Here is a 72089-nt window from a genome sequence, read left to right as displayed (position 1 = left end):
GCACTACGGAGCCAAAATTCTCGCTTAACTGCACTACGTGTCCTCTGCATTGCATCTTAGGGGAAAGGCAGCTAAACATATGTTTACACATGCAAAGAGGGACAGAACAAGCTTTCAAAATAAACTACAAAATCTCAAACAGGGGGGTTTCAATATATGATCCTCTTTCCTCCAGTTCAGGATTTCATCAGCATTATAGCAACTCCTTCATATACCAGAGAACAGCACGAGCCATGAAGCAAAGCTACCTTCTCTGCTCAAGGGTTGGAAGTAACCCCTCACTTCTGCTTTTTGCTTTTCCTTTCCTTCTGCGTGTCTGTTTTCTTCTCCCCTACTTTCTCCTTCTGGCAGTCTCACTTTTTTTCCCCACGTATCCATGCACATTTTAATGCTAAGTACTGTTTCCAGTCTACAGGCAGCTCTTTTTGGCATACAGCAAATAGATTAAGGAGGTTCATACAATCACCAAAGCTATATAATGACATTTTAGATTACAATGAACAAACATTTTCTCATTTTCAAGCACTTTTATTAGGAAAAAAATATATGAAAAAGCTTGTATAACAAATAACATCTCTGAAGTTGGTCATACTTTTTTCAAGTTTAAATTGAAATCTGAAGGCTGGGGGTTTTTACCCCACAAAGAGAGAACACTTTGTCCAAGTAATGTTTCTTTCTGTTGGGGTCTCTTGTTTGTTTTGTTAATAACCAGAATGTCCATGCTCAGAAGTTTCTGCAAGTATCTACATGAAAACTTATGACTGAATTTCATATCCCAAAGGATCAAGATCCTGGTCCAGAAGTATCAGAGAAGACTCCCTCAGCTTCTGTAGAAGCTTTCGGAGTTCTTCTTTTGAAAATACCTACGAATAAATAATAAGAAACCAAACAACATAGTTATATTTATTTGCAATGAGTAGCACTGATACAAAAAATAAGTGGTGGTTAATTAAGTTACTATTTTTCTATTTGATTTTTTTATTTCTATTTAAGATAATATGACAATCAGGCATTCCAGAAGGCCATTTAGTAAGACAGGAGGTTAGTAGCAGCATCCAAAACTTGAAGGTAAGCTCAAGATAGCTCTATCTTATTTTGGGGTGGTTTTTCAGGCTTTTGGAGGCAAAGAGGGTCATGGGTAAATCAAATGCTCTAAACCAAAACCTGCTTATATAGTGTTTGAAGTGTAATGGAAATAAAGAAATCAATTACAATTCTACAGCTAAACTACTGAATCATAGAATCATTTAGGCTGGTAAAGACCTTTAAGATCATGAAGTTAAAATTCAATAGCCCCCATCCAAAAACTAGTAGTTATGTAGTTTTGCTACTGCAGTGAATGGGAAGTGATAAAGAAACCTATGATGTTAAGGAACATATGGTGTCTTCCTCTCTATACAGAAGCTTTTTCCACAGCCAACCCACAGAGCTTTTAATGTAAGGCAGGCTGCTTGCAGCCCTGCCCAGCTCACCGTGTACAGCTTGTGGCGCTCCGAGGCGACCATGTCAGCGAGGCGCAGGCACTCCTGGTGCTGCCCCGTGCTGTGGAGCACCGTGTGCAGCAGAAAGCACATCATCGGCAGACACAGCTTCCGCAGCAGGATCATCTGGTGTGTTCGCTCAGGGTCGTCCTCGGCATCCTTACCAGAGCAAAATAACGTATTAGTGTTATGAAATTCTACCTTTAACAGGCAACTCGGCATAACCACGCCATTAGTGCAGTCAGAGGCAGAAAACTGGCCGAGGCAGCCTGGAGTGGACTGTCAGATATGGTCTGTATGGGAACTAAGGGGAGCAAGCTCGAAATGCTCACAGCAAGGCCAGAGCCAACTAAGCAGGAACACACAAAACTCAAATGTCACAAAGGTACAACTACGTATCATCTGTGCTTTGTGGTCTGCGTCATGACATACAAATTCATTTTACCTCTCTGACATCAACCATCCATCCACCATCAACAAACAGCAACACATTGTACATCTTCTCCTTAACATCAGCTGTGAGAGCATCCAAGAGGCCTTTCCAAATGCCATAATCCATCTGGCAAAGAAACAAAAAATAAACTACTGCAGAACAGGACAATTTCCAAGGCTATTTTAAAACCGACTGCAATAGGCAGTGCAGCTCCAATTCAAATTAGAATCTTCAGCTAGTGGCTAAAATTTATAAGCCTCTGCTAACAGCTATTTGCATCCTTGCTTAATGCCCTGTCCAGAGAGTCAGGCAGGTTGTTCAGAAGCAAAGCCACTAGAGGAATATAGTTTTAAACAACCTATTCTGCCATGCTTATAAAACAGATGTTTATATTCACAGAATACGGTATATTTTTACTGGTCAGAACTGCAAAAAGAACTTCAGTCAAAACAAAATTGCAGCACCTTTTAGAAAATAAAAGGTGATAATACTTAATAGAATTGATAGCAAAATCAAGCACTCACATTTGTTACTAACACTGACAATCAACACATAATATTTACTGTTATATTACAATATTTTATGTAAAGCAGAGTCATTAAAAAAACAGAATTTACTGTGCAGTGGCCTTATTATTCTATTGCCTCACTCTCTCACAACATAAAAATAATTTATAATAGAATCCTTAAATAATATGAAGTAGCAGTCTTCTACTCTCTTTCATTAAATTAGACTGCCTCTAAAGTAAGAACGTAAAAGTTTACAGTAAATAAGGTGGACTTCCACCTACCTCATACTTCTTTTCTTTATGTTCATGGGCCACTTTTTCAGTGAAACTTGCTTGTGGTAACAAGGAAGGCTTCTGTGGAGCTGAGTTCATGTGTTTAAACCATTCATTAAAGGTCTCATGGGCTTCCTGGATTGCATTGGAAAGAGTGTTTGGGTATTTTTGACTAATCTAATAACCAGAATTTCATTACATGCACAGGTTTAATGCATAAAAGAATCAGAAATTAAATCAAATGCACAAAGCTAGTTTCACCGCCAAGGCAAAGCCACCAGTATTTCTAAATAATAACTTGGAATATTGCATATTTGAAACTCACCAAATATGCACGAATACATAAATGTTCCCGGATAGCATTGTCATCTTCAGCTGGAAGTGGAGTATCCATTCCCTGCTCCTCCCACTGGTTATATATTTCTGCTATAGAGTCTTGGGGAATCTTCACAAACACATCTTTTGCAGCTTCATGTTTCTTGGATGCTATGAGAATGTGAACTGGGTATAAGAGCTTTGCAATTTCCGTATCTTATCTTCTTAAGCTGGCAAACCCATGCTTTTTAACAGACTAGATTCAAAGTTATATCAAATATAGTGCCAAGAGCCAATGAGAACAAACCCGACATTTAAAAATAAGTCTACAATATTTGTGAAGCTTAGTACCCAAGAACTTCCTCATGATTGCATTGCTTTGCTTAAGTGCTTCTGCCCTCTGCGCAGGATCGAATACGAGCCAGTCAATGACATCTATTTTCAGCTGATCTGCCTGTAAAAACCAACAAAGAGATTCACCACCATTTGAAGCACACAACTGATATAACACACATTAGATCTGGTCGGGGAAATACACAAGTTTTGAAAGCATTACAACATAGTAACAAGATTCACTTTATTCAAAAGCTTAGAAAATCTCTGCTATGTGGAATAATAAAAAATTTAATTTCTAAGTGTTTTCAAATGTCCATCATCTCTAAACATTTTTAATGGATTACGATGCATTTTCCTCAAATTTTAATACAAATACACTACCAACATGTTTAAGGAGTTCTTGCTATAATCTTACAGGGGCACCATCAACCTGCAACCACAGTTTTCCAGCTCTTGTGTTAGATAAACTACCTTTTTGCCTTAGGGAGCTTAAACTTTGTACTGAACAGCAAAAACATTACCACAAATTTGCAGATGATCAGTTGCTTTCTAAACAGTACTTTGAATAGAGCCTATTAACATTACCTTGCTGTCCCTAAAGCACTGATTTGGATCCAACCAATGCTCAATAGCAGTGACAAGGAAACTGTCAGCAAAAGCAGTGTCTGATGTAGAAATGCCATACATTTGAGATCTAAAGTATTAATCCTCATAAATCGTAGAGGTTACAACAACATCCTACTCCCAGCTACAACACAGGGTGCTGCAGTCATTTCAAGGGCCTGACCTTCACTTAATGTTTGTATACAGGTAGGGCTGCTGATAAGCACACACCCAAAGAGCAAGGAGAAGTAGAACCAGAGTTACAGATTCGTGCAATATCCTCACTTGGTCACATGAAAAGTGCATTTCCCTCATAGGATTTTTCAAGGCAATTTTCACCATAGTTGAAAGACAAATATGGCTCATACATGGTCAAAGAGCCCATAGTTGATTGCAAATCGGACTATCCGCTCTGCGAAGCACTCACCTCTGTTGTGCCTGTGTCCAGCACGTGGTCATGGTGGCTGAACTCCCCGGCATCCTTCTTGCGGATGTTTTCAACAACAGTTTTTGTTATGGTTGCAACGTCCAGACCTGGGTTAAAAGAGAACTGTGTAAGAACTACCATGAATTCAAACTTGACAGAAACTGAATTTCAGACTCCAGTTGTTGATGTCATTCCTTACTACTGGTAATTCTTATCAGTCTGTTCACACACATACTGACAAAATAAATCATAAGCTTTTGTGCTATGTAATTTATTGCAGGTATTTTACAAGAATGAAATTTGATGTAACAAAGAATATCAAATATGAGCATAAGACAATTATTAAGTTTTTCAGTCTGTGCTGAAGACAGTATAGAGATTTATCTGCTGAGATCACTGATTCCTACAATTCTGACAGCAAGACTGTGATTTGACAGGAATGTACCAGGAAAAGCTCAGAATAGCTCTTTTACAGATGCTTAAGCAGGATGTTTTATTTTTGAAACCTTAGCTGAGTTTAAAAGAAAATGATTGAAAAATGACTGAAGTTAAGACACTGAGATCTGCAGGAAATCTGCTTCTTTGTGTATTCTGAGTGGCACAGAGGCGTTGTCAAGCAATGGACAGTGTGCTGCTTCATTGTAATCCCTTCTAGTTTCATGTACAGGCCTAGGAGGAAGTTTACAACTAATGCAAGCAACCCACCATGGCTAAGAAAAAGCACTATAAATAGAAAAAAAAAAATTAAGATACTCATAACCTTCCTAAATCCACAAAGAAGTATGTATTTTTATAATTAGTTCTCTGGAATAATATGACCACGTCAAGCTTCAGAACATGTATTTGAGACAGGCAGCTGGCACTTACTTCCCGGTGTGTTTGGACATATCCCAGAGGCAGTGATATTTAGTTTAAACAATTCCAGGTTAATGAAAACACCTATACGCCTACTTGAAGAAGTGATTAGCAAATTAATGTTATTTAACTGAAAAACAGACATAGGAAGGAAAGAGTATCACGTTCATAGCTAGGTTTTGGAGCAAAAACTAAAACTCAAAATAACCCAGGATATAAAATGATAATGGACTATCAGGGTCTCTCACCTGCTTCTTTTGCTAATTCAAGGCAGTGGTGGCGTTGATCACTCTCAGTAACGTCTTCAAGAAATAACGCATACTGAGCCACAGCAAGCTCTGGGGGCAGGTGGCTGACATAAAATGCTATTAAATCTGTGTGCTTCTCAGACACCAACCGCTGCACAGTACCAAGCAAACACACAGAATGAGAAGCAAATATATCAGAAGCAAATATATACAAAATAACCACTAATATATAAATACATATAACAGATATAGATACTATATTCCTTAGCGTAAATACCTAAGTGTTTACATTTAAATAGAAACATGTACTGGGTAAACCCAGAAATGTGTAACAAATTCATGATTATTTTATTCCAATACAGGAAGATTCCACTCTACTTCTAAACAAGGATCAATAAAACTGTCTCTTATTTAAAAACTGCTGACAGAGACTTTGCATATTAGACAAGCTTCCATGTATCTCTTGAGAAAAGAGCCTTAGCTGCATCATAGCTCTTATCATCCTGTACCCTTAAGTCTGCTTTTCTTCCTCCTTTACATCTACATTACATTAGAGAAAATAAACAGTATTTCTGAAAGCTTACCTGGATGTAGGTCTTCAGGACTTCAACAGAAACTTCCTCCTTATTGCAAACAAATATAAATTAAATTATAAATCAGATAATGTGGAAAAAAAAATAAAAGGTACTTGACAGGCTATCACTATTAAAACAGACTCAAGGTTATTTGCTTATTCCTGCTTCAGTAATCTACACAAACAGGCTCAACCGGAAGAACTGTTTCTCTTGGAGCATGATTAAAAAAGCATGTCTTTTGATTCAAAGATTTAGTGTTCCAAGATTTTTTTTTTCAGCAACTGGATAATATAGTCTTTGGTCTAACTGGAATGTTACTTTTTACATGATTTTTAAATCTTTCCATTTTACCATATTTTTTTAACTAATAAACAAAATATCAGGTACACAGATTACTACTGCAGTGTACTACATACCCTGTTTTATTATAGAAAATGATAATGTAATAGGGTATAAATATCACCTGACTCATCTGGAATAGCCTATACTAAACAACCACTATAGTCCAAGTGCCTGAAACTGCTTTAGCAAAGACTCAAGTGTTTGTTGCTCTCAGGAATTATCATTTTAATTTTATTTGTGTAGATTGAAGACCTTCATCTAAGCATATATATATATATATATGAACTGTATACAATCAATATACAATGAACATCATAAAAGCTTGCGCTTCTGCCTCTTCCCTGTGAAGACTACTGAGGGTTGATTGAGTAATGATACAATAAATTCATCTACTCAAAAACTGTAAAGGCAGAATTAACTGTTACAAATTCCCACAATGGATTTCATGCAGGAAATTGCACCTTTTTTGTCCCTTCTGCCAAACATACGCTAATGGCTAGTTCTACTGCACTTTAGCTTAAATACCTAGTCCATAAAATTTTGAGTCTGGCTAAAAAATTAGTATGTATATATACACACACACTCCTCTTATTTAGCTAAATGTTAACTGACTTCAAAACAAATTTCCCCAAGGAACTCAAGCAACGATTGAAGTATGAATAAACAATTAACTCAGAGCTGTATTTAAATCATCTAATGAAAACACACATTTGTGTCTTCCCAAAAGAGGTTACATTTAGAAACTTACTTGACACATAACAGCTTCTAAATTTTAAAACAGAAGAAAAGGAGAGCCCCAAATTACTTGTGATATTGTCAGAAATTAGTAATTACAGCTGTGTGACCCTTCTGTGTATTTAGCATAAGTAGACCAGGTAGGTAGTAGGCTATACTTACTTTATACTTGAAGATAATAAGAAAGTTTCAGCTGGTACTAATAACCTCAAGCAAAGGCATTTATGAGCTTACAGCAGCAATAGGCACCGTTCCAGTAACTGTCTATAAGAATAGGTTATATTCAAGACATCTTGGCTGCTATGAATAAGCCTAACACTGAAGTTTGACTCAGGACCTTCTCAACAAAGGGCCTCTGAGTAAAATCCACCATCCTCAAAACCCAATTTTTAAGCTCAGCTGGAAGGGAGGAGGATGCTCTTTTCTCTTTTAGGCTCCAAGATCAACACATACACTATTTAAGCACGCAGCTCCTCCTCAGTCTGGTAGAAATTTACTATCACTCTGTGTTGTCTATGTATTTGCACACAAGCATTTCTACTTCAAAGACTGGCTACTGCTATGACACCAAATCAAGTACAGGTGAACTGACCTTAGTCTGCATACCCAAAGTGCGGAAAAACAGAATAAGATGTGTCATGAAACGAAGGAGGTGTCCTGGGAGCACACTTCTGTCTTTGGATAGCCACCTGCTGACTTCTTCCATCAAACCTATAACCACCAAGGAAATGTCTGCATTAGCCATACCAGGGAGAAAAATAAAAAAAACCTAAAAAATATTTCAAAATCATGCATTTATTCAAAAAATATAATTTAGTCTCGGAAGTCCGACCAAACAGAACAGCAACAATATCGGAAAGATGTAGCTGTTTGGCTTAAAAATGTACTGTGTGCATTCCACCATTTCTCAGAAGAACTTATAGCTATAGTCTGGCATGTATCCTGACACATTTACATGATTTCATTACTTCTTTGAATACTACCACATAGGTCAAACTGTCCCTACAATTCTTGATGAGAGCATAGCTTTAATGCAGAGCTTGCCTACTGTGTGTTTCTAAAAATCCATTCATACAGACGTTTCTGGAAAGTTTCCTCAAAATAATGCAGTCAGTTGACAATAAAAAAAATCACTTAGAGAAATGCTTACCATCCACATCTCCAAGTATAATGAATTTCTGAATCACATGATAGTGTTCTTGATTCTCCTCTATAACCCTCTGGAGACAAAAAAAAGAGAAAATTTAAACTTTGAATAAATCTCCTAGCATAATGTATGAAGAAAACAAACTTATAAATAAAGCAAAGATTCCTCAGGGGAAAAAAAAATCTATCCTATTTCAAAGGGCATTCTTCATAAAGAGCAAGAGAAAAGGCACTTGCTGTCTCCACATCTAATTACAGGAACATTGACAAACTGAAAGAAAGAACTGGAATATAGATCTGTGCAGTTAATACTTTCATGGAAGACATCCAACACTGAGGGCTTTTTGCTCTGAAGAGAAGAATGAAAAATAATGTTACAGATAAGATTTACAAAATCATAGAAGAAGCAACATGTATAAATCCTTAAAGAAAAGGCCTGTGATAGTTACTTCAGGAAGAAACTCCACCCTCTCCCCAGAGGAATCAATGCATTAATGTAAGAAATGCAATCCAAACACATCTATAAATTTGCTCTATGGTGAGGATTGCACTATGCTACAATGGCAAATACACCTGGCTGTAGCTGACTGCCTGTCTTTGTTTTAGCAATACGATAAATGCTGCGTCCATTCCATCAAATAAAAGTAAGTGTAGCTTCAATTTAATCACTGCAAAATCAACCTGTAAGTTATGTATCCCCATCTTACATGAATTGAGTATTTTGAGTGCTAAAAGTAACAAAGTGTCACAGTCTAAGCAAATATGTTTTTAAATTTTGAAAGGCCTGCTCTGAAATATGCACACAAACTTCCTATGAATGAAATGGAATGTAATCGATTTAGAACATTTTGCTGAAGCGCTGAATAGTTGAGTTACTCTGTCTGCTTTGTACATCTGACAACATTTGACAGTCATCTGTTTCCTCAGCACACCCAGCTAGTTTGGCAGACACAGGGCAGAGCAACATAAAACTATATCGCTTTCACTGTTAGGAGGTAGCAGCATGAAGAAAAATCTACTGGAATTGGGAAATCACAAATGTTTGGGGATAGAAAATATGAAACCAATTAATCATTGCGCATATCTGAGCATTTCATTTAAGAGTGCAGTAAATAGCAGAACCCAGTGAACAATTAAAAATGGTAAGCAGTGAGGAGAAACTGCAATTATTACGTACCCTTTTGTCTGTTGCCTGAAGTTCTTCAAAAACTTTTTCTGAAGTCCAGCTTTAAAGCAAGAGATAAAAGACGAAAAACGTTACCTTGAATATTCCACACACATTCCATACAGGATGCTTTGTTGAGTGTAGCAGTGGCATAATTTTACTTGAAACTTACTTTGTTTCTAAATAATCTCTAGGGAGCTCTTCCATCTCCTCTGCAGTTACTACTGAAGTTCGTATTTCCTGCTCGACTAGAGTGTCCACCATGACCCTGAAATATGCCCAAACAGTATCTTCCCAGGTATCACAAACCGGAAGAAGCTACATATTAAAAAAACAGAGTAAAAATTATCAAGAGATGGAGAAACATCAAAACCCAAACAGAGCAACTATAATTTAGGATCACATTTTCAAACAACCAAGCAGTGCAGTAATCACTTTAAACAGCAGCCTTTCCTTGACTGAAAAGTCTGTCATATATTCAGTTAAGACACGTCAGTACTACAAAGAGCATGTCTCCTAAAGCAGCAATGTTTGCTATTTTTCTGTTTATTAGATCTTTAAAAGTACAGAAAACAATAACTGCAAAAATTCTGATGATTTCATTGTCACATATGAGAAAGGAAATGCACAACTACCAAACACTGCTTAACTAGGGGGCTTGACATACCTGTTTGAGGTTTCCACTCAGGGCTGCATAGATTGCTCTTTCATATCTATTAAACTGCTCCTAAAATAAACAGCAAAAACAACCAAACTTTAAATTACAAAGCATTTAAGTTTTCTAGTCACTTTACATTTTATTAGAGATTAATCCATTGCAAAATGTTCCATCTAACAGATTCCAAGAAAAGTTGGAAAAATCACAGGATATACAAGGAGCCAAAATAAGAATAGCAAGTGACTTTCCCTTCACTAGCATGCCATTGTAACTTAACTGAAAAATTTACATTGACCTGGAAAGCAAATGATGTTTTCTCTTTCCCATTTAATTAAGTCAAGATGAAAGTCAGTGTCAGTGGTTTTATTTTCAACCAGAAAAGAAAGGCAGATGTTTCCTGAAAAGCAGTGCTGATTATGTAGATTTCTCACAATACATATATATGGTATTTCAGAAGTCCTCTTAGAAGCATGAACTGTGAATCCTCTAAGCAGCAAACACAGAGTGGGTATGTTTACTTAAAATCCCATTTCAGAGTTTATAAAAGTTCAAATTTATGTATTAAAAGAAAGAAAATCAGCATTGTCTCACCTCTTCAGCCATGCGCCAACAACTTATTTTCCAAATGCACCTGTATGGATTGCCTTCAACAGGCTCCAGATCTTTTCCTGCAAGCAAAGAATATTTTAAAAAATAGCACAAGAGGGGGAAAGGAAGAAAAAAGTGTTATTAAAAAATGAGAATCCAGTAATGTCTAAAAAATGGTGAAGTCTATTTTCTTTTTATTGCCCAATTTCAATCCCTTTAGAACTCTTCCTAAAGTATTTTGACGCTTTTGACTGGACTGCAAGGTGGCTTTTCTGGCTAGTTTGGTGAATTTGCTCTATAAGTTACAGTAATTTAAAAACTTGGCTGCTATCTAGCTTTAAAAAAAAAATAATACTTTTGACTGTAACATATCTACAGTGTCTCCATTTGGGAAAAAAACAAAGTTAAGGGGAAAAAACCTAATTTTTATATCTTAATCAAAGCTTCTTAAAAATGCCACTGCTTCAGCGCTGCTATTTTGCATCTGCACAGGCATTTTTACCTGCATAACAACAGGTTAGGTAGGCAAACTCAAAAAAAAGCTAGGGCAGTGGTGTGGCTTGCAGATAAAAGCTACAGGCTATCAGGATTTGAAAAGAAGGAAAGCATTAAGCCTTTCACACCCAGTTATAAAGAACATTTAGACTCATTCTTAAATTCCTTGCTAAACCCTGCAATGTAATGAACACAGAGAGAAGCAAGGTACTGTGTTATAAATGGGGAACCATGTGCAAGGAACTAAGGAGAAAAGTACTTTACTATTTTCAAATATTTTAAAAGCATCTCTTTCTCCTGCATTTACATTTGCCGAACTCTAGTCCTACTACACCTTTCTGAAGCTGGGTGTATAGTCCAATTTGAGTCTGTAAGCAACAAAATGTGTGCCAGGTGGCATAAGCCAGATGTTAAGAAAATACAGACCCAAGTATTATAGGGAGGTGGAGAAGATCTGTGCAGAACTCTGAGACATCTATTTCCTAGTGATTATGCCTGACTTTAAGGAAAAAAAGTGGCTTTAGCATATGTGATGGATTCAATGAACTCACCTTCAACTAAAATAATTTCATGTTAGTTTTTACATGTTCAACAGACACAGTAAAATATTCCAAATACCACAAAAGGCTCATCAAGTGAAAAGAAAGAACTATTTCTCTCTGCCACAAACAGATACTGTAAGATCTTAGTATTTTTCTATCTGTCTCAAATGCACTTTGGAAGAGATACCTCCATTTATGTTAGGATCATGATACAATTTCCAGCCTTCCAAAGTTGCAGCTCTCCAGGCCTGACCACATCGTTTGCATAAGCGCTGTGCCTGAAAAATAATGCATTTTCTCAGCAACACACTTCAAGGTAGGAAAACCTCCAGCTTCTTCTTCTAATTTAAAAATGTGAATATTATTAAAATAGTTAATTTGCGTAGAGATTCTACTACGTGAAAAATAAGCACAGAGGATCTTAAAACAATTGAAAGATTTCAAAGTAAATGTCATTGTCTTTCACTGATATTTTTAGTTTTTCAGTCAGTATTTACAGCAATGTAAGAAATGCGCTACAGCCTCATCTTTGTTAGCTAGACAGCTGTTATGCATCATTCTGGTAAGTTTAGTGTAAAGCACAGTTGTTTTGTTAATTATTGTTTTCATGCAGCACCTGCTTTCCCAGTTCTCTTAGCGTTCCCAGCCCCACCTGAAGCTGCAAATTTCTACTCACATTGCCCTGCAGTAATATGCTCATGTTCCCACACCATCAGAAAATGAATAGATGTGCACCATATCGGAACAGAATATGAGCATGTAACCACAGTCCTCAGTTAATGTCTCTGGCATGAGAATCTCAAATCCCCTTTCCTCCCCATTACTCAAATATCATTATGTATACATGTCTGATAATCACTGATGATTAGAGACACAATTAGGAAGCTCTTTAAAGCATTCTGTGTGTTTGATACTTGTCATCTAGTATCAAACACAGCAGTGAAAAAATATCATCAAACAAAAACCCAAAACTACATTTTTTCCATAACATCTATTCTATGCCTAAATTACTTCACTAAAAGCAAAGTTTGATTAAAATGCTAATTAGGCAGTCAGTACTGACAACAAATTGAAAACTGAATCACTACAAGCCAAATTTAAATAGACATTTTAGTACACAGCTTATTGGCTTTAACAGTAAGAAATTTATGTTTACATAATTAAAACTTAACACTACCTCATCTGTCATTCCTGCTCTGATGAGAGTGAAGAGATACTTCAACAACCTTGCATCATCTTCTTGGTCCAAATCATCAAGTGGCAGTTTCTGTCGAATAGGAGCATCTGGATCCTGCAAGGAAAAAAGTCATCACTCATCTACACAACACCTCTATGTCTCTTCCATTAACGTCCTGCCCTGCTTTACGATTAGGAGTCACTTTTCATGTTGGCACAACAATCTATACAATCCATGTAATATTGTGCATGATACTTCTGTTTTTCATCGAATTTATTTTATTCCTCTTCTGTCAGTGTTCCTATCAGAAGGAGTCAATGCAATTAATTTATTCCTTGTAATTTACGCCTTTTTATTTGCCCCAAATTTCTTATCTTCCAGCTCTTCTCACCTTCAAACATCCTTCTGTCTATCTGCCTACCAGACTGTTTCTCCTCCTCCACCTTCCATCTGAGAAGGTTTTTCACAACAGCTGCACTTGCTTCTATTTAATCTAAAGAGATTTTCTAAAGCCAAACAATACCTCAGATCACTCACCAACTGAATTAATCTTCTGTGGTTGCTTTGCTGTCACTGAGGCACCTCATTCTAATGGACAATCCTTTCTTTCCTTGACTTCTCTCCTATCAGCATTTATTATGGAGCTCTCAAAGTATTGCATTAGTACTTGGCTTCATTTTACTAGTTACAGCATGAAGACAGCATTCCCTTATCTGCAAGGGCTCCCAAAGAGTTTTATAAACTTTTCTGGTTAGGAACATGAGTTTGTTTCAGACATGAAAAGTCATAATAAAGCCATTACTTCACCGAACAGACCACATGTACTTGTGGGGGGGGTGGGAGCATGGATGTGATTGCTGAAAGAAAACTAAAGTCCACAGTGATCCTGAACAGACTTTTTGAGGTGCTCCACCTCACAATTTCTGTAGCAATTTTTAGATAATACACCTACTTTTAGACAGCACAACTATCTAAGAAATGGTGGGAATCCGTGAAGATAGCATATATACTCGCTCTAGTCCATTTTGAAGCCAAGCCTTATTTTTATATAATACTTACCAATTCTGTTACCAGAGGACGAGAGCTTCCCATGTACGTACTTGACTGTCGCTGCTTCAGGGTGTGTAGTGTGTTATCCCTGAAAGCAGTGAAATGTTTTACAGAAAAATGTGGTTTTTAGCAAACATCTTTTAATAAGACAAATACTGAAAGTGATATTTTGTTACGTGAGGATGTTTGCAGAACAGACACTTGGTTTGGTTGATATATATCAATGGACTCTGCTAGTGTTGTGAAAATGTAACATTTCACAACAAGTACAATATTACCATTAATGCGCCTATATTTGATTTCTTTCAAAGGCATCCATTATTTCAATCATTCATGTATTCAACCATTAACTGATTTCTGCATAAGCGAACTTTCCCATTAGTATTCACTATAAAGTCAGTCTAGGACAGAAATTTAACTGAGGATAAACACATCATTCCAAAAGCCATTAAAAGCAGGTTTATTCTAGGCATCTAGCATCAAAAGGTAGCCTTTGGTCCTTTCTGCCTTAAAACCCATCAGTGATAAAAAAGGTGACAGTAATGGCTTCTGGTGAAGGGTCAATGACACAAAATGGTAAGATCTTAGGCAAACACTAAAGCCAGACAAAGATTAAATGAAAATGGTTTCATGGTTTTTCCTTTCATCTTTGCCTCCCAAAAGGCATTAACTGACTTCTGAGATTTACTTCAGTGGATGGGTAAGAAGTCTCAATTTTAATATGTATAAATTTAAAGAAAAGAAGTGAATGAGAACAATCTAAAAAACCCAATGATCTTCAAGAGTGATTCTCTGACTCTGAATCTTACACTTGATGGGAAAATGTATATAATCGAAGGAAATCTGAACTCACCAATATACTGTTTTTGCATAAAACTCAATATTATCGGAGAAGTCCCCAATTTCATCCTTAGCAATGCTCTCTAGCCAATCCACCACCAGCTGGAATAAATTTAAATTGCATTTTTAAAACAAACATGTAACAAATAATACTTTCACTGCCTTCCTCTCACCTCTGGATCCACTCATCTAAGTGGCAACCAAAAGGCCGAGAGGTCCAGAAGACTATTTCACTTGTGTTTCAAGTATCCAATATGAAGGTGGTTGGCACTTGAGCTCTCTTTCTCACTGGATACTGCAGTTTAATACAGTGCTCCTGAAAAGCTTATCAATCACCTCAACAGTAACAGATGCTGCAAACAGCAACAGCTCTCAGTCTTTCATCCTTTCCAAAATAGCCTGAAAAACCTTTCTGATCTTCAGCAACTAAGGAGCATCATTGTTATGCATACAATTAATACACCACACTTGAGTGAATATTAAAAAAAAAAAAGGATTAGAAACAACCCCAAAAAGTGCACAGAGCATCAGTGTTATGAAAACTTAATCTATTTTCATTCTCATTTTAAAAATTTTCCATCATACCTGACTTTGTCGAACAAGTGAATCTTTCTGAAATAAGTTGTCTACAGTTGTTTTTTCACTAGCAGTTAAGGCCTGAGAAAAAGAAAAAGCTGATTATTACTTCATGGAAAAGAAAATTTCCACAAAACCAGAAATATCAAATCAAACACAAACGAATTCAGAAATTTGCTACAAGTTTTGCTATCTTTTCCCACCCTCTTTTTAAAAAATAAATGCTTTATACATTGTTTTATTTGATTTTTTATATCCAGTTACACTAAAATCTGTAAATCTGAGATTAGAACATAATTTACAAATATATGACTATAGAAAGATTCCACACAGTAGATCCATTGATTCCTTGACTGCCTGCATATTACCTTATATCCCATTTGTTACTTTAAATTAAAAAAAAACATTTTTCAAGGTCATACACATTTAACATCTAAAAGTGTGAAAAACAAACAAACAAAATACCAACCCCAAAGCCCTGATGATTCTATCTGATCTCCTGCATGAATTTAACTTTCATTAGACTTGCAATAAAAAGAGAATAGAAGATATGTTTTCCTAAAAAACACAGGTAGGAAGGAACAGGGTATTTTTGGCACACCAGTGTTTAACACTGACAACTTAGCAGTGGGAATATAAAGGAAGCTATTTTCTGACTGATAAGAAAGATCTGCAATCATAAATTTTACAAAGGCAGAGTCACTTTACTTATTGTTTTGCTTTCCTAAGCATATTCTGGCAGCAAAGGCTGGAAGCACTGTATTGACATAGACAAGATGACTGCAGCTGTAACAGGAATGCTAAAAAATCTGGATGTCTCCTGAGATAAACTGGAATCAGAACTGCAAAGGCTAGACCGCGTGAGACCACATGTTCTTTTAAGCAAAGTAAAATTATCTCTGACCTATGGGAACATCACAGTTACTGCTGCAGCTTTAAGAATAAAGAGTTATTTCTAGTGAATTTAGGGATATCTTGTGCAGAGCCAAGAGTAGGACCCAACAATCCTTGTGCATCCCTTCCAACTCAGGATATTTAAGGAAACAAAACAAACAATAGTTTACAATAATTTTTACACTACCATTCTCTCTTTAGAACTGAATATTTAGATTTACTCTTTACAATAGATGAAATAATTTAATAATTGTCTTGAAAAAAATCAGTCTCATTTTTTATTTTTGAATTTTGAATGACTGCCACTCTGAGATTGCAAAAGTAAAATACAAGCATTTAGTCTATATTTTACTTATTTAGCTTCTTATAACACTTTAAAAAATGCCAAGAGTCCATGCTTACAGTGATATCAAATGCAGTTTCATCTTCCAGTGCAGACTGTATTCTGTCTCTAGAAATAGAAGTGCAAAACACTAAAGATTAAAACAAAAGTTGAGAAAATTTAGCAAAATGCCTAAGTAAAAATGCTTTAAAAAAACTTTACAAAAACATTCTTAAAAATGCTAGAAGTTGCAAAGGTAATAAGAACACTCCTATTTACAACTTTCATTTTTGAAAATAGATAATGAATACACAGAATTTATATCAGAACCTACTTGGATAACAGCTTACTAATAGGTACTTAATTTCTTGACTCCCTATTTATAAACTCATAAAAAATTTAACCAAGGAAGTCATCTCAGTACAAAAATGTAGTAGTGTGCTTTTCAAAAGAATTACCTATAAATGGAGGACAGCAGTCTCCAAGTTACCATTTCCTGCTTGAGAAGCCACAAGACACTGGCAGTTTTGGAAAACTTCTGCTGTCCAGGAGTTGCCCGATAAACGATTTTCCCTAATATATTCACCTGAGGGAAATAAATTTATACAGAGTTAATACTGCCCATTGGTGTATTTTTCCAAAGCCATCACAGCAACCTTTTTATTATCCTGAATGTTTCCAACAAATGGGTTTGATTATTATCTCTTCAACTCATCATTTTATTTATAAAATAATATGATTATTTATTTATATATGTGAGAAATAAGTACATTTTAATCCATCTTATTAACAAAAACATTTATACATCTGCTAATGTTTATTGCCACTTGACACTTTCAGTGGAACAGCAGCCAGATGACAATTTTAGTATTCAGCAAGCTACATTCCTGTGCCAAAGCAGTGTTTGAGGAAAGTGAGATGCTACTCAATTCTAGTGCTCAGTGACTCATAAGCTGGAAGATTTAAAGCATGTATGTTAAGCACCGTAACTGTTAAGCAACGCTGCTTTGGGAAGGAAATGTAAAATAAATTAAATAAAAACCCAAGTAACTACTTACCTGACTGTTACAAATATTTTCATACTCATCCACAAGATCAAAAATGGTAGTTGATGTATGCCTCAGAAAGGAATGTAGAAAGTCTGAGTACATGCTCATAGTAGCTAGGACAGATATAAGAAACAGCCATATTAGTGAGGCACAACACAGTAGAAAAGCCCCCACTGGGCTAGGAAAAGATCCTTCTGATGACAAGAATTCTCATTTTTGCAAATTTATGAGTACAATTATGATATGAACTATCTCACTATGTCAGATGTCGGAAGTATTTATCAGCTAAGATAGTGAGACATACAGAAGCTATGAGCTGTGCCAGTTATAAAACTTTTGTTGTAAATACACCACCTGCAAGAATTTCAACAACAAACTTATTTGTGTATCTCCACAAAACTAATCCAGTTTGCTTTTGCTTCCCACATCAGTGGAGCATCACATTCGTTCGATCAGAACAGGTTCCATAGAAAGCACAAACTCACAAAACTCCAATAAACTGGAACAGTGTAATTTTTTATAACGTTTAAAACTAGACTGCTTTTGACTAAGAAATACCAGCAAAATAATATAGAAAGTTTTTAAAAAGGACACATATATGTATACCCCACAAATCAGAACTGGATCAATTAATAAAGCTTTAGATTGTCTCACCAGCTTCCCCAGGATCATCCTCACGCAGCAACACAGCACTCATAGTGACATCTTCTGCCATATTGGACACGTCTGCATTCACAAACATCCCTGTCTGCTGAGGCGAGAGTGCCATCGTCCAGCTACTCTCATCCAGCTAAAACCACAACAAGAACATAAAGAAAATAAATTGTAATCTCAGATATTACAAGCCTTAGTTATGCCTCTTTTCCTTCTACATGAATCGTATATAAACAGAGAATCCTAAAAAACTAATATTGAAATAACTGCCTTTAAAAAAGGTGCAACTATGCATTAAAAAGCTACCAGTGCTAAGAGCTCTGTATACACTTTAGTCAACCAGGCCCCGAAGGCTGATCATTTATGAAAATACAAATGGCATGTATCAAACTACAGAAACAACTAAAAAGGAGAACAAATTAAAATGTAGAGAGAAGAAAACACATTAACTTAGTTTGAGCTAATTTAAAAATGAATGGAGATAAGATACTGCAGAGGTCCCTACTGATAACTTTTCCAATCAGTGTTCTTCTGAAGACACTGCAGTAGAAGATAATCAATGCCATCTATAACATCATCAAAACAGCTTGTTCTTTGAAGTCAAAACTTCAACACTCTAGTGAAGCCTAATACTGGAGAATGCTAAAATAAGAAAAATCCCGAAGTTTTAACTTGCTAACATAAAACAATTACCTTTGAAGAATCTGTAAACAAGCATAGTCAGGATTTTTGTAGTCACAGACTGACATTATGAGGACTAGCTTACCACACATGCTGTATTTACAAAGTCCTTGTAAACCTCTATTATTCTTCCCTGCATCATCTCAAAGAACAACACAGTAATAAATAACACCAGCAGTAAACAGCAATAGCAGTACTAGTAAGCTTGTACCACTCACAGCTTGTCTCTGGAGCAAACAACGCAGAAAGACTAAACTTTTAGTTTCTTATGCTTCACAGGGACGAAAGAGAAAAAGATGCTCTAACATCTTACCATTGACAGATTGCCAAAAAGTCCAGAATTTGGTAGAATGAGAGGAGATTTCCCTCCTGTTCCCAGGATGGCAGACATATCTGACGGCTTCATGGAGCTGCGATGTAATGCAGAACCTGAAACAGAAAGAGGCTTTTCTGAAAATAGAAAGTATTTAAAGCTACTCTGCTCTATCCAGAACTTCCAAAAGAAATTTTTAACAGAGACTGCAATACTTATGAAGTACTTATGATAGAAGTCTGAAAGCAGGTTGTATATATGCAGCAAATAGGTATAGGCAAGATACCTTCAGTGACTAGAGTTCATTGTGAACACACGCGAGCATAAGGAGCAGTACATCTCTACTCATTCTTTCTCAGAAACTGGTCTCCAAACCCTTAAAGCAAAAGGCAGCCCAAAGGTGTGTCAACTAGAAGAGATTGCTCAGGACTTTGTCCAGCTTTATTTACCTTCAAGGACAGAGACTCAACAGACATCTGGGTAACCAGTTCCAGCATTCAACTACCATCAGAGTAAAAAAAGGGTGCTTTTTTTTTAATGTCCAAACAGAACTCCTTGTATATGTTGTTGTGCCTATTGCCTGTTGTGACTTTTCAAGGCACCAAGAAAAACTTGCTTCTTTTTTTACTCCCATCAAATATTTATATATATTTACAAGATCGCCTCCAATCTCTTTCCCAGGACAAACAATCCCAGCTCTTCTTAGTCTCTCCGTATATGTCAGACACTTAACCCACTAATCAACTCTGTGGGCCTTCACTGGATTACAGCACATCCATGTCCTTCTTATGGACTGTTATTAAGTATAAGCACATAAATCCTTTAACTCAATAGTAAGCAAACAAGCACGCAGTCTTACCTGGCTGGTGAAGTAATGAATTGGGAGTTCGGGAAAGAAACTGGCTTTTGGGCGTCATGTTTCCAAAGGTGTCATCCAGGGATGTAAGAACTGATTAATAAACAAGTTAAGAAACACTCCTAAACACACTTTTGGATCTATTCCAAATGACTGTGACTACTTGGAAAGGAAATTTTGTCAGAACTCAAACGTTATGAAAATTACACATCTTGTCTTTCAGAGCAAGACAGAAAGTTTCATAAAATGTTTCATCAGAACGTTAAAAGCTGGAGACTCCAAACTGAAGTTCAGAAATATGAACACAATAGGTCTGGGACTCTTCACAGAGGCTCAGATCAAAAAGAATCCTCCTGCCCCATGAGGAGCTGCTTCATGCTACATCAACCATTACAAGAAAATCTGAGTCTGAATGCATTTTTTAAAATGTTCTCTCTCTCAGTTCCAGGTGCTCTGTTGCTCTACTTTTCCTTCTCCTATCAGCAACCAGGTTCAGTGCTCTAAGTATGATTTACTAAAAAGTATTTGTATAAAAATTTCAGCAACTTGTGTTACTAGCATTCAGAAACATCTTGATTCTTAGGCACAATACAATCAGGGCAAATATCTCACTACCTTTACTTCAGATGCAAAACCCAGAAGAATAAGCAAATGTACTGGATTCCTTTGCTATCATAACCATGAAAATACCAATATCTTAGCTGTCAAACTACATGTTGTGTGTGTGGAGGTTCCTTATTGTAAAAAAAGGGGGGAAGGAAATTCCTATCTAAAATTTTAAAAAATTAAGAAATTTAAATCTATGTCTGTGCACTACTCTTGTCATTACAGTGGATGGAAAGTTAAGATACACTAGATCATCATAATACTCTGATACTACAATACCTGCAAATAAGCATAAAACCATAAAATTTAAGATATAATGAAGAAAACTTGTTTTTCTTTTCCAAAAGCTCAGAAATGTAGTCAGCTATGGCTCACATAGTTCTCTGGGTGGATAACCACCTGAGTTCATACACTCAGGAAAACCAAAGCAATATTAGAAATATACACCTGATAAACACATAAGTTAAAGACAAAAATTCTTTATAGAAAAAGGATACTAGAAACTCTTTTCTGAGAGCCTTGCTTCCGTCCAGGTCTGACCATCTCTGGATCATGGGGAGATGGCATGTCTTCAAAACCATTTCTACAAAACAGACCGAAACCAAGGAAGTGAATTCAAGCAGGACATCCAAGATCTTATTTTCATGCCAAAGTTACTCCACAACCAGGAAACTTAAAGTGTTAGGTTATCTCTGATCTTACTACTTATGTCCAGTGTCCTCTGCAGAAATTTAGCACTGCTTATCAGCTTAAGGAAACGAGCTTTCGTGAAACCCAGACATTGTTCCTCCTACACCAAAACTAATATTTTACTATTAAAATAGTAATTTTAAAAGGCTAGTAAAAGATTTAACAGTAGAGAATGAAATTTTGAACTAAAAGATTGAAAGAACGGCATGATTTCTTCCTTCGGATAACGCAATCATCACAGGCTGCGAAAGCTCACGTATCTTACCGAAGGGAAAATAAAAAATACCCATTCCGTCACTGGGAGCAGAGGACCCGCTCCCGGTGGGCTGTGGAGGCAGAGCGGCCACACCTCAGCAGGCCCGGCAAAGGCCCGGCCCCGCGACCCCCGAGCAACTCACAGCTCCCGGTTAATCCAAAGATATACCCAAGATGCAACAGCCACACTTAAAGCTCCCGGGTGACAAAAAGCCTCCGGTACGCTCAGAAGCCGCTGCAGGCCCGCTGCGTTTCGCAGCCCGCACTGTGCGCACCCCTCCCCGCTGCCGGGGCGCGTCTCAGAGCGGGCGCGGCCCCGAGCCGGGGGCTCCGGCCGCCGCCGCCCCTCACCTGTCCATGGCGGCGGCCCGGCGCGGCTGGGCCCGGGCTCAGCCTTCCCGCCGCCGCCAGCGCCGGCCCGCGGCCCGGAAGGACACGGGCTCCTTCCGCCCGTGCGCCCCGCCCCGGGCCCGGCCCGCGGTCCGCGAGCGGCCCCCGCCTGCTCTCCTCCGCCAGTGCGCGGGACCCCGCCTTGAGGGTCAGAGCTCAAAAAGCACCGACCCGTAGTGTAAAAGTGTCAGGTGCTGTTGGGGTTATCTCACCGCACAGTTAAGGGCTACTCAGACGCGCCAAGTGTTTCATACGCATTCGGCCGGAGCAGCTGCTGTCCCGGCCTTTGCCATGACGAGTTTGTTTTCACCGAGTTGCAAACGCACGTCCCTCCCGTTTCTCCCGGTGTAACTCAGTCTGCTGGCGTCAACATTAAAGGATACAGCAAGAACCATGCAGGATCACTCAACCCTTCAAGGCTGGACAAACTTAACAAAATTATGAAATTACCTCTCCCTTTCCTTCCCGAAATGAATTCAGCCTGCTTTTTAACTACAGAAAAATATAATTGCTACTTTATAAGTATAAACGACCGTGCAACTGATCATGGTTCGTTTAGATGGGCTCTAGGACAAGGAAAACTGTCCAATCTTTTCACGTAGACAGGCAAGTTCTGAAATACACGTGCAAATACTTGGGTATTTTTAGGGCTACAGCTACAGTGGTGTACTTCAAGCAAATTAGACAAAAGGATAAATCTGACAACAGTTGCAAAAGGCAGCAGAAGTGCAAGACAAGCTGTGAAGTCCTCCAGCTTGCTTGAGATACTGATAAAAGACTAGGATGCCCCAAGGAGAGGGTCTCACTGAAGCTGCCAGAGAGCCTAACTTCAGAAAGCTTCACAAGAAGAAAGCTGATGAAGACTGGGTATGCAGAAAGGCAAGCAAGCAGAAGACCTATAGAGAGTAGATTAGTCACTCAGGAAATGTCCAACCACCAAAAACAAAACAAACAAAGCTTGTCCTTCTGTCTTGAAGACTATCAAGAAAGCACAAACAAAGGCAGCAACCTTCATCATGACAGAAAACTAAGAGCATTAAAGGAATTATTACATCCTAGTTCAGTACTATATATTTAATAGAATTTACCTTTCAGCATATCCTACTGAAACAGCGCAGCATTATCGTCTCCAGGGCAGTGGGAAACTTAAGAGGAATGCACTCATCAGTATCTGGTTCGATCATTAGCTAAAAGCTCGCACCCTCAGGCCAGCCCTGCCTCAGGGCAGAGGGTAAACAAGCGGGAAATGTAATGATGACAGAGAAGATGCTTCCTTTGTGTGCCGTCTCAAGTTTATTCAAATCAATGACAGATGAGAACAAAGCAAAGGAAACAAGTCTGAAGAGAAATTAAGAGGGCAGGATGCATACTTAAAAAAACCCAAAAAACCAAACCCGAACCAACAAACCTATGAAAGATTGAGGCCCTTCAGAGAACTTGTCTTAGAATGTACAGCCTCTCTTAAGTGCAGACTAGGGAAGCACCTTAGAGGTTCCAGTAACGGGGCAAGGCAGTGGAACTGGGTAAAAACCTGGTGTGTTTCAGTACTTTTTGACTGGCATCCCATTTCATATTTATTTACCAAGATGGAAATAGGAAAAAAAATGAAGAAAAAATAATTGAAAATCTCATGAAAGCATCTTATGCTTCCAAAAAGCATTTTCAGTCAGTGATATAAAGGACTCTAAATTAAAATTTATAATTAAAATTCCTAAATCTGTCTTAAAATTTCACATATTTGCATCAGATACACTGATCTGCATTCCAGTTGTTACCATAATATCAGAGGAGGTAGCAATGCTCCTTACTTAGAGGCACGACACCCAAAGATGACCCTGCAGCCAGCACAGCTAACACAGAAACCTGGCATATTTATTACCAATGCCTAAGGTTCATCTGCTCCCTACTACCTTTCTGCAAAGTTAACAGAATCTACAGGATGTACTAGGTTAATTTTAATCTAGTATATACTGAACTTTAAATGAGTAAACTAACTCAAAACTCCAGCTACCTTTGACAAAACACATTTTAAGACAGCTCATGAATTAAATGCATTTTCTTAATGCCCTGCTAGGCTGCATATACAAAATTATTAATTCAGAATTACCAAAAGCAAAAGCTCAACAAAATTCACGTGCAATGTGTGACAGCAGCACAACTCCACTCAGTGCAAAGAAAACTGGGAACTACACTATACCTTGCCTTTTTGCAAGAGAAGCAAAAAGGTTTGTGTTTTAGCCCATCTTTTCTTAGCTGAAATGCATTCCTGGAAGCGTGTAATTTTTCATTTTTTTATTTAAATGCATGGAAGCTTTTAAAAAACTAATCTCAAGAATTTAAGTAAAGTGTTCATGAGATTGCTTAGTATTTAAATACATGTTGACTCTCAAAATGTTTGCTTGGGTTCTTACCAAAAGAAATTGATTCTCATGCTCTTTCTATTGAGGCAGCTCAGCTAAAACCATTTTTAATTGAACAGGAAAAAGAAAGAGACAAATTTGTAACTCGTTTTATTTGTGTCTGAAAATCATGACAGTACTGCCAAGGGTCTTTGTTGCTATTGGGTGCCTTACAAGCAGAAAACCTCCAGTTGATGAGAGCTGGGATTTCACATGTAGAGATTTTTTTGTACTTCATATGGGAGTGAAGCTACTGAGTCCTCCCTACTAGATCTGGAAGGTTAAAATGCCACATAGTATGAAAAGGTAAAGTGTACTGAGGAAAGAAGGAACTGTAACATCCACTTGGATTTCAGTATTCAAGATTGCAGAAATGCCCCATGCCTCCAAATTCATGGTAAACAAAAGACATTACATGAATTAATTAGACATGACAATGATTCTCAAATGAAGTTCACCCCAGTCACAACTTCAAGGAAGAAAATCCTGGTGGTAGTAAACTTTCTTAAAACAATGAAGCTGTAGAGCTCGTCTGGCAGAATTAGCATCTCTTGAGACTGAAGTGAGTATGGTGGAACTGCAAAGACATTTCTTTTATCCATTCACAAATCTCTCCCTACAGAACAACTCTTTGAAAACAGGAAGTCACTCTCTGCTTGACGACTCAAACTTCTGAAAATAAATGGTTTTGGAGATCATTTAAAACAAACAACTCCCCAAAAACCCCAAACACAGAAAACACAGCAAAATCCACATTTATGTGTTGTTTGAAGCCCAGATATTGAAACACTGTGAACAAAATCAAGTCTACGAAACAACTTTGCTTGTCTTTTAGTTCAAGACTCAGAATGTAATGTTTTCCATAAATATAAGTATCATTCTAGAGTTTACTTTATAAAACGGAAAATGTAGGTAAGGATTTAGAAGTCTTCAAGTTGTTCATAAGCCTTTACAAGAAAAGTATAACATACTTGAATTCAGACATAAAAACCTGATTTAGTAACTCTGGTACTCTAATGCTACCTTAGAGAACAACTTACAACTGCATTTTGTTATATATTTAAAATCAACATTTTATTTGTCTTTATTCTCCTCCCCAGACACAGGCAAAATAAAAGCAATAAATTGAAATATAGATTAAAGCTGTTGGGACAGCAGTTTAAAATTGAACAAAAAGCTTTTTGTCTACACTTGGCTGCATCATCAGATTAGAATTTTAGAAGTGCTATATAGCTGTAACAGACTATTTTTGACCATTCTCATCTAGTATAACTTATTACTGTTGATATGTCGAAACTGAAGACTATCTAGAACTAGTACATTATTATGGCCAAACTTCTTCCCAACTAAGCTATTTTCAAAACTGGCAGAGATTAGCAAACTTGGAAAAAAAAATTCATCATGTTTGATTCATCCAGTTTCTTGACAGCACTTTAAAAGAAGAAAAATTCTCATCTTTATTTTACTACTTACACCCGTAAGAAAACTGCAATTCTACTTACATTTTAATCCAAATTTCAAACTCCTGCCACCTTTCATTTCTAGCATCACAGAATCAGTACGTCATATGAAAGAACTGTAATATTGAACTCCACAAGACTTTTCCGGAATTTAAACCTCTTATGCAAGAGAGCAGTAGTAGTTTGAGCTTACACTTAGTTCATTTGGACATCTGAAAACATCTTGCAATGTCTCAAAATAGTCTTCTAAGTTAGGCAAGTAACATTCATTTCATAGAATAATTTGAGAATGAAAAAGGGCACTAGGATAAGGTAAGATATAACAGAAATTTATATTGCAAGGAAAGACTCCTAATATGAAGAGCGCAATTCCATTAAATAATACTTCTGTACTACTTTTTCCATAGAAGGCTCAGACTTTAAATACTGACATAGTTTCAGATTAGAGAGGAAATAAAGCAGTGGGCACTGTAAGCACAGGTTAACTTTACAAGCAGTAACACGTATTAACACCGAATTTGCAAAAATGCCTGCATTAGTTCTCAAAATGTGAGTTATGCATGTTTTCATCCAAAGCTTTAGGAGAAGTGTTCATTTTCTGTACAAGTAGTTCTAGCATGAACTTCTTAAGCATTGGTACATAATGGAATTGTCTTAGAGATATGTAACAGTTTGTTCAAAAATCTCAGCAGACAGGATTCTTTTCTACAATTGCTAACTGATTACATAGTTCCAACTTCCATGGGGAACTGGGTGCTCACTTCCTCAGTGGGAACAGCTTTTTATACACCACAATTATTCAGACATGAGGAGAATTCTTACGTGTTTTTCCTTACACTTCATCATTTCATTAGCAACATTTTGTCAAGCATCTTCCCGTTAACAACTGGGACACTGCTCCCTTGAAGCTTGCCTAAATTTTCAACAATACCAGGGTTTAGGTGTTACCTGGGTTACAATGTGCTGGCTTTACACATCTGACATAAGTTCTAAATGCAGGGGAGGGGGGAACATATTTCCTTTCTTTAGCACAATCTGTAGAAGTTAAAACCTAGAAATTCTGAAAATTTTACTTTCTTAAGGGTTTGATACAACTGAATACCTCTAATGCTAAGGAACATAACCACCAAGAATGCTTCAGTACAGAGCTTTTCAGGACAAAGCCTGATCTTCCCTGTCAATAGTATTCTTTGGCTGGACACCAAGATCAGACCAAGGCCCCTTCTATGATGTTCTCAAAGAATTTTATCTCACTCCCACCCAATGCCATCTGTACAGCTGCCTGGAAAAGAAACACATTCAAAAGACCAATAAAAGAACAGCTAGGACATAAAAGTGTTACAAGATCTGAGTAAGAAGAGGTTGGAAATGAAGGGAAGAAAAATTCTGATTAGCTCACCAAAAGAAGGTAGGTACCTAGTGAAAAAAGAACTAGGGCACTTAGTGCTCCAGTCTCGTCTACTCTGGGGATGGGGATCATCACATCTTACAGTTTCTAATGATAAATGAAAAGGAATTTCAGTCTTAAATCTGGCTCTTCACAGTAGAAGCATATTTCTGATGAAACTACCAGCAGAAAGGATCAGCTGGGCTCCTTAATTCACTTTGGGCAACAAAAACTATCTCAAAACCTACCAGTATTAGCTAACCTAATATGATTAAATTTGCAGGAATGAATTAGAACAAGCTCTCTGATAATTCTGTGCCAAAGAAACAGGAGATACCAAGTATCTGTGTGTAACATTAATCTTCAGCAGCACAGCCAAGATCAGGAAGTCATCTACAGTCCATGCATTCTACTTCTCAGTCCAATACTATTAACAGGTATTTCAAGTCTGAAAAATTCTACACTCAATACTGCAAGAATGCTCTTCTGCAGATTTCCTTAAAACCAAACAAGTAAGATTTGGTTCCTGCAGAAATCATGCAGAAAAATCATTCTGTCTCTCAAGATAATTTTTTTTTTTTTTTGCTAGACTAAGTAAATTTTGACAATTAATTCTCTCTGGAAAGAAAGAAAATAGCAGGCAACATATTTTCAAGTTTCCGAAACAGCCACTGATAGTGTAACCTTTGAAGACAGGGATTTTTCTGTTAGACTTTTCTTTTTGTTAGAGCTTGGAATATTCCAAGTCCAGAAATAAATGGAATTTCATTCAGTCAGAAATTCATTCACACTAACACATGGAATACTATTAGAAGAAATATCTATGGCATGTATTTGTCAGAAAACAAAGACATAGGGGTTCCTCTTCATCCTAAGATGTATGAATCTGCACTGTGCAAGAGATTTAAAAATCAATATTTACTAGCACTACTAAAACACAAAACATTCAAGTAGTATAACTGTAATGCAAGCCCTTGCATGGCAATCCAAATTTATTGAACTACTGATGCTAAGTCATACAAAATTGCACCACTTTAATTAAGGCTTTTAGTTTACATTTGGCCACCTCAAAGCAGTTGTGACATTAGGTTGGTCAATTTAAATACTGTGGCTCCCTGTTGGATATACACACAATCTTTACACCCAAACGTTAATGCATACAAAGCAACAAGGCATTGTTAAATAAATCAGCAAAAGTTAATTACTGCAACTTAGGCCCTGTGACCAATTACACATGATTAAAATTACTTCCCACATTCACATCCACAGTACTCTTCCACCATTTAACATCTCAACCAAAACGTTACACATGTAAAACAATCACTAACAGGCAAAAGTACTAAACCTGTATATTTGGTATTGCAAATACACTTATGCATGAGCAAGCAAGGGAATTCACAGTGAGAATCTACAGCTGCAGAAGCCTGAAAATGATTTACAAAAAATTGTTAAATCATTAAAAAATTGTTTTAAAATATACACTTCTTGTTGTAGACCCCCACTGTACACACAACTATAAACATTTTTCCCTATGTAAACAAGGAAAAGGAAACATACAATAAAAGGTTGAAAAGTCTGGACATTTCCTTCCCAACAGATATTAAAGGCCATGTCTTTAGTCAGACGTTATACTGAAAGGACTCTTAAAGACTAGGTCACTGTCTCCACAGGTTTTTCCTAAAATTAAAAAACTATATAGCTGTTGTGTTAATCAAAGCGCTTTTGTACAATACGATGATGATGATGATGATGATCCTGTATTTCTTTAAAAAAGTTACAATAAGCTACAAATACCGATGAAGCAAAGTTATCTGGAGTAGTCTATATAGGAGCTCTTTGGACTTTCTTTTATTATGCTAAAATAGTGGTGCTTTTAGGATTTACATTATTGTACTCTCCAATAGAAAGTGGGGATTGTTGAAGTATACAGTACACAGTTTTCATACATGTACAACATTGGTGGATGAACAATGTCTCTTATCAGTAATACTGGATGTAGGCTCTGGTTTTACCAGTTGCATACACAGAATATTTAGAAGTAAAAATCTCTCATGACACTGGAAAGTGATAGAATGTGCAAACTGATGTAGCTTTCATCCATTTCTTAAAGGGTACCACCACAGGAAAGTCCATTTAAGATGTTGGTAGGTTTAATAAAGTTGGAATGCTGGCACTGTTGAATTGGGCAACAGTTCTTCAGACCTGTAACAACAAAACAAGAGATTAGTGTTAGCAACAACTATTTATCCTTGCTCTTTCCTTAAAACAGCTACAGCAGGAACTAAAAAGTTCTTGACAAACACTTCTCTAATAATACACTTCTGTACATATACAAATAAAAAACTATCTCAATTACCATCCTAACTGGATTAGGATGCATAGAGGAATCCAGGCAACAGTGAAGTAATATTTGATTGATGGGACTAGTTTTGCTTACAGCATGACAGTTCCCATGGCTTTAAAAACAAGCACAATTGAAGGATCGAAGCTCCTAAATCAAAAATCCCATTAAGGAAATGGAGCAACCATTTCTGCCACCCTCAGCTAATGCTTTTGGAACCATCTTAGTTTTACTTTTAACTGTTTTAAGTTGTTCAAACTGAGGAGGTTTTAATATACCAAAAAAAGAGTTACATTTGGCACTACCTGATTATTAATAAAAGCCTACAATTTCTGGCAGTGAGATGTCCTACTAGGATCCTTCAGTACATCCAATAGGTCTGTTGGATGACAAAGTAACGGATCCCAGTACTGAAGGAACTGCAACACTGTGTATTCAGTAACACTGAGGGAAAGAGAGGTTTACTTTGATGATGTCAGTCAATCAAGACAGACCACTGCCCATACTAAGGCTTGGAAATGGAAAGAGGGAAACTACCTGCACAGAACACACTGCACCGGCCCACCCACCCCCACCCCCCCAAAAAAAAATTTGCAGAAAAAAAAATCCATGCCTCCTGACTAACTTCTGGAAAGGCTTGCTTAAAGAGCAGGCTGGAGCTTGCTTGCTTTATCCTTCAGCGCCATTCTTTGTGCACATACTAAGTCACGTAGAAATTAAGCTAACTGCAAACAAGTACAAAATTGATCTAGTAACCAATAGCTTCAGGTCAAATATTTGGAGTGTTAACAATGATTACTTCATCTTTCTCATCCAAATATATTAATTACAATTTGGCCTCCAAAATATCCAAAAAGTCTCAAGAAAGGAAGCTAAATTCCTATGATATCACACAAGCATAAGCAGGAGTTCAAAGCAGAAAGAGACACCAGCATGCAAACTACAATATTGTACTGTGTACATTCCAGATAACTGAGCTCTTGCAGTATATTCTATCAGGCTTTAACAGAGAAAATCGCATTTCCAAAAGCTTTAAGTATCAGAGGAAACACTATTAATTTGAGATCTACCCAACACCTTAAAAAGCTTGGCAAAAACCCTCAGACTAGTGTGAACAGTGTATCTTGCACATATTTGTAGTTCTGAGTTTGAAATGGCAAAAAAAAGGCCATAGACATTTCTATGATAATGTAAATCAATAATTTTCAATGCACAGAAAAATTTTAAATATTTACCTGGCTCAGAGCTACAGTACAGCTATGCATTAAAGTAGCTGACATGATGACTTTTTGCGTGCTTTTCCAGGCACCGGAGTTTTTCTGTTAATTTGTCGCACAAGGTCATAAAAGATCTGAAAAGACAGAAATCAGTTGATTACGGATATTAGGAGGCTTCTCTAATAACCTAAAGCCTTGAATCTTCACACAAAATGTACTCACATACTCAAGAACCCCTGAAAATATTTAGTTACCACAAAGCTATAAAGTTAAATTGTATACTTAGCTAATAACTGGTTGGGGTTTTTTTTCCTTGCTTAAGATAGTTGTCTGTAAAGGGTTCTACAGTTTCAACGAAGCAAACTGGAAAGACATCTATAACCCACAGCTATTTAATCTCTGGGTTAAACTCATCTGAACTCACATGAAAAATGCCACAGTGATCAACTACTCTACGGTATTACTTTGCAGTTTGCCAGTAAGGTCAAGGAACAGGTCAGAGCTTTCTTATAACTCAAAAATCACTCTTAGGATATTCTTTTAAAGAAAATCCTAGTAAGTTCATGGTAACTCACATACACGACATATTCAGTAATAGTCTCTTGTATTTGAATGAGATCGTGCTTTTCCAGATACTTAAAAAATACTGAAGTCTAAAGAATTAATTCTGCCTCTTTAGACCTACAGCATGAATTTCCTAGAAAAGTAACTCATTTATGGGACTCTCACACTTTGAGTCTCCTAGAATTCTAATGAAAACATAATTGTTTGAAAGGCTAATTTGAAACAAATCAACATACAACATTTCAACAGCAACTGTTTCATTCATAACTGACATCGCTCCAATTATTTCTGCATCTCATAAACTAAGAAAGCCCTCATGCTAAAGCCATCCTGGCACCTTCCTAAGCACTGGCTGTGAAGCAACTAATGTTCCAACAAGGGCTTATAGTATTTGCTGGAAGTTCTAGTTTATTGAACGTATGACTTTTATACAGTTATGTGATTAATTCAAATTTTAAAAAAAGTCAATGGCTTCCAGAAATTCCCAACTAATTAAACACACACTACTTATTTTAAAAATCAGCTGTGTTAAAACCACAATACTGTTTTGATTACTTGCAAATCTTGCACAGAGACCCCTTTCAACTTGACTGATGCTGCCAACGTTTTCCAGATAACCTAATGAACTCTAGGAGTTATCATAAAAACTTCAAGCTGTTCCAGAAATGTAAATATTAACACAGCCTTTTTTTTTTTTTTTGTTAAAATTTTTGTATCCCTTTATTTATTCTGGGACCCCACACTGGATAAAAATGCATGCATTATGTTAAATCCCTAAAATGCATGCATTTGATTGGTTGTCTAGCTCCTGTTACATAGACAAGTAGATATATAGTAGAGAGGCTTTTGCATCCCTTTTACTTTACAGAGCAGGTAGTTTTAACAAAACTTTTAATAGTTTTTGTACTTACCATCTCAAATAGTGTTAACACCAAATAACTTAAATAGTTTTAGTGACTTAACTCTCTTAAAGGTCTTTATAAAAAGAAGTCTAGCAGTACAATCTCAAATTGATAGAGATTGTATCAACTAAGGAATGGAACATGAGAGAAATATCTATCCCAAATTCATACAAAGATAATTTGAAAATTACACAAATTACATTATCAGTCAATCAATATACACTACAAAGTCAATATAATTGGAAAAGATCCCATGTCAAAGCAAAATACATCCCTTAACATAAACACCTCACAACAGCAGGGTACTGTTTTGTCCATTACAGTGAATATTATTCACGATTTTGTTAGTTTTTCCTTGACAAACAGTAAATGGTTATAAGGACAGTGTCCCCATTCTTCTACCCTGACACCTCTCCCCACCATAGGTAAAATGTCTTACCTCATTAACATTTATCTTTGATTTTGCAGAAGACTCTAAGAACGCACAATTATTCCATTGCCTTGCTAGGTTCTGACCTTGTTCCTTTCCCACAACTCTTTCATCTTCCAAGTCACACTTATTGCCAACCAGAATCATAGGCACCTAAAAAAAAAAAATTCAATGCCAGCAAAGAAACAATTAAAATTTTTTAACAGCACAATGTAAATGCACACCTAAAAGCCACCTGATTCCTTAGAGAACCCTGATTCTCAGAATAATCAAGCTCTGGTTTAACTGAAACTTAAGTTTACAGCTGTGTGATATTTCAATCCTCAAATGAAAGGGACTGCATTTTGGCTGGCTTTTGGCATGGCAGTAGGGGGAATGGTCTGAGGATTCAGTACACTGCCAACTGAGCAAATTTCATGGTTCCTTTAGAGGACTTAATGAGATTTCATTTTCAGATGTTTGAGACATCAAGAAGTCTACTGGAGAATTTACCAAATGATTCTTATGAATTCCAAACTCCTGGCAACAGTGCCCTACACTGGATAGCATGATGACGGGTGCTAAAGCTCCTTTCACCATTCCTCTACACTCAGCATATTACACAGTTCTTATCAGTAAGCTACAGCACACAGAGAAAAGGAAAATGCAACCTTACCAGTACTCCCAACTACAGAAAATGCTGAATTGAGCTTTGTAGCAATAAAACACCATCATCTATTTCCCCCCCGCTTCCTTTCTTTCACTAATTTAAGGATATAGCTAAAGTCCTCACAGATTCAAGTGTTGAAAAAAGGTTTACGATATTTTGACCATTTAATTTCCCCCTACCAAGAAAGCAACTCATGCCTAAGCTTTGGCATAAGAAAATTTTTTTCTGTGAATTCTGATGGAAACTAAAGTTGCAACCTGAAGCTTTCTCCTGATACTATGGAAAGCTTTTCAGGACTGAGGGGTGTCTTCTAAAAAATACAATTCTAAAGAAACACCTCAAAAAATGTTAGTAATCAGCGTAAATATAACACACAAAGATTTTAAATATCATCACATTTACCTTGATTTTGTTGCACAAAACTAATTTCATGGTAACCAAGGCTATCACTTGGTAGGTTGTGGATGGGAAGGTCCATGCAACTTAAGTATTAACCTTCTGAGATACATTTGTGATAACGGACAATAAATTGCTTCAAGAAGAAATCTGCTGAACATAGGTAAGACCCGCAAGAGCTTACAGGCAAGGGAAGTGCAAGGTGGTTTGTATTAAAAAAGTCTTAATACACCTCTCTGAAACTGAAATGGTTAATATATTCTGTGTCTGCTGACAGCAGAAGCATATGCAGATACATGAAGTAAGGAATGTATCAAAGTTTGCATAAACACAGTTTAAATGAGATGATCATGCTTAAAAACTGTTCATTGCTTATTTCTTTCTTCAAGAAGGTAGTTCATCTGCCTGAAGGCTACAGGCTACAAGGTGCTTCTGTTAAAAACACACTCTTACTGCTGTTTTCACATTTGAAATACTTCTTTCCTTTATTAGGGGACCAAGCATTCGCTTCCTCCAACTGCTGTAAGGTTCTTTTCATCATTTACAAAATATGTTTTAGCCTCACTTTATAGCTTTAATAATGCTAAGAGATGCATAATAGAAATTGTGTGGAAATAAGATGACCAAGCTTAATTGCAAGCAGACAGACAAAATATAAAAGTTTCTTAACATGTGAGTTTAAAGGTTACAACTTGAAATTTTATGCTTTTAAAATACCATAAACAGTAGGGATATTGAGCAGAAAACGTCACTGATAGTAATTAAGGCAACAGTAGTTGCTTTAGAAATGTTTGCTGCGGTCTAGTGAATAAAGTTATACCCAGTTTCAATTAAGGTATTTAAAGAAAGATTGAACAATTCTCCATATAACACATGACAAGTTACATTTCTTCAGTTTACCTTAAGAGTTGCATTTCTGTACTGTGCATCTACTACTGGTTCATACATCTTAACTTAAAATTTGGAGACCACATGACCACAATGTGTGCACTGCAACATGCTAATGAAAACTTTTAGTATTAATTTTTAGAGCTCTTACATCATCAGTGTCTTTGACTCGAAGAATCTGTTCTCTTAGATCCTGTAAATCATTAAATGTAGACTGAGCTGTGATAGAATATACTAATGCAAAACCTTGTCCATTTTTCATGTACAGATCTCTCATCGCTGTAAACTGTTCCTGTAATTAAAAAAAAAAAAAGATACAGATGTTGCATTGAATTTGCATTTTAATTGCCCAAACTGCTGTAAACATTGCGTCTAGTTTAGAGAAACTGGAGTAATTTCACCAGATTAAGTAGAAGGTACACTGTAATCTGTAGGTTACAGAAGCTAAATTCCTCCTGAATCTCTTAAGACACCAACATTTTCTCCATATCCTGATAGTTCCTTAAAATTGATAATAAAGTAAATGCATCCCTTTTCACACCCAATTTTGTAGTGTCACCAATTTCTTATCTTTAATTCTACATTAATTTTCAAGGAGATGGACCAGAGATACTCAGTAGACTTGTCACATTTCCATGACTTCAGTGACAAGTATGACACTGCATATAAAGATTCGCTGGTGCACTCTTACCAGTACAACTGTAGAATGGCATGTGCCTGTTTCACATTGGTGACTTGACTATCTGGTGCCTGATCAATCACTCCCTGTCCCTTGCTCTATGTCAGATGAAAAGTGCAATTTATTTCTAGAAAAAAGCCACTCCACCTTACTATACATTTACAGAGTATTAATCTAACAAGGAATTTAAATAAGTTACTATTGGACCAGATTACTGCCACACTTCAGAGAACATATGTTAAACTCCAAGAGTCTTGAGCTTAAACTCACTGGAATCAATAAATGAAATTACTGGTTTCAGTAATTTTGGAACTAGTCAGAGAAAAACCTGACCAGTATGCAAAAGGTCAGCATAACCCTTTTGCTTTGAGCTCCTATAAGCTGACTGAAGCAATACTATTTTTATCCCAATGTCACAGCACATCTCACACACAAAAGAAAAAGGACATCAGAAGAAAGCACGTATTCTCTACAACAACAGAAATCAAATCTCAGTGGCCAGTGGGTCCTAATTTTTTTCTGAGCAACAAACTTAAATCAAGAGCACAATCTCTTTTTAGATGCTCTATTTCTTTCCCGTGTTACAGAATATAACCTCATGGGACACTTGCAATTATTTTCTGCTGTAATATTCAAGGTTTTTTTTAAATACACTGTATATCAGTATTTAGGAAAGTTGTTTTTTTACGTACCGTTCCTGCAGTATCTAAGATTTCAAGCATACACTGTTGTGCATCTACTTCAACTTGCTGTCAAGAGAGAAAGATGTGGTTAGAACTTTTCCCCTTGCAACTCCCTCCTCCAAAGACATCAGAAACGGTGCAATTTTTAATAAGCAAATTCATAATGCATAAAGCAACATAATGGCTTAAGAAGATTGTATGGATATACACTTTGAAAACAGCAGGAAGAAGCCTTTCAAAGGGCCCCAGTGACATTTCCAAATGCAGTGTCAGCAGCCAAGTACCGCTTTCCAAAGTGATTAAGGATTTTTGATTATTTAAAAGGAGGCTGCTAAATTTGTAATGATGGTTATCAGCAGCTAGCACAACTAATTTCCACTTGTTTCAGGGATCATCACAGATTGAAAGAAAAGTACAAGTGAAAGGCAGAAAACAGGACTGGCATACTAAGGCTCATTTAATAGTAATTTACGTCTACAAGAGAGTAAGTAGTACACAGCAAACAATTAAACAGCCACCACTAAAAGTGGTGTCATCAAAATAAGCCTTTAGGAACACTAATTAGAAAACTGACCCAGCTTTGAAGGGTTTGCAAAAAATGGAAGGCTTAAGAAGACAGAACCATTTCTGTATCCATTTCAGAGTTCCTCTATCTAGTGGAAATGGCCCTGAGAGCAGCAAAGCACATGGAAGCACCCTCAAGCTGTCTCAAGCAGACTATCTGCATTTTTAAAAACGCTTTTTCTCTTGAGCAATTGGTAAAATTCTCTTGTTTCCATCTGCATGTAAAATTCCTCGTTAACAGGTTACCTCTTCTCCATTTATGCACTGTCTCTAGTTTAATTTGCAGCTGTTCTTTTGTAACTAGATTTGAGCTGGGGATAGGGAAGGGGACTATTTCCTTTCCTCTCACACCTCCCCCATGTCTCCTATGGATTGTGATTCCTTAAAAATAAAGACTATTTTAACAGGTATTGTTGCTGAAGTTCTTTAGCTAATTAAGTAGCATTTATTCACTTTATGAAGAAATATTTGGGGAATAAACCAAGGCATAAAGTTTCAAGACTTCACGCTCAGTTATTCAGAAAAACAAATCACATCCTCTCAACTTTAAATATTACAAAATTACATTTAACATAAATAACATAGAATTTCAACTGCCAAACCAATACGTTTTGAAGTCAAGAAGAAAGTTAGAATTGTAACAGTGAGAAAGTGAAAATGACTATTACATAGAGTGTTGTCCAAACTTTAGCAAGACTTGAACAATCTGGCTGATTTGAAAAGAAGGATACCCAGAGCTATTACTAGTTATTTCAGGAACAAACCTGAAAGGAATATAATAAATGTTTATTAGCAGCAGCAACAAAAAAATGTAGTTAGCAAAGAGCAAAATTTCTGAAGATGGAATTACTTTTTTAAGCTCCAAGGAAACAGTCTTTGGAAAAATTCACCTAGCAAACATCATGATTCTACTGGGACCTAAAGAATGTAAATATATAACAAAGGAAACACTTCACTTTCGATCAGCTTGTGAATGTTTTTGTATATACTGGAGCATATACTGGCAATTTACATTACCCAGCAAAGTCCTGCACCAAACACTGAGATATTGCCAAAAATTCTTGCTTCTCTAATACAGAAAAAGTATCAACATCGAATTTGATTATGCTATTGTGTCTTTAATAAGAGTTCTGCCTTTGGCTGGAAGCCCACATACTTAGGACAGACTTGGGTTTTTCCAACATACAGTTTATATGAGGTCAAAGAAAATAAATATGGAATTATTATTTTGCTCCCACTAACTCCTATTTGTTCAGAAGAGATTCTGGTGACTGTAGTCTGCAACAGTTCTTAATGCCCCACCTTTGTTCCAATAGAAATGTAGCTCAGTGCTGAAAGAGGAGGTCTTGCAGTTTGCTCATTCCCAGCTAGGGTTTGTGCATCTTGCCTCCCTTGTATAGACACCAACATTTTTGTGACCACATGACAAGCAACATCAGAGTATCAATGCATATGAAAAGTAATTCAGCTAAAAAATACAGATAGATTAAGAAACTGACACAGCCAAAAACTTATCTCTTGCACCAAACGGTTATTGGTAGCAGTTTGAATATAAATTATCTTAGTCTGGAATCTTTATCGTGGTCTCAGGTGAAACTGAAGAGTGAGCAATATGGAGATTCAAGATGATACAAGCAGAATCAGACCTCTCAGCCTGTCATGCAGAAGACAGGAAGAGAGAAACTAATAGGCCACTTGCTGTAAATGCTTGTTCATTTATGACAGGTTTGTGTTAACTTACTAATAAAACAACAACCCATCTAATGGAAGCATATCTAGCTATCATTTAAATAATTATGAGTACAGTATGATAGATGTCTCCAGTGTTCTAAGAGTATGAAGTTGGTTTTAGCTATTTTTCTAGGAGCAAAGCAGCTCAGTACCTCCAAATCCAAATCTACCTGCAAATACTAACACACAAACAACCTAATAATAAATTTTATAAAATTGAAAAGTGGGAATGTTTTTTGTATTTTTTTTCAATCCACATTCCCAACTCTGTTGGATGAAATAACCATTTTTTACTGACTAGCCAGCAATGCATTATGCTTAAACATTAAAAAGCTAGTCTTGAATTATTCCTTTTAAACAAACTTTAGGAGAACATTTATATTTCAAACTTGTTATCTGGTTTAATATGGCATTACAAGGCATACCCATTTTCAAGCAGTGACTCAAATATTTGACAATATGTACTACAGCTTTAAGTTTCTGTAACACTAAAGAGGTCTTATCTACCTTTCTGTAGGAGTCTTCTATCGTAGGATCGTATTTTTCAACAAATATTCCTTGAACAAACTGTACAGTCTGCAACACAAAAGTTCTTGTAAGATTCTCTTGCTTAGTGACATTTTGTAAACACTGTACACAAATCACTGTTCTAGGTATATGCTCTGTTATCCGTAACATTTTTTAAGCAAATCAAATTACTGTCATAACTCTAATTTTAAGAAACAACAGAAAGTTAGATGTGTATGCCTATTTATCTATTTAACTGTTAGATGAAGCAATGCTACACTTTCTTTTATCCACTGTCACATGGAGGGTAAGAATTAAAGCATGCATTGATTTAAGGTTTGCCTAACACTTAGAATCAGTATTAGTTTCTAGTTGACCAGCTGCACAGCTTTTACATTTGTATTTAGAACTACTTCATCTTCTGCTACTTATCTGCCAGCACAGGAATTAGTCAAAAAACAACTGCCAGCTTTTACTAGTCTTAACTACACCCAGTAGGCTGTTCCTGTGTACCTAGCAAGGACGTTTTTAGCACAAGTCAAATGGAACTTAAGACTCAATGGCCAAGTCAGGGCAGGCACATTCAAGTCCAGAAATGCTGCAGTGAGATAAAGAATTCAGAGGTGAACGAAAATGTTCTTTCACAATCTAACATGATTTGTCATTTAAGTTTTTCTTTATGAACTGCTGCCTATAAGAATACTTCTTACTCAAGGGAGTGGGTAAGCTCTGGAGCTTACTTTATGGCAAGGTGAACAACTGAACAGAAAGATGCAAATTTTTAGGTGGGCTGAGAATATAATATTTTGTAAATGCTTTCAATTCTAGTCTAGGTCAAACTAAACTGTTCTGTAATCATTTAGTTGTAAGTAAAAGAGCTCATGTATTTTAATCATCTACCTGTCACAGCTATATACCTACTCTCACAGAAAGGATGCAGCAAACACATTAAACTTCCCACCAATGTGCACATCTGTATTTCTAGCTGCATAAAAATAGTGCTAAACACATTGCTGTCAAACATTAAGCAAACAGCACCCTGAAAACCTTTCTAGAGACTGGGACAAGCTAGTTCATATCCTTTGATATGGAGCTTGATTTCCCACAGACTGATTGCTGGTTTATCAGTCAAAGCCAGACACCCCCATAATACTGTAGTTCTGCAGCTCACTGCATGAGGCTGATCAAGCACCATCAACCAAACCCATACAAAACCAGCAGCATGTGAGAATGCATCAGTGGATGCAGATGCACCCACTAAAAGATCTATCTACTAGCCATGATGCCTCACAGGCATTACTAACACATATTTATTTGTACAAACTTTACATAAAGAAATATACTTTAGTAGAGAGCGTATTAGACAAAAAAAAAAAAAAATAACAGCGGGCCTAAAAAACCCATACTTGAACTGCCTTATACTTACCAGAGCAGACTTTCCAACACCTCCAGAACCAAGAACCACTAGCTTGTATTCACGCATGATGCAAGAGATAAATCACCCTCAATACCTAAAACACACAAAACACCAGTCTGATTAAAACTTGATGCATATGCAGGAAGTATAGATAGATAGATAGATAGATAGATAGATAGATATGTGTCACAATAATGACAGCACAATCCAGTTAACAGGGTTTGATAAAAATTCCTTAGATAACTTCTTTAATACAGCAGATATTTTCTAACTATCAGCTCTTAATGCAGCTACAATAAAATGCTGTAAACCATCAGATATAGTATTTGCTCTACCTCATTACTGGTTCTCTCATAAATATCGAATAAGCCCTACTATACTAAAGCTAGCAGTTACTATTCATAAGAAATAATTATCCAAGAGGAGAGAGCATGAATTTTATCATTCTGAAACACTTAAGCAATAAACAAAGAATCACAGAGATCTTTCCAAGAAAATTAAAACCTCCCCTTCCCAGCAAATAAACACTTCTTAAAAAGAACAGCAGGATCCCAGAAGTCATTAAAAAAAAAAAAAAAATCCCTTCCCTAGTCTGAAAACTGTTTAATGTTCCACTAGATCTGTTATGACTCATTTCATGAATAAGTGGAAGCAACTAAAATAGTATTTTGAGACCATACCTCTTCTACAAACTAGATCTGCTTCCCTGTTCCACACTAGCTGGTGCAGCTACCAACAGCAAACTATGAGATCTGCTTGCTCATCTTTTGTTGGAAACTGACCCATCAAACCAAAACAAGGCCACAGACTTTGGGACATGTCTTTGGGTCATACTGCTCAAAAACCCACACCACCTCTTACAGTCCTGCTGGCAACTGAGCTAACAGGACTGTCACTGCTTCCCCGAGAGGAAGGTCTCAGTTCCTTTCCTGGAGGGACTCTAGCACTTATCAGATTGAGTTACGCATTTTCTCTCCCCTCCACCCCCAAAGAAAGATGAAACCCTCCCCAACTAATGAATAATCTACAGGCCAGGGAAAAGGGAAGGTGCAAGGATCCAACACAGGTGCTTGTAAAATGTAAGCAGGGGAATAAAGTAAGGTAAGAAAGACCCTTCTCATCAGCAGTAATGGGACAGCATCTCTGAAGTCTCTGAAACACCATCTGTTAGGTGTTGAGAATAAAATGCTAAGAGGATTTATGCAGAAATTTAACCACCATGGTGGAGTCCTGCCTTTACCATCACCGATTAAATCCACTGATTGTCAGAAGACAGAGAAATCAAGAGATCAGGTCCTATTTCTTCTTGCAAATGCATAATCTTCCAATTTATCTTAACTGTCCCTCACAAAAGGAACACAAAGAGAAAGTCTTAAGGAAATAATTGACCTGATGTCCAGCAAAAGAAATGTCTCCACAGGTTTCCATTAACAATACATTTTGAGACTATTTGGTGATTTTCACACCTAATAGGACATCTTTTCACTCCTGACTTAAACTCTTCCCTCCCTATAAAATTTTTTGCAAACACAGATCACAAGAACCATTCACACCACAAGTTTCATCTAGTTGGCACCCCGTAAATGCTGTTAGATCCACAAATTTGTAAATTGTCCAGTCTTATTATAAACCGGATTGCTTCTAACTGTCCTGAAAGGCACCTCTCAAACTCATGACAAGTTAAGCCTATAATTACATTACTGTCATTTCTTTAAAACAAACATTGATTTATTCTTTTATTTTTAGAGGGGTATCACTAGAATGACATAAACATAGTGGATGTAGTGGAAATCTCAGTACAGTAAATGGGGTGACCAGCAGCAATTTCACTCTCTTTAAAAGAAAAGTTTAAGCTGAATTTTTCAGTCCTCAGACTGAAGTTAGCAACTAAATATGGAGATACCAGTAATGATGGCTGACAGTAGTTTAAATGTAACAGAACTTCAGCAGCAGGTACCACTATCTGCTTTAAGTTATTTCTGACTTTTTCTTACTCAATGATCTACAATTCCAAAGAAAATTCCAAATCCTGAAATAAACTAACTTGGTTTTAGTGAGAGACTGCCAATTTAATTTTTGGCTCTGAAACAGCAATTCAGGAATTTAATGCGAGCTGAAGCTTCTTTCAGTATCCAGATTTGGGAGTTCGACCCTAAATATCCAATCACTGTACAGCATTCTGGAGGTGATTTTCCTATGTTAAGTGGTGGCACACAATTAAAGCATATATATACACAGTATTACAGCTTGGTTAGGCAATCTTCTTAATCAATGAACACCTAAGCAAAAAGCTTTTTAAGATCTTTGAGGAGAAAGGCAGACTGCAGTAGAGGTTAAACATTTCTCTGACCTTCCCTCCAAGCTCAGGCAATGGACAATACAAATACTAAGTACTTTCACCATGACAATTCTTTGTCATTTGCACAGTTACTTTTTAACTTACCAAGAGAACACAGTAATGTTTTATATATGCACACTCCCATATAGCATATAGGTAGCTTGGCATTCCTCAGCTGATGTTACCATCTGGCCATTACACCTTGGAATGGAACACAAACAAATGTATTCTCTAAAACACTTTAAGAAAGCTAACCTGGACATCCCTAACATAGCAGGCAGCAGAAGCACCATTTATTGCTTGCTGCCACTTACATCTACCACCCCACTGCCTTTAAGCAACAGTACTAATGTCACTTCACCTTTCTCTTACTGTTCTCTAACAGAAAAGAAAACCTCAACACCTAGCTAAAAGAGCTTTCCTAAGAAAATGTTCCTGCTTGCCAGTCTTTGCCTCCTCATCCAAGAAACCACTGGATCATGTAGGACACTGCAGTCTGCCACACTATTTGACATTGTTAAAGCCTAGCACATGTTTTTTTCACAGACCAGTATGCCTGATGGCTGCAAGCATGCCCCAGACTGAGCTTCAGCTCTGATCCTTCCTGAACTTGACTTTCCAGTGATTCTCAGCTAACCTGACCTGGCTCTGCTCTAGATTAAACCTATTTTTCCACATCAGATCTTGTAGAAACGGCTGGCATCCTAAATCCCAATCACACTCTTACTTTATTTTTCAGTTGACACAATGCTTGACTCTGGAACTAATAATGTATCCAGATTCATCTCGTGCCAACAGGATTTCCTTTTGACTCACTAGTGACAAATGAGTTGGGGGGAAAAAACAGAAGACAAAGTCTAAAAGAGGTGGTTTAAGCCATAAAACACTGTATTGGGCTGGCATTTCTAGAATAAGAGTCAAGTCCAACAACAGTATCTGTCTGTAGTCCCCAGATCACCCTGGGGATACAAAATGAGTATACTCAAACAGGCACAACAGAAATAATGATACTATGATATGTGAGCAACAGATAAGCAAGACATCCCCAGATTTACTGGACACTTGAAAAGTGTCCACCTAACCACCCAACAATTACATACAAATAAATTTAAACTTATTCCCAGAAAATATACTAAGTAACTTGTTTGAATCTTCCTCTTCATCTAATGGAGTTTATTTTAAGGGAGAAATTTTGCTTTAAAGGCTGTCTACCGATAAGGTGACTGACCTGCAAGAAGTGAGAGCAATGCCAACTTTCCTTTGCATTTTCATTTTTCCATTTCCCTGTCTTTAGGCAGGAAAATACTGTCAACCTTGCCCCTATGCAGACACTAAAGAGCAAGAAGATAGGAAGCATGTAAAAAGTAAGACCTTTATTTTTATTTAGTTGGAGCAGGTACTGCCTTCTAACAGCTGAGTTGAGTATTTATATGAACAGATATATCTGACATAACTGAACTGTGGAGATGCCTAATGTAAGATTTGGCTAGAAAAAATGAGGGAAGCTACTCTTTAAAAAACAACAGCATCACAAACTTGATTCTAATGCTGTCTCAAGTATACAATCTCTCAAAAATACAGAGCTCAATTCTAGATTGCTTCCATTAATTGCCAGTGCTGCCCCAGGAACTGCCCTGCACACTTCCTGAGCTTCAACTGAAAAAAATCACTGAGTCCGTGCAGCCCCTCTCACTAGTCTATTCATATTACCTTTTGTACTTAGTGCATTAGTGCAGTGTATTAAGCTAACTGCTTAATTCTACTACTTCATCACATACTTAGAATTAAAATACTTGATAAACTAGAAGAGCAAATGCACGCACTTGATATGGACACTTTTCCCAGTAAAGATTCTCTCTGAAGGATGCGCAGCACATCTTTGAATAACCCCATTAGAATGGAAGAAAGAGATGCTCACCAGGACAAGTCACTGAAAATGCAGCATTTCCAAAGTTTCATATCTGACAAGGACTGTGAAAAATGGAAACTTTCTGCTTCTGTCCTTCCCAGACAAACTGGGAAAAAGTGCCTCCTGGACACTTTCTTCAATAGTTTATTGAAGCATGTTTCCATAAAAATGAAAGCCAAAGACGATGCTAAGGAAGTTGAGGAATAACTAACCTATAGAAGTGAATGGAAAAAACTACACACACACTGCTTGTAGAGCTTTTCTAAAAAGCAACCATGCAATGAAGAATTATGAAGAATTCAAGAAAATTCATATACCATTGGTAATTGGGATTGATAGTTTATAAAGTGGGTTGGGGTTTTTTTATTTTTTTATTTAGTTTTCTTTCAATTCCTTCAGTTTCAAATTTTGGGTTCTGATTGAACTTTATTATCTAAGGGATGGGAAAGCTAATAATCCTATTTTTTCAAGTGATATTAAGCCTTATGAAGCTATAACTGGAACTCAGCCCCAGGCTGAAGACATGAACTAAGTACAGTCACTTACCTGAAGATATTCCCAAGACTTGCTTATATGAACTAGTTGTTCAGGTATGGAATAAAAAAACCGGCCCTCCCAGAAACGTTACATTTTCAGAAGGGATCATGATTATTTAGCACTTCATAGACACCACGATTCTTTTTCAGACCCTGACATTTTAGTTGCACTGTATTCACTAAAATTTTCCCAATACTTCTGCCTCAGAACAATTTACCTCTCTGGAAAACAGACGTTGTTAGAACCACCTTGAGAACAGCACTCCTAAATTAATCCCAGCTATTTGCATGAGGAAAAAAAAGATTCAAACACTAGATTGACAGATGAAACAAATTAACTGACTGGTTTACCTGCTTACAGGTAAAGCAGTGGTGGGAAAAAAAGGGCCAAGGGAAAAAAAATCCAATCTTTTTCTCAGAAAGTAGACACTAGCCCTGAGACAAAACAAGACAACAATGATCACACTTTTGGAAAAACAGCAGTTGTTCAGTCACAGGACCAGCCAAGCTCAGAGGCTTATGTCTTTCCAGAGATGTTTCCCATTTCTGACACTGGAATAGTTTCAGATGGCCAAACCATCCAAATTCCACTACGTTTTGAATCTCCTGGTTTAGAACCTTCCCTTCAGGTACACAACTAATTAAGAGATGATGTATGCTGTTCTTAATATTCCCCTTATATTTACATGTGAGATGTCCTAAATTCTTATCTCTCAACTCTGTGGAGTGCTCCCCCCCTGAAAAATTTCAGCCATAAGCAGAACCTTGACAACATAGCCCAAAGTAGAAGCCTGCTCATTTTCACCAACTTTTAGAGGCTTTAGAAATTAAAGCAATCCAGATAAACCTTACTCAACAGGGTAAGTGTACATCTTATAAAAGAGAAAATACTCCACAGCTGACTTTCACACATTCGTAAAAATGTATAAAAAACATTATTCAGAAATCAATTCTGAAAGGGTGATTGGGGTCTAATAAAGACTCTCATATTCAAGATTCCTGTAAGTACAGCTATTTCATTACTAATGCAGACTCTCTGGAAGCAAATCAACTGTTCAGTAAACAAAGTTAGGAACAATTTTTATTTCTAGTTTTTATCTATTTTTGATAGTTTCTGGTCTTGACAAACATATATTTTGTCAACTGAACAGCTAGTTCTTCTGGGCCGTAATACTGTAGTTTTTCTTGGACAAAAATAGCTTTTCAATTATGTTCAAATATTTTAACTGATGTCAGACAATCTTCAGAGGATTTTCAAAAAGCTGTCTGGGTGGTTAAGCTTATTCAGTGACATGAAATCATTCTAACCACCTGAGAATCAGCCAGAGACCTGCAAACAAGCTACCAGAGCACAAACATGGCATCAAGGTTTAACCAGCTCCTTGAACAGCCCACAGGGACACTTACAAAGAGAAAGCTTAACCAACTTTTCCTCTTTCCACTGAAGGGAGCTACCTTGATTAATACTGCACACAGGGACCATTTCTGCAGAGCGGCTCACAGCATCTGACCTTGTGAGACTAGTTCCACTGTCTATAATTAGAATAGCTGAATAAAATCAGGTGGTGGTTTTTTTTTTTTTTTTTTTTTCTTTCTTTCTTTTCTTAAGCCAAAGTTAACTCCCAGCTAGGTCTTAAATTTGAACATAAATTCAACTGATATTGTAAGGGTAAATGCTGCCTGCTTAAAGTCACTGATAGCTCAAGATGAAAGCTTCCTGATGTGAGAGACTAGTAATCATGTGCAACTTGCAGTAGATTCATACAAAATATAAAAAGCATTTTCAAAGCAAGGGATGTAATGAACATAGCATTCCTATGCTACTAAGAATATGCTATGCTTCAACACTTACTGAGTTCAAGTTTCAACGTTGTCCAAAAATTCTAATGTGTCAATTCAAATGTGGAGTACCTTATAAAGCCTATGCTATATAATTTATTTAAGCTCCAAATGGAATTTATAACATTTATCAGTTATATTATTTTTTTGTGTGGCTGTTAGCCATGATTCTGCATTTTTTCCCTATTCCTGTCAAATAGTCATCATCCCCCAGGAATGTTGTTTGTGAATGTCCTACCAGTCAGACTTACAGTTAAAATTATGACCTTGAAATTCCTGAAGAAACTGAATTGCAGATAGTTTTTATGCTTTCAAAGAAAATCCAGGCAGGCAATACACAGATTTAAAAAAACACTACAAGTCTATTAAATGCACAGAATGTGTAATTACCATATTACAATATCTTGCTATGCATAAGCTAGATATTCAACCATAAAACAAGTTCTGAGAACTGAGCCAGCAGTCTGATGCTGTGAATTTGGCTCTATTGTCATTACAGAGAAGGATCAGTATTTTAGCTCTAAATTTTCCAAGTTAATGGATTGCCACATCATAGTATACACAACATGCTTTACCTGATATGTGTCCTTCTGATTAAAAACAGATGTAAGTGTTTGTCCCCATAATTGTTACACTAAATTTTATCTTTCAAGCTACAAAACAATGTAAAACCCAGCAGGACTACAAGTAAGACATGGAAGTTTCCTGAGTTAAGATATTTCTTTCGTAAGCGCAGTTTGAAAGTTACTTTAAGCTTGCCAGCTGGCTTAAGAAACTCTTTTTTGGAAAAAGGCATCTTAATTTCTCTTTCAGAAGCAAGACCTAGTCTCAAATTCCATCTGGTATCTGCTTAATATCTGGCAATCCTAGCTCTACTCTGACTGTGCCACTGGCTGCTGAACTAGTAAATCCTTGTATCAGGTTTCCTTCTACAGACCTAAGCCAATACTAGGTTCAACTGCAAATCCAGGATCACCTTTTTTCTCTCCTGTTTATTTTTCGCCATAACCTACACATCATATACACCTTAGCAATGTCAGAGCTTGCATGCCAATGTATCATTACATGTACTGTCTTCGCTCTGAGAAGTTTGGGTTTTATTCAGGTTTGTTTAGATACTAACACATCATCAAGGCACAAATATTTCTTTCATCATTATATGATGTTTTGTTACTGGCCATTTAAACCCAGCTAGAGTAGCCCTTTTATGTACAAAGTACCCTTCCACAGTACAATTTACAGTAATTCTATTACAAATGAGGTTGGTAGCCAGAGAGAAGTCTTACAAATTCCCATATGTCGTTTTAATTAAGATTAGAAATTTTATCTGTTGAAAAGACACTGATTCTATGCAAATTGAGACTACTCCCTACTAGCATTCATAAACAGGAATAAAATTAGCTCTTTCATGATAACTGAACCATACCAGCATAGTCCCAAGTAATTGTAACTCAGGTCTGTTTTTACTCTCAATCCATACTTCCCTAATAGAAACATAGTATTTGAACATGAGCAACAAACCTCACTCAAAGTAACCCAAATTATAGATAATTTCACCGAAGGTTTTTTTGTTACAGCTTCAGACATCTGTCCTGAGGGTAACCTGAAAAAGGTGTAGCGGACACCCAGCAACAACTACTGTTTTTTACTGCCACGTGGTTTTGCTCCTCCTGCAATGATGGAGAGGCAATCTTAACTGCTTCTTTTCCCCATTAACTTCATTAGCTGTAGTCCACTGATGAACATGAGTTTCTAAAAGGTCTGACATGCTTAACTGAAGAGGGTGAAACTTGGGCAAAACATCCTGTTCTGTTTCTGGTGGCAAGGCAGTAGCACTTTGAACCTAGGGATGGTTGCTCCACAGACAGTGTCCAACCCACAGGCACACCTTAACTAGAAGATGACAACTGCAGACACTGACCTTCACACCTCTGCCCATACGGAGATGCACAGACAACTTGGTTGTTCCTCAGGCAACTGTTAAGTTGTCACAAGCTTCAGAAGAGGGTATTCAAGAAAAACCCCAAGCACAAAAAACCCTCAACCAGTTAAAACCAAATCCCACAGAAAAAAATCCCACCAACTAAAACTATTCCCCATCCCCATGTCATACCCCCCAAAAAACCAAGCAACAACAACAAAATAAAAAAAATCCAACCCAAAACCAAACCAACAGCCCCCAAAAAAACCCATTCTAATTAATATGTGCATGCAAATCTGTGAACTGCCATAGCTCTGCATCTGCTCTGTGAGCGGTTGATGCACCTTAGCCCCCCTAGAACTCTCATTTAATAGGTCACAAATTTTCAAGAGGTGAAAGATCTGTGAATTAGGAGCATAACCCCAAAGGTAATTAACACTTGCAACTCTGAGCTCATGTCCTCTTCTATGAGGACACCTACGCAAAAAGCTGAATAATTTTAACCAAATGAATTTGAATCATACTCATCCCTACACCACTTTAAATTACATGGAATAGATCTTTAGTACAGAGTTACCAAATTAATAAGGGTTAAACTTGTTTAATCAAGTTTCCACAAGATTCTGTTTGAATCTGCTTAAGATCACTGTAGTGCACATTTAGACCATAATTCTTGGTTCCTATGCATCTTCAAAGCTTGCCATTTTCTGGAGAAACCCGTCATACCTCAAGACACACCTTGCTAGAAGTCAAATTTTATTTGGTTTGCATGGCAATGTTTTATTAGCTAGGTAGCTTCTGTGAGAAACTGCCAGAAGCTTCCCCCACATCCAAGGCCAGATGGGCTCCAGGACAGACCCACTGCAGGCCAAGGCTGAGTCCATTAGCAACAGCAGCACTTTTGGGACAACATATTTAAGACGGGAGTTGGAGGGGTCAACTTGTCACAGTGCCCTTCTTGGAGCAGCAGCTTCATCTACCCAAGCTAGCTCTGACACTGTGATCAGTCGGGGAACACTCCTCTGGATCCTGGGAACCAGAGGAGCAGTTACGGGGGTTTTCCCCTTATCACAGGAGAGACCATACTGAAAACGGAGGGAGGAGCTGGATCAGCTGAAGAGCAAAGTCCAAGGTGTTTATTCAGTCCCACCTGGGGACATCTGAACCTCAGGGAAGCTGCTCCAGCTTCTTTACCTAACTCTCTAGAAGCCGGAAGGAAAAACTGAATGACAGACAGGGCCCGTAGGAGGGGACTGGGAGGAATGTGGGAGGATTGACAGGGAAGAGAAGCAGGGACAAACCTTGGAACATAACATTTCTCAGGAGAACAGGGGAGTGCAGAACAAACCATTATAACAAAAATGAAAACATAAAATACAATATGAAAATAAATAACACAGAGCACAATGCAACATCAACTGCTGGGGGAACAACAGCAGCAGAGAAAGGAGTGAGAATATGCAAGGCAACAACTCTGCAGACACCAAAGTGAAGTGAAGAAGGATGGGGTGGAGGTGCTGCAGGCGCCGGTGCAGAGATTCCTCTGCAGCCCATGGTGAGACAGGCTGTCCCAGTGCAGCCCATGGAGGACCCCAGGCCAGAGTAGATAAATGCCTGAAGGAGGATGTAACACTATGGGAATGACAAGCTGGAGCAGTTTGTTCCCAAAGAATTGCACCTGTAGAAGAGACTGCCATGGAAGAAGTTTGTGAAGGATTATCTCCCATGGGAGAGAATTCACACTGGAGCAGAAGAGTGTAAGGAGTCCTCCTACTGAGGAAGAAGGAGCAGTAGAGACAACATGTACATCCTACTGACTGTAGCTCCCATTCCCTACCCCACTGTGCCTCTAAGGGAGAGGTGGTAAAAAATGTAGTTAGAAGTTAAGCCTGGAAAGAAGGTGTTAATAAGATTAGGGTTTATTTCTCATTATCCTACTCTGAAATGATTTGCAGTAAATTAAACTGATTTCCCCAAGCTGAGTCTATCTTATCCTGATGACAATAACTGGCAAGTGGTCTTCCCTGCCCTTATCTTGACCCACAAGCCTTGTGCTGTATTTTTTCTATCTGTAGTAAGTTGACCCTGGGTAGATGGCAGGCACTCACCCAAAGACTCTTTATCACTACACTCCACCCTGGACAAGGGAGAGAAAATATACTGTAACATTCATGAGCTGAGGTAAGGACCAGAAGAGATCACTCACCAAATCCAATCAGAGGCAAACCAGGCTGGAATTACAGATAACAACTGAATTTATTACTAAGAAAATCAGAGCAGGATGAGAAGTAAAGTAAGACCTTAAAACACCTTCCTCCCACCCCTCCCTCCTTCCTAAGCTCTACCTCCTACCCCAGCAGCACAGGGAGAAAGGAATGGGCGTTATGGTCAGCTCATCCCAGGTTGCTTCTCCCATTGCCCAGGGAGAGGAGTCCTTCCCCAGCTGCAACATGGGGTCCCTCCCACAGGAGATAGTTTATCACAAATTTCTCCAATATGAGTCCAGCTCACAAACAGTTCTCTGCAAATGGCTGCAATATGAATCCATCCCATGGGCAAGAGAACTCCTCAAACTGCTGCAGCATGGATCACTCTTGCATGGGGTGCAGTCCTTCAAGGACAGGCTGTTCCAGCACTGGTCTCCCACAGTATCACAAGTTCTACCAGGACGCTTCTCCAGTGTGGGCTCCTCTCTCCACCAATCTGCAAGTCCCTGCCAGGAGCCTGCTCCAGTGTGGGCCTCCCACAGGCTCACAGGCTCCTCTCAGGAATCCATTTGCCCCAGCATGGGTCTCCTCCACGGGCTGCATGAGGATCTCTGCATCCCCATGCTTCTCCATGGGCTGCAGGGGCACAGCTGCATCACCACAGGCTCCACATGCCACAGAGGAATCCCAGCTTTGGTGCTCCTGCCCCTCCTTCTCTACTGACCTTGGTGTTCGCAGAGTTGTTTCTCTCACATTTTCTCACCCTGCTCTTCTCTGGCTGCAATTATGACTGTGCAATGACTTCTTTTTTCTTTCTTCTTCCTAAATCTGTTATCACAGAGGCATTACCACCATTTCTAATTGGCCAAGCTTTGATTTGAGCTGCCAGGGACTGGCTCTGCCAGACATGGAAGAAGCTTCTAGCAGCTTCCCACAGAAGATAAGGCCCTATAGCCTACATGCTACCAAACCTTGGCCATGCAAACCCAATACACTACCCATATAGATGAGGAGGGGACTGATGTCCCTGGGTCCACCCAGAAGTCAACCCACAACAAATCAAACATATTGATAAGGTAACAGAAGATGTCCAAAGGTTACTGAAATATAAAACTGACTCTAGGGTTTTGGATGGGCAGACCTTTTTAAATAAAATCTGCATGTCTGTCTTCTAAGACTCATCTATTATTTAGGCTATGACAATCACAATCACCACAGCATTTGACTGAGCATCACCACTACATTCTTATTTTTCACTGAAGAGTTTTACTTTCAGCAAATTAAATACAAGCATCTCAAAACAATCTCTATTTTGGGCAAAGCCCAAGCAGAAGAATGACTTTTCATTCTACCCTGACTGTCCCAGTGAAGCAAGTTTATCCTTCAGGAAACCAGTATTTCTTTCCCACACTGCTTAAGGTGCCTGCAGTTTACCATATGCTTACTCTGTTTAGGTTCTTGTGATCTATGACTTCAACCTTCTGTAGGCAAGTGTGTGAACAGTTCCTTATTTTCACTTCTACCACAGCAGATTCAGCATTCAGCTTAGAAAAAAAGGTTTCAGCTTTCCTCTATGAAACTTATAGCACCAAATTTAATTTAAAAAGCACTCTCACAATAAGATTAAGCAATGAAAGAATTGCATTACCTGAAAATACAAATATTTTCAAATTGATATATTTGTCTTTGAAAAACATTTTTTAAAACTGCAACTTAAGATCTTGCTTCTAGCTAGAAGCAGAACTAGTTAGCAAGATTGCACATTGTTCAAAATATTGGTTACTGCAGTTTAATTATGTTCAAACTAACATTTAATGTTCCTTCTTCACCTGTTTCCTGGCTAAACACGACTTTGAGACTTTTTTGTTCAAGCATAAAACCAGACAACTTATTAGATCTTTCTGTTCCAGGCTCCACATGAAATATTCTTATTTTCTCAGTGTAATTTGTATTTACATTGATACAGTACTTCTTCTGAGATTACTCTTAAGAGTTTGATGAAAAGCAACACACAGATCAAAAGGATGCCAAACACAAGAACACACAGAGGACTAAAGCACATAATTGTAAAACCTCATTTTCAACTCCTCAGTCTTTGCAGAATTTCAGCTACCACATTCAAGTTCCCTATGCAAGATCTCCGGCTGAACCTCAAATTAGCTTTGGGCAATTCCTGAAATAAAAGGTTTAGGGAGATCAGGACAAAACCCAGAGGATCATTAAGAATATAAGCAAATATAAAAATTTAAGCTCAAATATAAAGAAAGGTGAAAAGGTAACAATAAAATAGGGACAACAATAACTACAGGTATACATAGGTATAATCCAGAAATATTTGCCTCCTTCTCTAGTATGCAGACTTAAAAGCAAGTAGAAAATTGTACACCAGAAGCAAGAACATTTGCAGACCAACCATGCAGATAAAAAACTAGTTATGAGTGCTTAATTATTACAGTATTACAGCTTCTCTCTATTCATCTCCAAACTTACTCAATGCCCACAGAGATTAAGTGCCAGGGTGTCTCTTCTTCGGTGAAATCCCATCTAATCTGCTACTAAGTCAAAAAAGATGTATCAGAAAAATGCAAGAGTGATATTCTCCAGCATGACAGTCAGCTATTCTTGCCTCTTCAGTACTCCTAGATGCCACAGGACTACTACAGTCTCTTTGATTCCACCAAGTGACAATTTGATGACAATTTGGCATCAGTTTCTAGAAGCAGTGCACATTCTGAAATAACTCGGTAGAAGCTGGATTTTTGAACATAACATTTCACAGCTCACAAAGAACACAAGTCCAAGGCATCTTGAACTGTATACCTGTTGATACAAAACTACCTTGGAAATTCATCTATGGATCGGTATTATATTTGTAAGAATTCTGAAGGCAAGTTCACCCTTGCCACAAACTCATTTTCGATGCTCCTCCTCATAAAATCCATGAAAACACATTGCATTTTCTGTATGCTTCCACCAATATAAACAACAGAGAGCAAATAACAAAAGGACCATTCCCTGAACGGGAATAAAATCACCACACTCAGAATGTTTACTGCCCATCAAATCTCCATTTTAAACATGTCAGAAGGGTCACAAAAAGACAGTATGACATATTCTTATTCATACTAACTATATAAATATAACTCCAGTAGTGCAAGTCAAGATTTTGCAAGCTATATTAATTTATACACTCTCCTATCCAAAAGAAAAACCTTCAGCAGTATTTTATGCAGAAAGTAATCATATGAAGCCAAGTAGGCTACATTTATGGGTCAACTTGTACATCAAGCTTTCAGAATGTTATCTGGTAGGTAGCTTCACAAGATACCTACAGGAGGGTTACTGACCAGATCTTACAAACTCTACCAATCCCCCGTAACTGCTTCACACTTACAAGATTAATAAAAGGGGTTCCTGTATATTGTTGGGCTGCCCACACACACACCTGGACACAGCCACAAACACAGAATGGCTTGAGTAGAAAGGGACCTAAAAGATGATGTAGTTCTGCCAGCCACAGACAGGGATATCAACCCCTCGATCAGGTTGCCCAGGGCCTCATCCAGCCTGGCTTTGAACATTTCCAGCAATCAGGCATCCACAACTCCATACCAACAGTAAATGTCACCCAATAAATAAATCAAGCTTGTCCTAAACACTGTATTGCAGAGAGTAAGATTTTTAGGTAACTTTCACTTCAACGGAGATTACTTCCACTCCACATTCCAGTTTACCCTCCTGAAACAGTTTGCAATTTTCCACTAGTCTTCTAACAAATCACTTCTAGAGGAGGTATTAGACCAGATGTTACCATTAAACCAGAAGTTTGACTAACTGCAAACAAGGACTGTACAGTTTTACAACTTAACTATCACTGTTATCTGGGTTCTGATGCAGTCCAACTACTGTTCATCTCAAATAAAAAATCCTTGGCCATATATGAAACCTCTAAAAAAATAAATCAAAGTAGCTGGTCTGACTCTGCAATTACCAAACCCATTTTCACTTCTGTAGTGCTGAAGTGCCATTCCAAGTAACAGGTCCTCCTATCTCCTGTACCTCCCCTCTGGAGCTCTACATAGATAACTCACAAATATCTGCAGTTCATCCTTGACAGAGATGTGTTGCTACTGTTTTTTTTGCTTCCTCCTGATATATGAAACACGCTTTTAAGAAACTTTTCTTCACTGCAGACACAAAAAAAGTGAAGGCACAATTGGTTAGGTTTCAGAGACTGAGTGGGAAAAATAAGACAAGACTTCAAAAGCTAAAACAACTAATGCAGAGAAACAAAAAGAAACAGCTGCAGGGACTATCTGTATTCATAAATTATTTCAAATTAACTGAAGATGAGGTTAGACAATATACATTATCTGGGCAACAGTTAAGAAGTTAATTTAAGAAAAAACTTTTGCCATCTAATGTCACAAAAAGTTAGAGTAAGCCATACTAATGGAAATGCTGAAGCACATATTTTCCTTTAATCCAGATTACCTACTGAAATTAGGCAATAATAACTGCTATAATTAAAGTAAGAGTCACGTCAATGTCAACAAACCTTGATGCAAAGAACACATTCTCCTGAGTTTCTATGGAAAAAAAAAAAAAACAACAAACCTATAGAGCCTTGTTTTGTCTTCAGTTATGAAAATAAACTGTTCTCCTGTTCCAGGTCTTCAATACTGCCCAAAAATTTAATGCTGTAAGGTTTCCCACAGCTCCACTATGAGGCTTATATTGAAAATTATTTCATGAATGAGTAACAGTGGCACACAATATCCTTTTCGCAGAAGACCTGGTCAAATCATTCAGATTTAGGCCAGCTTCCTGTGTTGCAACAGCTGCAGGAATGATACCAAGTGATCTAAGAAAGTACAGATTTCCTGAAGAGAATTTCAAGCTGGGAAGAAACATGAGATGTTGCTTGTCTGCCACAGGATGCAAATACCACTCCAGTAGAAGGGCTAGGCTGTCCCAGTCCTGCACTATGGTCTAGCCTTCCTCGGACAGGAATGAACTAACCATGTGGACTTACTTGGCAGTCTCTTTTCGTAGCTGCATAGCAGGGATTTACATCAAATAACATCAAGTCCTTAGATTAATAACTATAGAGCGCTGACTGGAACAGTGTACAAGATACTGTCAAATGCCTCCTTTTCTTCTTGGTTCACCTCTAAAAGGTTTCTGTATTTCTATGATGCACATTCCTCTAGGGTCCTATAGTGACTTTCACTCTACTGCTTCAGTAGTAAAAATCACTATTAAAACACTGTTCTTGGGAAAAAAAAAAAGCATTCTGAATAGCTAGAGGGGCCCCAAATAATTTTATATTTCAAAAGCTGCCTAATAGGCAGATTTCCAACCTGGTGTTTACAGCCTTCCTCCCTTTCCTTGCTGCTAGAAGAGAGGAAAATACAGTATGTCAAGAGCTCACAACAGCATGCATGAGCAGGCACACATAAAAATAAAAACTTTTAGTTGGCCAGTGTTTCCTTACACATTCTAAAGCTTGAGAGATGAGAGTGTCAAGCCATAACCTACTGCTGGTTTTGAAGGTAACCTCATTTAACCACTTCATGAAGAAACAGTCTGTACCAGTAGACAAGGTCTTTGACTTTCCCACAAGTAGAATTGGCCTACTACAAGCAAACTGCCATAACTTCATCAAAATATTACTTCTTCTATGCCTGTCTCACCCAGTTGCCTCACGGATGACAGGACTTAAGGAAAAAGCCATGCTCTAAGGTACTAAATATCTACTACACTCAACTGTTAAACAACTTTGAAAACTCAATCAACTTGAAAACAGGTCTATTAATGGCATTCAAGTACAAAAACACTTCTTTTTTTTTTTTGTCTGCTTCATGCAAGAAGAATAGAAACAGGCCGTCTTAACCACATCTGAGCAGGAAAACAAAGTTTACCTTGAAATATGAAGGTATAGTTACTGTAGATATTCCTTTCATCTCTTTGAACAAGGAGGCTGTCTAAAATATCCCTCTACCTGACCTAGATGCAACAGCACACAGCAGAAGCTTGCCCCAACTCAGCAGGGATGCAGCACACTGACACCACACAGTGCACTTCGGTCTGCTTTTGGATTTGTTCTGAAGTAAAGGAGTGGCAGCAAACCACAACCACAAACTAAACACAGACTTCTGTCACACAGCTTATGCTGACTGATCTGTTTTACTAAGGGAGCAATTTTGATTAAAACTCACAACTTAAGGCTAACCTGATGAACACTCTTGAATGTCAGCTAGGTATCAGACAGTCATCTAGTGCCTATTACTTAAAAAGGCCAATCCATAAAGGATCCACCTACCCTCTCAGCATACACGCAAGGACAAGAGTGCCTGTTTTTATCGGTAAGATATCCTTATCCTTAAGAGCACCTCTCTGTACCTAACTCTGAGCAGCCAGCAGAACTCTATGGATGACAGGATTGGCACGGTAGCAGTAAGCATCAAGTACTCAAGTACTTCTGTGACTCTTGCACTTCCCACATCCCAGATGATAGGTGGACAACTGTTTATTTTAGTTCCCTGTCACATTTACTAACTGCGAGATCACAAGCTACAGCATAGCCTTCAGCACACTTCCTTCCTCCAACCATAGAAGCAATTTCTCTCTCCTTTTGTAGGCCCTCACCTAGATTCCCATCTGTTTGCCTCTGCTCCAGAAAAACTCTCAATTAACAAGACAGTCAGTTCTACTCTGCAAAAACTGGCACAGCGCAGAAAGAACTGTCATGGCTCACTTCAGATTTATTTTTGATGAACTGCCCTACAGGAGAGCTTTGGAACAAAATAGCACAATTTTAATTCCACTCAGAAAACTTATGTAGTGCACATATATAGTAATAGAAGCATAAGTACAGACAGTAAGGACTATTGGGTTTTTTCCCCTGATATAAAAGTCCTGTGTTTCCTTTTTTTTTTGTTCTTTCAACTCTGTTCTGCAGATTATTTCACCCCCAGGCAGACAGGTGCTCCAAGTATGATCATCTCTGCTGCAAAAAAGATACATGGCGCTTATACTGCACAGAGTAATTCCAAACTCAGTTACTTGGGTACTGATAATACTACGGTTTTACACTACAGCTTGAAGTTAAACCTGAAGCGGCTCATACCACTACAAGAAGCATCCCTGAAAACATATGGGTAGCAAAGGAATAAAGCATCACATCTAACCAGTTTATTTTTGCAAAACCTTTAATGTGAATAGTACAAGTATCCAACACTACTTACTCAGTTCATTTTTATCTAGAATGAAGACCACAGGATAGATTTTGAGCAAGAGTCAAAAAAAGATGCAATGAATAATAAAAATGAAAACACTCAACTCTGCCAAGTTTGGTTGGGGTTTCTTTTCCCTCCCAAAAGCTTCTGATTTTAATATAGAGGCAATGTTCAAAGTTTTTCATAGAGATAAGAGACTCTTTCCAAAGGGAAACATACTTGTTTTTGAATGGTTATTCTTAAAGGCAATGTGATTGCTTCACTGCCTTTTAATCATAATTCATAGAAAGAAAGAGTCTCTTGTCTCCTTTTCTTGTAACAGTAATTTCAACATATACTTCACTGTGAAAATAGTACTGAAAAGTCTTTGTCATACACTGTCTACTCATCTCATCCTGGGGTAAGATGTAGCTGCTATATGTGGAAAATTACAATTACACTAATCAAAACATCTAAATGCAAGAACACATACACAACCTCTATGATTTCCAATCTGGGCATCTCTGATATAGCCTCTCTCTTGGAACTGTACTACCTTACTATCGTACCCTAAAGCAGTATAGAAAAAGATTTTCCTTTTTTGTTTTCGTTTACCCTGAGCAGCATAACCCATGCCTTCAAGATGGAAATGGGAGTAAAAGCACGCTATTCTTTTTTTCGCAGAAAACCTTGGTTTCTCACTCTCTTTTGTATTCTAGGGCCAATGCGAGAACAGTCAGATTTGGTTTTATTCTCCCCTCAGCAAAGTTTGTTTTCCTTCCACCACTTCTTCACCAATGCACGCAGAAGGGTACAAGGATCTCTGGATCATTAGACGGGTTTGGCGCAGGAAACGTCAGTCAAATTCTTCCATTTGCTTTGACACGAGCGATGGTGGGGTGTTCAGACGAGGCGAACCGTCCCTGTCATTTCCTTCTCATTTTGTGACAAGCAGGAAGGGAACTCGCAGGCCACCGCGCTGTCTACTTGTCCCACTCCGTGGCCAACCCAGGCACCAGCCCCGGCGGGCTGCCTCGGCCGGCCGCGCCCGGCCTGACCCCCCCCCGCCTCGCCCCCACACACCGGCCGGAAAGAGCGAGCGCCTTCTCTCCCGCGGCCGGACTAGGTGGGGCTCAGCTCGGACTTCCCGCTGACAACGCCGGCGGCGGCTGGGCACCGTCCCCTTCCCCGCCCGCGGCGGGGTCGAGCCGGGCGTCACCCGCCCCTCCCCGCGGCCGTCCGGGCCCCACGTCGCGGCCCCGACCCGCGGGGTTACAACTTTCCGCTTCCGCTCTAACTTCTGCTCCGGGGACCGGAGGGCGGGGGGCGGCGGCGAAAGGCAAGGCCGGGCCCTGGACGCGGCCACGACGGCTGCCCCTTAGCGCCCCGCTCCCCCCACCCCCCCTCGGGGTCCCACCACGCCTGAGGCCGGACGAGGCGGCGGCTCCCGGTTCCACTTCCGCCATGTTCCAGGCTGGTGCCCCTTCGCTCAGAGCGCGCCGCTCCCCACCGTCGCCGCCCCCCCTCTCGCCGCCGCCCCCACCCCACCCCGCCCCGCCTCGCCTCGCCTCGCCTCGCCTCGCCACCTGTACCAGAGACGCCGCGCCGCTCCCCGCCACAGTGGCGCGGCCCGGCCCGGCCCGGCCCGCGTTGCCCGCCGCTACCCACCGGACAGCGCCCCCGCTCCCCGCCGACCGTGCGCCGCCTCGCCGGCCGATCCCGCTGCGCCGCGCCCGCTGCGCTCCGCTCGGCTCCGCTCGCCGCCTGTGCCGGGGCGCGGCTCGGGGCCGTCGCCGTGACGCCGCACGCCCAGCCTCGCTCTGGCGCGGCGGGGGCGGAGGGAGGGGCGGGCGCGGGGAGGGCTGACCCCGCGCGCCGCCCCCCGCGCAGGCGCGCGGCCGCCCCGCCCCGCCCCGCCCCACCCCGGCCCGGCGGCGGCGGCGTGAGGGAGCCGGGGGCTGGGTGCTCCTGGCCGTGGCGCCGCCCTTCTGCCCGCGTCCTTCCCGGGTGCTCCCGCTGCGAGCCGGGCTTAGCTACGGCTCAAAGGTGCGCCAAAAGCCCATTGTGGTTGCTGAAAGTTAACTAAGAACGTAAAGAGCTGGAAAAGTAGATGCCCTTGCATTTCTAAAAGGGTGTTGAGATCTACTGGGGAAAGGTGTTTCAGAGATGCCGCATACTGCTGGTTTTATGTGGATCGTTGTGCCTCTGGATGTGAAAAGTCTTGCCCATACAAAGCAGGATTCCCAATGCCTGCAAATAATTACGGTATTAGCTTTTCTGTTACTTAAGTCCTAAAATATGTAAATCACTCCCCCCCCCCCCCGAGTGTCACTCATATTTTCATGTTACAAAGGGTTTAGCCGATAAAGATTAAAAATAAATGAGCATTTATGTTTCCAGGAAACACTTAGTAAGCGAATAGTTAACGTGGTGCTTTTGGATAAAACTTGTGCTCTGAGGAAGTCCACGGCACTTCCACACTTACACAAGAGTGTATCAAACTGACAGGAAGTTGCAGTGAGGCTTCTGGCAAGGAGAGTGGGTGTGGAGGAAGCAGTGGCTTTCTGTTTGTAGGACAGATAGAAAACGGAGACGTCATGACTTCAAGTGAATCTGTGGGAGATGCTGAAGCTCAGAGCAGGGTCAAAGGATGATTACTGAAATGAGCTGCCCTTGGTAGGGAAGACTTCATCGTGATACAGGGCAGCCAGAAAGTAACACACTTTAAAAAAGATGTTTCTTTTAGAGTGTTGCTCCCAAATCCTGAACATCATAAAATCTCTTCCAAAGTCCAGACAAATCTCTCGGTGTTTTACAGCTTAAACCCACGTGCAGTCCTTTGATAATGAATCCCTGTAAAAGATGGATAATGCAAGAGAGCTGTGGTTGTGGGAAATCAAGTCCATAGAAACCAGTCCTTTCTCAGCAAGGCATCCTATGCAGGACAAAAATCATTAATGAGATGAATAGGTGAAATACAGCCTTTCAAGTGAAAACCAGGAGGGCATTTTGTGCAATTATTAGCTGTGTAGCATATTAGCTCACCAGACAGAAAAATACTTGTATTCTTATTTTTTTCTGTCACTAGACATTATTATCAGCACCCAGAAGTATTCAGAGGAAAGGAGAAAAGATATATATCCTCAGCCCTCACCACTTTTTTCAGTGAACTATGTTATTCACAAATAACTTGCAGTGTTCCAGGAATGGATGCATGTCATTAATGTCATAGTATATTACAGTGTGCCTTTAATTGTTCTGTGTTTTATAGGCTCTGGGGCAAATCCTCCTTTTTGCTAAACAATAAGAAAAGAGGAAGGTGGCCTTTGGGAGTCTTGAGTAAATCACTGTGAGCAGATCCTGGTGTTTTGAGTTTCATTTAGGGGTATCTAGAACTTAGTCTTTTACAAGAAGTGTATATACACATATATAAACATATGGTTTGCTTAATATAGACACGTTTGGAGATTGATCACTGTAACCAGAAGAAATAGGCAATTAGGATTCATTATAAGCAAGAGACCAAGTGTTCCCTCTCCCCAACTCTTTCAGCCACATAGTTTGAATGTAAATCGAGCCCTTAATTTTGGATTTTCCTATGAATCCTCTAACTAATCCTCAGCACGATTCTTAAACCAGCTTTACTCGTATCAGTGTGACTGGCAAATAGCAATTGGTGTGCTTATTAAGCATACTCACCCGGTACTTCACAGGGCTTGTTCTGCTCAGTTTGCTCAGAGTTTTGTATGTGCCTAATCACTGACGGTCAAGCAGCTGAACAAGTGCTGAGGGTTTCCCTGTGGTAGAGCAACTCCCCAAAGAATGAGGAATATGGGTGAAATGAGGGGAATATGGCCACAGTGCTGTTGTGTTGAATAGGAACAACACAGATACATCAGCTTGCTTTAGTGCGCCTGCCTGTGCCCAGCATGGATCTGGAATCTTTAACAGAAGGTGGTCAAATACTCAGCCGCCGGTTTACTGAACAAAAAACAGTAGAGACCTGCTTGTGCACATAAATCTTAAAGCCAAATAGACCTTTCTAAAGCACTCTAGCACTTGTCCTTTATGCTGTAACCCAATTTACCAGTTGCATGTACTTCAAAACCTTTTTATTTCAATGACCAGTGCTTAGTTGGAGGTAGTTCAGTCTGCTAACACAGTGAGCCATCTGATAATGTCATGGTTCTTTTGAGGAACAAGAGAACATAGAAGATCCCCTCTGATGGACGATGAGGAGGAAAATACTGACAAATCTTGTTAAACAGTTCAGTGGAATTAGTGGGGGAGTAAGGTGGGGATGGTAGATTATTTGGGGGAAAAAAAAGTAATATTTTTTAAATGATTCTGTAATAAAAGCTTGGCTGGGCAACCTTTGGTCACCTCCATGTAATTTTCCTGACTTTGTCTGCGTTGTTTTCACTGGGACAACATGGGTGTTGGAGTGAAGAATGTGGCACTATATGTAATGCAGTTTCATTACTGCTGAAACACAGCCATCTCTGGGACAGAATGCAGCGCTGGCTTGTGCCAGCAAACTCTAAAGTTAAATGGGTATGTGGTGCCAGGGAATACAGTGCTGGCTGCATGCCAGCTAGCTGTGAGCTTTTCTAGAAATTTGTCCTGAAGGGAAAAGAAACGCCATTTGGTAAATCTTAAGATGATGCTTTGCTTTCAGAGGGGAAGCAAATTTCTTATCTTTTAAGGTAAATGGATGGAAATGATCAATTCTTAGCTCTACAATCCGGCTGTTCCAGCAAGAGAATGGTTACTACATCAGAACGTACTTTGGATCATGACAGTAATAAAGAGAAAACTTCTTCAACACTAAAGAAAAATAACATATTTTTGAGACATAGGTATGTGAGATTTTTTTCATTCTGTATTCTTCAACATGATTTTCATTTGTTATTTCTCCATACTCAGAAGATTTAGTCACACAGAGTGGGAATACCTGTCTGTCTGGATGGAACCTTGAGATGTTTCAGGGATGTGTCTTCCCCTCCAGACTCAATGCAATTTCTCTGTGTCTTCGTATCTGTTGATACAGCTTCAGCCTGAGGTTTTTCACCTAATAATTATCAGTTCTACTCGTTCATAATCTTGTCTTCAGACATAGCTTCCATTATGCAGTTCTGCTTCTTAATGTCTCTTCATTGCGTTTTCTTGATGTATTGCTGTTTGCTAATCAAAGTTGTTTAAACATTGGTTTAATCACAGGCTTGACTGAAACAATATAAAGATTTTTTTCTCAACTTTTTTTTTTTTTTTTCACTTTCCATATGTTTACCTCATTGATGAGGAAAATTCTATCACTTTGCTCCTCTTCCTCCTCCAAACTATTTTGAGTTAATGCTTTTTCCTATCTCCAAGTGATGCTCTATGACTCTTCAATTTATCTGCCAAAATCTCTTACTGAGCTAACCCTTTTCCTTATCCTTGGCCAGAATCCTATTATTTGTTCATACAATATAGTCCTCCCTTTATCTTGTGATTTGTCTCCTTCCCTACCCTGTGATAACTGCTTTGAGGAGCAAAATTTGCCTTTGTTTTTTTAAGCTTGGGAAGAACAGGCAATGGACACTACTGCAATTTAAATTGTAAATGTCATCATTTATTTACAGGGGTCTAATTTTTTAATCGATTTTCTTCTGTCTTTGAGAGACTACTTTTACATCACTTCAGTTAGGATAAAGCAAGGAATAGCTGTTTCACAACGTAGCAGTTGTGAAAGCACAGTACTCTGAATTGCAGAGGGATTCAAGAAAATGTCCCCAGCTCTGGAATTTTAACTCTTGAAAATAAGGATTCATTTGGTAAAAGGAAACACCTACTTTATTTTATCCTCTGTGGAAAAGAGCTTTCAAATTGCTTTGGTCAATCAGCTCATCAGATAAGGAACAAGATTGCCTCAGCAACGTGATTTAGAAGTGTAAATGAAGAATAATGTATCTAAAAAAAAGAAAAAAGTCACATGCACATTTTCACAGTTTCAAAGCTTCAGAAGTTTTACTTCCCCCTCTTTTCCAGGAGAACACTCCTAGCAGCGCGTGATGCAGAAAGGAGGTTACTACTTTCTGAATCACCAGCTGCTGTGATACCTGGATAGTTCTTCAAAGTCTTCCATAAAAGGGCTGGGTGCAATGGCAGATAACTGATGATGATGATGACTGATCACAATGTGTCAGTATAAAGTTGTAAACAGTTTCCTCATTTATAATTCTGCTCTTTTTCCAAGAATGTCCTTCTTCACCCCATTACCAGATATTTTAGAATAATGCATTGAGCAAAATAGAACAGCCTGATCAAAGATAGTGCTGAGTCCATAGTGGTAGTGTTATCAAGTATGAGGAAAGTGGGTACTTTTCACTCTGCTCTATGAGAACATGAAAGTAGAGAATTTTTACTTGGTAAAAGCATGTTTATAATTATAACTGAATGTCAGTAACAATATTTTAACTATTGTATCCTCCTTTTATTCTTTGGCTTTTTTTTTTTTTTTTTTTTTTTTTTAGCATACTCATTTATATCCAGATTCTGACTGCTGGAGATGAAAAAAAGGTTCCTGTTGATTTTAATGAGCTTTATACCAGGACCTAGATTCAGCCCTTAAGGGATGTGCAACATTTACTAACACTTGCATTTAAAATATATATATTCACTTCTGCTTCATGTCAGTATTAAGAAAGGAACAAATATATTTAATAATGACAGGCCTAAAAATACTCAGTGTTTTTGTCCTGTTTTCCCTACCAGCTGAACTATATCCCGATTAATACAGCAATTTACACTGACATATAGATGTGGAAATTACTTTTCATTGCTTCTTTTTTGTTTCTGTCCACTTCAGAATCAAGCTTTAATTAACACAATGGGCCGAAAGCATTCATGGGAAAATAATTATTTATATTAGTAGTTCAGTAGTGTTGGTACTCAATTTGGTTAGAAAAACAAAATGTACAGCACAGAAAGGACAATTTATTTCATAGCTTTGCTAGATAATTTTCTTCTTAGCTTTCTCTGTACACGTGGCCTTGTTCTGCCATATCTTTCCTCTGGCCATGGAAAAAAGCAGGTTTTTGGGGTTTTTTTCCTTATTTTTTTCCCTGTTTTTCCCCCCAAAATGAATGCATTTTTTAGCCGATAAAAATTTATTTGTTTTGCTTCTTTCTTAAAAAGTCCATAAATTGCAAACCTCTGAAATAATCAATTCATTAAAGTGTTTACCCCTAATCCAACAGTATATAATATAGCTATAAGAAAATATTTTAGTGAAATTTGGTATCCTCTAAAAACAGGAAAATGTTGGTTTTGAGTAAGTGCATGTATTCAAACCATCTCCAGACAAGACGTTACATCTGGCACAGGCCGTGGTTCACAATCTGATCTGGAAAAGTTTAGATGTTTTTTGGGGTTGTATGGGTGCAGTGATAATCAATGGCATCAGACCTGTGGAGAGACGCAGTGTTCCCCACTCTGCCTCCTCTCGCTCACTCCCTCTCCTCATACTCTGCAGCTTGTTTGCTTCACTTTAGCCCAGCTTTCAGGGTGGTTTATCAGCTAGGAGGCCTGTAACCTATTTGCCCCTTTCTGCTGTCACCTCTAGAAGGACTCAGGGGTCAAATCCCTTCTTGTTCCTTAACTGTCCAGAAAGTCTGAATAGAAGATCTGTGCAATAGATTTATTTTATGAATACCTTCATTTTACTTCTGCTGTACTATGCAGTTCTGTTGAACTTCAAATTGTAGATTTCATAATATCCTATTCACATGAGGTATCTTTGTTGTTATATTCACTTTTTATCAATAAAGACATGCATTTGAAATGAAAATGCTGTCCTCTCCCTTTCTTAGAAATTCAGAAGTCCCAAGACTTTTGATTGCCTCTGCACTACACAGAATCTTCTGTTCCAACCCCAAGCAGCATTAAATTTGAACTCCAGATAGGATTTTAACATTCAGAGGCTGGTGAAGAGGAGGCCTGTGAATCACTACCAAAGATAGGGACAGAATGGAAGCTGTTGCCCTGGTGTTGCATTTCCTTCCATGAAAATGATACTCCTGTTGCCCTGGTGCTCTGTTTCTTACGCTAAGGTGATACTCTACGGGCTGTGCTAGTTGTGCAGCCTGTTTGTGTGGCATTTCCAAATTCAACTCAAATTAAAGAAGACACAGGGCCATGATTTTAATGATGTGACATACAATAAAAATTCTAATTTGTTTTAATGGTCTTGCCACCTGAATTATTAGTTTTCCACCCTGCTTTTCCTAATTTTTGTTGTTTTCTACTTTTTTTTCCTTTTCCATTCTTCCTTAAAAAAAAAAAAAAAAAATCATCAAATCATATGTGTTTCAGACGCCAGCAAGGCCACAATGAATTCAAGTAATAGGTTTCATGCTGTCTTTTTCTAACTCCTATAATTGTGTGTATCCTTTATTCTACATAATCCCATTATTTTATAAAATAGCAAGTTTTTCTTTCCCCCTTCTTCTCTTTATCTTTTATCTTATCTCCCTTTTTGCTCTAACATGGTAGTTAGTTCTAGGGTGGAGTTGTGTGATACAATCAACTTCAAAATAGTATTTAAATTTCCTTTCATCCACTACAATACTGAAATTTATGCTCAGAGATCAACATTTACTCTTACTGTATTTTTTCATGGTCCTTCAGTGTTATAAAGAGAGGAATGTAGCTTTTTTTGCCTGAAAACACTCTCAGATTAGTACCTTGTTATTTAGCCATTCTGGTACATAACAGTAGATTCAGAGAAAGAAGAGTGCGTTTTAGATAACCGTCATTTTATAACCAATTCTTGCGCATAGCTTTTTATCATTTAAGTGATTTTTTTTCCAGTCTCTGGTGTTCAGTAATGGAGGAAAAGTCCTCAGGGGGTAATCCTTCATTTTATAGAAGAAATTCAGAGGTGCTTCAGGCTTTCCCAAGTTAGCCCATTTCCTACTCTCCCTGTATCTGTCCTGCTCTATACATAACATTGTATTTTAGTTCCCAGAAACATTCTGTGTGTGGTTTACACTGTTCATGACGGCACATGGGCTCCAGAAAGTGAACACAACTGCCTGCAATACTGAAGGTACAGAGAACACTGAGTGTCATCAAGTCACAGGGTCAGTTATTCTCAGAATTTTCCATACACAGAATTTTTGCTCATCTAGCCAAAGTGTGATTAGATGGCTCTCTCAGATGATGATGTAGGGGAGGCATTCAGTCATGACTCCTTGCCACACACATGACACCCATGATAAAAATCTGACCATGTACTCATCCAAGTTACACTCTGGAGAAATATATATTTTTAATGCTCTATAATAAGCTACCTGTGCACAACAGAGTTATGAACTGTCCTGTCAAGCCTGTCAGTTTGTTAAGGCTTGTTCCAGGTTTGCTAGTATATGCCCAAGGCAGCTTTGTCCATAATTAGGAATCCTAAACACAACTAATAGATCTCAGCCCCATTTTCTTTCAGAGGGCATCAGTGGCAAAAAGCTTGCCAGCTGAACCTATATAGAAAGTACAATTTCCCTAAAAGACAACTGAAAACGTGTTACATACTCAGTGTCCTGTGGTTTGGTACCAGTATCATGTAAATCTGGTTCCATGTAGTTACACGGAATTTGTAAGATGGACAGATGAACCTTAGTTCCACCCTCCCATATAAGCAATAGCATAATGTGTAAGCAAATTAAAAAATTGGTCAAAGAATATTTTAAAATACATCTCCAAAGTGAAATTGATTTGGTTATTCATTTACCCACACACTTCATAAACATATACATGTAGGCAGAAGAACAAAAGCACAGTTTTGATATATCAGTTTCCTAATAATTTGTCTGCAGTCTAATGGTTTTCATAATGCAAACAGTGAGCTAGTGACAACATAATAATATGTGGGATAATATACTGTACCTACATACATGTAAACATTTAGTTAGAATTACCCTGGGAATCCTATTTTTGAATTTCCACCCTTCTTTGCAATGCAATGTTTGACCTTCATGATGTATTAACATAGAGGGTTTGTGGTTTTTTTTTTTTTTAAATTTAATATACCGATGAAATTGGGGCAGAGAACACAGTTGACTGCCTTTGAGCCCTCAGGCTCCTGATTATCTCAGGATAACTGTGCCTTCCTGGAGTTGCTCAACTGCTGCATTAACAGTCTTTACTGTGAAGAAAGCAGTGTTAGATAAACATCATTCAGAAGGCTATCTCTAATTATTTGAGCCTATGGAAATAATGCGGCCCCAAGCATCAGCAGTAGATAGGTGTGGTTTTCAGATCATCAAGAAATATCTTTGGCTAGTATTAGCTCAGTGCTGTGTCATCCTCTTGTTTTAATTGACACTGAGAGTATCACTTGCTCATTCTAATGTATTTACAAATCTTGATTAAGTCACAATAGTGAAATGTCAATATACTCATAGCAGCTTTATAGGCTAGAGAGTACCTGCCCTTTTTTGTGTTTGACTACCTCATGCAGAGGCAGTAAAAGACAATTATTTATGCCTGGGTATAGGCTAGTGCCAGCAGATTGAGGGTGGCACTAGGAAGTTGCAACACTCAACAGAGACATCCTGGTAGGTATCCTCACTCCCCAGCTGAGCAGCTTTTCAGAGCCACCATCCCTGTGCTTGCAGTCATTACAGTGAACAAATCCAGGGAGTGAGAAACTTCTAAGCCCTTCAGAGCCACCACATGGACTGGAAATTGGACGATAACTCCACTGGAGCTGGGGACCTTGTAGTTGCCCTCTCTGTGTGTTGTTGACACGGAGTGTTTTGAAGACGACTTTCTTTGCCTCTCATATCTTCAGAGTGTTTGTTCCTTTTTACACATCCACCATCTTGTCCTCCTGCATATGTCACCCCAATCTTCTCATAAATGTCCTGCATTTCTCCTTGCTCAAGTGCAGAGGCTGTGCACCCTGTGTCACTATACCTGCAGTTCACAGCTCATGTAATTCCAGCACAGAAAATAGATATATATACCCTGTAGGAAACTCAGTGAAATGAGTGTTGGGGTGCTTGGAAACTCCAACTGGAGGGTCTGTCCCACATAATTGAGGCCACTATTCCAGTAAATTGCATCTATTTCTGCTGTGTAAAACTAGGGAAATTTGGTTTCTTGGGACCTCGTTGTCCTTCTAGATTAATTGCATCCAAATTAAATAGAAGGTGCTGATATTATACTGGCAATATCAGATGGTTCTGTTTCATTTACTGATATACAAGTTCTTTTATATTTCCCCATGAATGCTAAGTGGTCTGGTGACAGTTCCTGAATGTATTGGAATCTATCTGAATACAGTAAAAAACTAAGTAATCCTAAGGGGAAAAGAAAATATAGCTTGATTGTTGGTTACTTTTTTTTTTTTTTTTTTGGGGGGGGGGGGTGTAATTTCATCCTAACTTGTCCTCAAAAATACTTTATCATTAACAATTTGGATATTGATAGAATATCCTTACTATGGCTTCTTTTTCTTATTTGTCAAATTTTTATTCATATGTGCCTCAAACTGTGATACTCTGTGCCAAAGTACCTGTCACTGCCTTGTGCGTATATGTAGCAAATAATATATATATATCCACTAATATTTTCCATCTATTTATACAACACTTCATATACATTAATACATTGTTACACAATACATTATTGTAATACCATCATACATATACTAATACATACCATATACAATTTTTATACAGGGCTATGTAGTAATATTAATTACAATTATGTATAAATTACATATGATGAGAAAGATCATAAAAGGATCACATCAACATCCTAGCTATTGCTAGTAGTACTTATTTACTCTCCTTATTTATAAGGAGAAAATTAACTAAAATAACTGAAGTGGATTATGTGTGCCTGAAAACATAGTTGTCCTGGAATTGACATACCTGACTTTATTCCGGAGAAATGTTATGAGGTACAGAAACCGTCTTGTTATTACTAATAGCTTCCCCACAAGTTGTGAGATCAATGCAGTGAACATTTATCTGCAGACAGAAGTTACTGTACTTTTTATGAAGACAACACAGAACCACAGAAAGACGTTAACACTTCAGCTCTGACACTGTGGTTTGTGAACACTGATGGCTTCTGAAGCCTCTCCTCTTTCCAGGACAAACACTCACAAATCTGCTGTGAGATAAATAGCTAGACTTCAATCCCAGCCTGCTTCCACTCCTCCGAATGGCTCATTCAGTAGCATTGTATCCTGAGGCTTTTATCGCTGAAAGGAAGTGGGGACCTGATTTCCCCATTCCCCCTGCCAGCTCCCCGGCTGCACACAGATCTGCTGCTGCAGTAGGCTGTAGCCATGTTTCAGCAGCAGGCATGAAACAGGCCACAGCTACAACAAACAGAGACAGAGGAATAATAATAACCTCATCGGTTCTCAAGCTGACACAGATCCATGAAATGCCACTGGCATTTTGGTTGCAAGATGACAATACATGAACTTTGTATCATTGTCAAAATTATACAAAGTAATCCCCTATAATTACACTGATTAAAATGGGAAGGACGCAGACCGTGCACTCTTGCGTCACAGATACTGTCTGTGAAGTTTTAAGGTTTGAAAATCATTTGTTCTGTCTTTAAAAAAGAATTTCTATCAGTGCAAAGTTTGGCAGCTTAATGATGCCTCCATTCTATGCAGCACATGGTCCTCTAGACAAGGCAAGGGTCTGATCACATATTTACAACCAAGCTATAACTTTCAGAGCTCAGAGTGCACAAGAAATGTATATTCAGATTTTGGGAGACTCAGTTCTACAGCTCACAGCTGCCTTAAGTATCCCTCAACAACATCTATTCCTAAGGCTTCCTCCCAGCTCAGATGGAAAGGAAAAGATATTAATTAAGGGTGCTATGCCCGTTCATAGCAAGCTGAGATCCAACCTAATAGTTACAGTCCACAATAGAAGGAAGATCCTTGATGGAGATCTCCAAGATACATATGCTAATTATCCTGAAGATAATTACTGGGTGCAATAGTAGAGGATGATGAGTACTCGTTACTCACAGGAACCTATGGGCCAAGTGTAAAATGGTGCCTGCTCCATTCCTACTGGCTTATAAAGTATGAGAATCACAGATACTCAGCAATGCTAAGGAAAAAGCCCTATATGAAAACTGTATATGCATTAACCAGCAACTCTCTGGAGAAGAGCAGGAATGTTCATATTTAAATTGATAGTCAAAATGGGTGCAAGAAACTGGCTGTTGGATTTTAGGTACTGAAAACTTTATCCCTTTCTCCATGTTACAGTAATCTAATAGTTTTCCTGTGTTTCTTCAGTCCATGTGTTGTATATTTTGCTCACAAGGTTTTCTCTTGCAATCGGAGATGTTGATCTGCTGAAAGGATTCCTCTGGACCAGAAGACAACTTGGAACGATGGCCCATTATGGTCATCCTGCAAATCTTTTGTCTAAGTGTGACAGAAGCTTTCCTGAATTCCCTCAGTACATTTATAGCATTAGTGCCATGTGTTCATCCCTCACTTATAGAAAAGTTATGCTCACTGTGAGATCAGGCTGTTGGGAGCCTTGCACCTGCTGTCCTGATAAGAGATCAGACCAGGACCTCTCCAGGGAGGGTCAGGGAAATGTATGAGACGTGTGTCAAGAGACACTGCTTTGAGGTCCATCTGACTGGATGGTCTATCTGACTGGATGGACTGGAGCATGGAGACATGCTTCCTCCGTGTCTCTGGAAGCGAAAAGCATGGCAGAGTTTCCCAGTGTGGACCCCAAAGCCAAGCACAGGGGTGCGAGCCAGTTCGGGTAGCTCAGCCAGATC

General features: G+C 38.4%; 2 protein-coding genes across 3 annotated transcripts; both read right to left on the bottom strand.

Moving 5' to 3' along the window:
* Positions 1-515: 515 nt before the first annotated feature.
* Positions 516-22110, bottom strand: NUP107 (nucleoporin 107). 2 transcript variants are annotated; one of them, XM_040063119.2, is made up of 28 exons: positions 22040-22110; positions 21241-21326; positions 20141-20230; positions 19282-19397; positions 18288-18423; positions 17643-17746; positions 17043-17170; positions 16665-16713; positions 15378-15449; positions 14806-14894; positions 13962-14040; positions 12903-13016; positions 11913-12003; positions 10692-10768; positions 10110-10169; positions 9615-9760; positions 9455-9503; positions 8282-8351; positions 7724-7842; positions 6064-6102; positions 5480-5630; positions 4377-4483; positions 3362-3464; positions 3021-3181; positions 2705-2830; positions 1927-2040; positions 1473-1640; positions 516-863 (listed from the first exon to the last, which is right to left on the bottom strand). In XM_040063119.2, exons 1-28 carry the CDS (start codon positions 22045-22047, stop codon positions 756-758), a joined length of 2760 nt encoding a protein of 919 aa, XP_039919053.1. In that variant the 5' UTR covers positions 22048-22110; the 3' UTR covers positions 516-755. The 2 variants fall into 2 exon arrangements, with proteins under 2 accessions (XP_039919053.1, XP_039919054.1); XM_040063120.2 differs by lacking the exon at positions 22040-22110 and adding an exon at positions 21699-21810.
* A 6174-nt stretch (positions 22111-28284) lies between these two features.
* On the bottom strand, positions 28285-60044 carry RAP1B (RAP1B, member of RAS oncogene family). Its single transcript, XM_040061336.1, has 8 exons — positions 59931-60044; positions 40302-40386; positions 38876-38944; positions 36083-36139; positions 34863-35003; positions 32788-32931; positions 30901-31016; positions 28285-29526 (listed from the first exon to the last, which is right to left on the bottom strand). Exons 2-7 carry the CDS (start codon positions 40356-40358, stop codon positions 30930-30932), a joined length of 555 nt encoding a protein of 184 aa, XP_039917270.1. The 5' UTR covers positions 40359-40386; positions 59931-60044; the 3' UTR covers positions 28285-29526; positions 30901-30929.
* Positions 60045-72089: the final 12045 nt, after the last annotated feature.

The sequence above is a fragment of the Hirundo rustica genome, chromosome 4, assembly GCF_015227805.2.
Source record: "Hirundo rustica isolate bHirRus1 chromosome 4, bHirRus1.pri.v3, whole genome shotgun sequence".
NCBI lineage: Eukaryota > Metazoa > Chordata > Aves > Passeriformes > Hirundinidae > Hirundo > Hirundo rustica.
This window is presented reverse-complemented; position numbering and strand designations above follow the sequence as displayed.

What these genes read in the sequence shown, in the direction of transcription:
- NUP107 (XM_040063119.2), bottom strand. An exon ending in TTTTTGGCAATCTGTCAATG is followed by an intron (nt 18,424 to 19,281) that starts GTAAGATGTTAG and finishes TTGTGGTTTTAG; the next exon opens with CTGGATGAGAGTAGCTGGAC. An exon ending in TTCAGGCAACAGACAAAAGG is followed by an intron (nt 8,352 to 9,454) that starts GTACGTAATAAT and finishes TTTTGTCTCCAG; the next exon opens with AGGGTTATAGAGGAGAATCA.
- RAP1B (XM_040061336.1), bottom strand. Translation starts at nt 40,358, where the DNA reads ATGCGTGAATACAAGCTAGTGGTTCTTGGTTCTGGAGGTGTTGGAAAG. An exon ending in TAGAAGACTCCTACAGAAAG is followed by an intron (nt 36,140 to 38,875) that starts GTAGATAAGACC and finishes CTCTCTTGACAG; the next exon opens with CAAGTTGAAGTAGATGCACA. An exon ending in CAAAGATAAATGTTAATGAG is followed by an intron (nt 31,017 to 32,787) that starts GTAAGACATTTT and finishes CTGTCTTTTCAG; the next exon opens with ATCTTTTATGACCTTGTGCG.